This window comes from Electrophorus electricus, chromosome 7, assembly GCF_013358815.1.
Source record: "Electrophorus electricus isolate fEleEle1 chromosome 7, fEleEle1.pri, whole genome shotgun sequence".
NCBI lineage: Eukaryota > Metazoa > Chordata > Actinopteri > Gymnotiformes > Gymnotidae > Electrophorus > Electrophorus electricus.
In genome coordinates, this window is record NC_049541.1 from 8,176,734 (window position 1) to 8,248,822 (window position 72,089).

At 42.7% G+C, this 72,089-nt stretch overlaps 2 protein-coding genes across 5 annotated transcripts; both read right to left on the reverse strand.

The window, feature by feature from the left end:
* Positions 1 to 5,584: 5,584 nt before the first annotated feature.
* actn4 (actinin, alpha 4) lies at positions 5,585 to 38,118 on the reverse strand. 2 transcript variants are annotated; one of them, XM_035527803.1, is made up of 21 exons: positions 37,797 to 38,118; positions 20,377 to 20,491; positions 19,331 to 19,450; positions 18,843 to 18,929; positions 18,084 to 18,171; positions 17,337 to 17,415; positions 17,103 to 17,184; positions 15,294 to 15,379; positions 13,817 to 13,909; positions 13,363 to 13,593; positions 13,070 to 13,217; positions 12,715 to 12,865; positions 12,349 to 12,457; positions 12,102 to 12,242; positions 11,778 to 11,960; positions 11,209 to 11,343; positions 10,809 to 10,988; positions 9,986 to 10,132; positions 9,096 to 9,176; positions 8,025 to 8,183; positions 5,585 to 7,836 (listed from the first exon to the last, which is right to left on the reverse strand). In XM_035527803.1, the coding sequence occupies exons 1-21, from the start codon at positions 37,926 to 37,928 to the stop codon at positions 7,678 to 7,680; spliced, it is 2,706 nt and encodes a 901-aa protein (XP_035383696.1). In that variant the 5' UTR covers positions 37,929 to 38,118; the 3' UTR covers positions 5,585 to 7,677. The 2 variants fall into 2 exon arrangements, with proteins under 2 accessions (XP_035383696.1, XP_035383695.1); XM_035527802.1 differs by lacking the exon at positions 15,294 to 15,379 and adding an exon at positions 15,898 to 15,983 and having other exon boundaries at positions 37,797 to 38,117.
* Positions 38,119 to 38,842: 724 nt separating this feature from the next.
* zgc:85932 (uncharacterized protein LOC405875 homolog) lies at positions 38,843 to 53,179 on the reverse strand. 3 transcript variants are annotated; one of them, XM_027032230.2, is made up of 20 exons: positions 51,523 to 53,135; positions 50,791 to 50,860; positions 50,500 to 50,618; positions 50,105 to 50,238; positions 49,587 to 49,758; positions 48,761 to 48,832; positions 48,106 to 48,197; positions 47,846 to 47,920; positions 47,248 to 47,393; positions 46,756 to 46,907; positions 44,927 to 45,135; positions 44,701 to 44,746; positions 43,842 to 43,916; positions 42,436 to 42,496; positions 42,099 to 42,163; positions 41,773 to 41,841; positions 40,680 to 40,758; positions 39,423 to 39,539; positions 39,277 to 39,335; positions 38,843 to 39,124 (listed from the first exon to the last, which is right to left on the reverse strand). In XM_027032230.2, the coding sequence occupies exons 1-20, from the start codon at positions 51,682 to 51,684 to the stop codon at positions 39,098 to 39,100; spliced, it is 2,001 nt and encodes a 666-aa protein (XP_026888031.2). In that variant the 5' UTR covers positions 51,685 to 53,135; the 3' UTR covers positions 38,843 to 39,097. The 3 variants fall into 3 exon arrangements, with proteins under 3 accessions (XP_026888031.2, XP_026888021.2, XP_026888040.2); XM_027032220.2 differs by lacking the exon at positions 39,277 to 39,335 and having other exon boundaries at positions 51,523 to 53,137; XM_027032239.2 differs by lacking the exons at positions 38,843 to 39,124; positions 39,277 to 39,335; positions 40,680 to 40,758 and having other exon boundaries at positions 39,460 to 39,539; positions 51,523 to 53,179.
* Positions 53,180 to 72,089: the final 18,910 nt, after the last annotated feature.

The following is a 72,089-nucleotide window of genomic DNA, read 5'->3' on the forward strand; positions in this document are numbered from 1 at the left end:
TGTGCTATGACTAACTAAATGTAAATGTTAAATGTTTTTTCAGGAGCCACAAATCATGTTTTCACAAACACAGCAATGATTTCACAAACACAGCTCATAGCATTGTTCTACAGTAACTGGACTAATTTTATTAATGGTTTGAGACAGTATCTCAGTTAAACATTAGTAAATCCACTATCCATGTATTATGCAGGTTTGTTTTTTGCTTAGTTTTTGTTTCCATCTTGCAAGAGAAACTAAAATTTTCATTAACTGAAAATCACACTGAATAAAGAAGAAGGAACAGGAAGGAAGAAATGTTTTATGATGGCCAGCTCTGAATTTCTCAACTATGACGCAGTGTTAACACATCCTCTCTCGACACAACTTCACCACTATGACCGCGGGTTCCAGCCAGCAATTTCCATTGCCGATTTCCTGCCTCGTGTGTGTGAAATACAGTGGTGATTACTAGGCTCGGATGTGTGGAGTACAATGATGATTGCCTGGATCAGGTGTGTAGGGTACTGTAGCAGTTACCTGCCTCAGGTGTGGAGTACTGTAGCGGTTACCTACAGGTGTGTGGAGTACAGGGGTGATGACGTGTCTCAGGTGTGTGGAGAACAGCGGTGATGAATGACCTGTCTCAGGTGTGTGGAGTGCAGTGGCGATGACCTGCTTTGGGTGTGTGGAGTACATACTGGAGTTAAGGACTGAATGATCAGAAACTTGAGCACCAATCAACATACAGCATAACGGGCCATTTGTGCAATTTGCAGTTTAATAAAAAATGGCAAGGCATGGTATAAAAACTTAACAACTTTATTCTTCAGAAATGTCCTTGCTTTTTAACCAACTGTCAATTTGAATGAACTTGCATCATAAGTGTGTTGGGTAGGTGTGCATGTGCTGGGTAAATGGTTTGCTTTAATTAGGCCTTTTCTTGCCAGATGCAGTCAAGTATGGCCTATTTTTAGCAGTTGCTGCAAAGAGCTTCCTTTCTTGCAATAAATTTTCTTCTTCATTATTTTAATGTAACAGCCATAATACATATGATTAAACTTCAGATACCAACCTTTTCTTTAAATCTTTTATAACCATGCATGTTCAACAACACACACATTCAAAATCAATGCAGTGAAAACTTAACATTCATATTACAAAAACCAAATCACCACCTGTTTATAACCTGGTTCCACACCCACACACCACATAGCTAACTTCCCATTTTTGTCCAGGAATTCACCATAATGGTGTGACGTGGGAGGTGTAGCTCTGGTGTGGCTTTGTATGAAACACAAACCATGTGGTCTTAAAAATGGGGTTCCTTCTTTTTCCCAATCTGTAGACTCATCAGGCCATTTTAGAACATTTTAACGCCAGCCAGAGTAATTACCAATTAATTAGTCCCCTCCACTAAGGCTATATAAAAATATCTGAAGATAATAATATAGTATTAGCTTGTTTGTAAATTAAACATGACCATGTAAATACACAATCCCCTAAGACAGAACAAAATTGTTTAACACACACAATATACAAGCTTACCTAATGAAACAATGTTTAACTCATGTATTTTAGTGTTTCCTTATACAGTACTAACCAGTAGGTTTATATGAAGTCATACTGAAAGCAACGTGTTGTTGGAAGACTACAGCATACTTAGTCAGAGACCAGTGACTCAGCACTCAGGACTATATATTAATATTGAAAACTCTGTTGAATAATCACTGATACAACATCCATAAAACCCTGTTCAGACAACCCTAAAACCTTTTTACCCACACAAGAGGAACCATCCTCTGAAAAAATATTTTACACAGTGAGGAATGTAGCAGCAGGGAGTGGGGATGGCTGTCCCAATGTTCTGTACTACGTTCTACATTCAGAACCCATAGCCACTACCACTGTAGGTCTTCTTGTAGAGTCATACTTCCTGTCATGCTTTATGTCATCTCTGGGGATCAGAGGTTACTGGAATGACAGGTATTTTGTAGGCATACAATAGTCCCAACAAACTATGCATTCTTTTTTCCACTATAAACATACTCAAAGCATCAAACCTTTAAACCATAAGGCTATAGGAAGCTTTATAGGAAATTTGACGTCATGGCAAGGGCCTTTCTGTATTGAGGAAAGCTGTGGCTACACTGACCACAGCATTTCAACCAAATTTATACATTTATCAGAAATTACTGTCAACACAGACTTGCACAATCCAGGGAGCATGGTCATATGAGATTAGTCTGTTGTCTTTCCAATCACAGGAAAAGAGGAAGATTACAATACTGAATGAGGATGTTCAGAGACACCAGGCAGCAGACTCACATCACTCTCACGTCCTGAGCTGCAGGAGGTTGGACCTTAAACCTCTCGGTGGTGCAGGACTGCATGACCATAAGCAGTTTTCTCCTGGATGTCGTATGGTTGACATTGAGAACATTTTGGAATTGATCAGTTACATTTCTCACACAATAAAGGTCTAGGAAAGAGTTTTAAAAAATTGCTTTTTTCACAATTGTGCATTCTGGAAAGGAATAATGCAACAAGAAGAGAATAAAAGTATAAAAGAGTATGAAAGCCATAACTCATGCATGTTCATCAGCTAGCATGTCCACCACTTAACGTTGTGTCACTTTAATGTTTCTGCCTTGGTTGTCCTTTTGCGATTCAGTTGTATGCCATCATGTCAAATCAGAGGCTTTTCATACAGTGTTTCTGTAAACAGCTGCACCACATGCAGATAACAGAGCACCAGGCCATGGGTGGGGCAGTAATGTTAGAGCCTGGAAGAAATAAACAGGATGCACTATTCCTTATTCCACTTAATGTTTCTGTCTTTATACACAAGAATACTCTTCTGTAAGACTCCTGATAATGTGTCAGTGCCAAACCTAACAGCAAAGCAGATGCCTTGTCCGGCAAAATTATTCCTGCTCCATCTGCTAGGGCCCTAAGAGGGTTTTGTGCTGTTTGGTTAGAAGCCAAAGCTGATCACTGGACAGGGCCCCAGCAAAAGGGGGAAATGGGACTGAATCCAAGAAAACTGGGGCGATTAGTGGATTTAAGGGCGTGGGAAACTCAGAGAGGGACTTTCTTATCCTGTTTTTACATCCAGCAAATGTTTTGTTCCTCATGTGACCAAGCCTAAAATGACCATCAACCAAAGATTCTCCCAGACCTCTGTGACATGGCAACCAGGTAAATCTGTCATACTCAGATAGTAAATGTTCATAATCACAATCAATGGAAACACAACCTATAGCAATACATGTTATTTGTGGGTTTGTTTATGTATGCATCTGTGTATAAGATCAAGCCTCAGTCTGCTTTTGAACTACTGGCAGACCAGAGACATTGATATGCAGTTTTGCCCTGACTGGTGTACTACCTTTATGTTTGCTTTGGCTAACTGCACTGAATGCTCCTGATAGCGTTGACCACTAAGCACTGCACTTTTCCTCCCCTGGTTTCTCACAAAGCTCCAAACTGGAATGAGAAGCATCCATTTAGTTTTGCAAAATAGGGATTTCAAAATATGGATAAAAAAAAAATAAAAAATTTGTTGTTCTGAGAATAAATGCTTCAGTCATTTGATTAACAGCATCTTGACAATTCATTTCAGATGTCTGAAAACTCCTGTTCCATCACAAGCTGATTAGTAAATTTCACTGCTCCTTGCTTGCCCCCATCTGGTGCAAGGCTTTCACAGACGTATTTCTTACAAAGGTTCACTGCGCATGTATGTGTCAGGTTTTAAGAGGTCAGGTCAGTCTGCCTCGCCCTGAGATCTGTAGTCCTGATCAACATATTTTTGAATAATCTGTTATTTGCTTTAGTCGCTCACCAAATTCAGAAAAAAATATGCAACTACACTTTCTCTGAATTAAATGGGAATTTAAACATCATCATTACAAATACAAGGACCTCAATATAGATTTATTAAAAACTGGTGCAGTAGAATAGCCAAGAACCACCACTCAACTGGCAGTGCTGCCCTGCACATTTGCAACATCTCACTAGCGATATCGCCTGTTTTATCCGGCAGCCAAGCTCTGTAATAAACCTCTGAAAAAATCATTTTGCACAATGCTGATTAAGCTGTCTAAACATTACTAATTGTGTTTAATGTAATGATGCAAGTAAACTAAACTGTATTTTGTACTTTTAAATGCAGTAAAAGTGCGTGTCCATCAAAGCGCTTATATATATATATATATATATATATATATATATATATATATATATATAGAGAGAGAGAGAGAGAGAGAGAGAGAGAGAGAGAGAGAGAGAGAGAGAGAGATTCTGTTTCTTCTTGCTCAGGGAGCGTTAGATCGCGGTGAGCATCCAAATAACGTAACATCGCGCATATAGTCGCATCAAATGACTTGACCGTGAATCGCTAAAGCGCGGATAGCCTCACCGCGGTAAGAGCACTGGTATTATTTTTTGAAAAGCGTAACGTGCTACTTCAGCGGCCCTAAGACGACCAAGTGATGATTGGCAACGTTTCAGAGTAGGGGAGTCGTCTTGTTTTGCACGCGCTAACTAATCTTTAATCAGCGTCAGACTGTATTACCTTTCACGAGCAACTTCATGCGGGACATTGCGACGCTATTCTAAATCACGCCCTGTGAGGTCGGTAGTGGCCTGTGATTGGACAGTGAAAGCATTTCATCATCCGCGCCTTTTTTGAAAATGTAATTACCTGCTCTTCAATAAGATTAAGCGATAACGGAGAAATGGAAAGACTCGGTGCTTTTCGGTGTGGCACGTTTTCCGTATGTAAAAATGTGTCTCGCATTTACCTAGCCCAGGTGTCACGGAACTAGCTATATGAGGACGCCACCACTTCTTTACTTGAAGACGGGAAAACGGTTCTGTACTGGAGTTAAAACGCAGCTCTAAACATACAGGTCTATCTATAAAATCTTAATACTCCCTTAAAGGAAGATAAGACAAGCAAAATATGGGCTGCTTCTGCCGAAGAAAGTGAGCTGCAGTAGCCTGTGCTACAGGAATGTCTATTCCTGAGCTTCATGATTTGCTGAACCATCTTAATTTGCTACATCAAATGTTCGCTACTGTAACCTGAACCTAGCTACTTATTAAAACGTTCATAATTAATTAATGCAGAACATTTTAAAAAATAAATTAGTGGTTTTTGTCTTCATGGAGAAAAACGTTTTGGAATATTTGAAAGTAGGCCTAACAAGTAAATTCATGTCTCGTCTCCATTCTAATACAGTAATTTATGTAAAGTAACTTGGGGATCTTTGATTGCATCCGTAGAATTTAGTAACCCTAAAAGATAAAGGTCGTATTATCCTAATGACTTACAATTGAAGGTCTTGCATTCACGCGCAATAATTTAACTTATGCAATTTATTTCTATTTATCATATTGAACATTATCAAACATCTTCTTTTGACCATTTTCTCGGTCTTAAATGTCTCTCGTGTGCTCAGTACAGCATCGAGTCCGTGCGACGGGCACACGTGGACCGTAGAGCTACAGGGCAGAAGACAAACCGCATATACGCTCTCACCGAACGGACCTCGACGCATACTAAAAAGAGCAAACAAAACCAAACCCTCAAATGGTAGTATTTTATAAGGAAACTTTATGTGTGCATGTGAAATTCACTTCATTTCGAGACAGAAAGCAGTTTCCAGTACAGCAGATAAGGTTTGATATTAAAGAGTACAAAAAAGAACAAAATCACAATTCCAAATGCTTCTCTCAACCTGGCAGAATAAAGAGCACGCTTTTGGTCCAAGCCTCTTCAACTGTTCTTAAATTCATGCTGCTCATCTTAACTCCATGCCACTTACCCATCCCCTGCTAATCCTGATTTTTTTTTCTACCAACCTTCACTTTATTTAACAAATATTTACTGAACATTTTAACTTACAATCTAATTCACCCATTCTTTTCAAAGCACGGTTGATGTCGGATATGATTGCATAGATCGTTAGACAGTAAATTCTTTTTAATTAAGACATAATGGAAGGTTAATTATTAGACTGCTCTACCCCAACACCCACCCTTGGTTTTGCAGCTCCTTGCCCTTCCCAGCTAGAGGAAACAATTGAGAAAGAAATGAGACAGACACACACAGTCAGAGAGAGAGCACGCGCACGTGAGTGTGAGAGAAGAGGGAGAGCGCGCGAGGGGAGCGAGAGAGCCACTGTCAGGGACGTTATAGATTTGTTTCTGCTATCAATAATTTTATTTATTTATTTTTTTACCCAAACAGGTGAGGGTAAAGCAGTATAGTACAGCAATGCCCGCTGTCATCTGTTCATGCCTAGGAATACGAAGAAGTTTAAAATTAAATCATAGACATGTTTGCCTATGCCGAACTATTACAAATATTTATTCATTGATCTGTTGGGAAAACACACACATTATATATAATTTTGTTCAGTCTTGGAGGCAATAAGTTCTAACTATAAGCGGTAGATAGGCCTTGTGCTGTATTTGCAGTTCCACACATCAAGCCCAAAGACGGGACTAAATTCTGCAAGTGTGCTTTTGCAAACCCATCCACAGCACTGTGCACGAGTGAACCTCCTATTTTCCCCCCGCTCTTCCACTGCTGTATTCTCTTATATGATAACTCTGAAGCCCCGTGTCTTTGCTGGGGCAAATTAAACTGCTTTGTGTACTGGAAAAATAAGTATGTACAGCAAGAAACCCACCAACTCATAATTGCTGGAAGAAGAACAACAAAAAAATATATATAAGAGTAGAAAGGGGGAAAGCTGAGGTTGGACAACAGAGTTTCACTCATCCAGCAATATGTAGCCAGAGGATGGACTTCACATCTTTCCCTCGTCAACCCTCTTCTATCAAGGCAAAGCCTCTCAATCTAACAAACAGTCTCAGCCCTCCCCATGAACCTCCCCTCCCCTACATAACAATAACAAAATCAAAACAGCATGTAAAATTAGAATAGCTTGTGCCCTTGTCCCTGGCTTGGAGGGTGAAGTGTACATGGGTACTGGGGTCTGGGACCAAAGCAAAAACCCAGATTCTATAAAGCACCACCTCCCACGATGAATGTGCATCTTAAATCACTGTCAACTCTGACTTATTACTGACCTGATTTGCTCAAGGGCAGATCATTCATTCACTTCCTATGATTCTGCTGGTGAGAAATCTCAAACTAATTATATCTAATATAAATGAATGATTTATTAGTTTTTTCAAGGATTACAGGGGAGAAAGTCAGCAAGCGTGTGAGCTTGTAAGAATCGGAGCCAAGCCATCTAATATCCCACACTGAGCTCCTCCCCTCCCCACCCTGACAGTCCATACCCACCAATCATGAGTGACAGCCTCCAACACCTATACTGATGCTCCCTCCTGCAGTTGTGGCAAGCTTCATCAGGTAAAAGCCCCACCAACATGAACATACCACCCCCCCCCCCCCCCCAAAAAAAAACAAAAACATTTCCTGTCCCTGCCCCTCGGATGTGCTTTAAAGTTCCGTTTCCAACACTTAAATCTCCACCCTTTTTCCCTCCCATCATAAGTGCTGCCCTCAGTTCAGACTGGACGGGTGAAAGCAGGCCAGGGTCAAGCTGGATTGGGGGCGCTCTCACCTATCCAGTCTGTTAGGAGATCAGCACATTATGCAGGAGAGAGGCTGGGAGAGAGCAACTCTCCTAGGCAGAGGGCTGGAGGTGGCCCTTATAGGTCACTCTCCCCATAGAGGGCGGTGGAGAAGGACATGTAGTCGAGGGCGCCGGGCACGGTGTCGGGTCCAGAGTAGGGAGCCATGCGGGCAATGCAGTACTCCGCCTGATCTGGCGGCAGCTCCCGCCTTAGCTCCTCTGCCGTGATGTAGTTCTAGGGGGAACAACATACAAAGGTTTGCCTTTGCTCAGAAGGGTATGTAAAATGAGAAGACATCTGTCTTTACTTCTAGAGTGTGTACTGTATTATAACTAAACATTTGGAATGGAGATGCCTAGTCATCAAAATTCAGAGAAACTCACACCCACTGACCAGACATGCCCACCAATAGACAAACTTACTTTGTCTCCAGCCAGGATCTTGAAAGAAGCAATGACTTGGTCTGCGGTGTCCGTGTCTGTTGTTTCCCGTGACATGAAGTCGATAAAGGCCTGGAAGGTCACAGCGCCGCTGTTGTTGGGGTCAACAATGCCCATGATGCGAGCAAACTCAGCATCGCCCTGGAAACAAGGTTCAGGAGGTTAACCCAATCCAGTGCTCAGAAGGTCACCAAGAGTACAGCAATACATGCAGCTTTGGAATAAAAATTATATACTGTGCCATGTCTAGAGATAGTAAAAATTATTTAAAACTACATCTAAACATTCTAATTTTTGCATGTAGTGGCTGATAAATTTGTATCTACATAAGCAATAAGAATTAAATTAGTAATTTAAATAATTTAATTATTCTAGTGTAAGGCACCGCATTACAGACAAACACAATAACTGAATAAAACAGTTAAGGGGGACAAGAGCATTTAGTAGGAGAACAAGAAAGCATGAAAGACAGAACAGTGCTTGAAAAAGAGAACAAAAAGAAAGACGTGAAAGGACAAGAGAAAGGAAAAGAAGGAAAAAAGTGAAAAAGCGCGAGGGCGAGCGAGCGCAGTACCAGGCTGTTCCCAGTGGAAATGAGCAGTGCGCGGAAATCGTCTGAATCCATGATCCCTGTGCGCTTCTGTACCCCAGGAGGATGAAGGGATGACAGAAGGAGGTGAAAGAAATGAGAGGATGCAGCCAGGGCAGAGGAGGAGACGAGGAAGAGGAGGAGATTGGTGTAGGCCAAGCAGTTCAGACGCAACAGTAACGGCAGCGTGTGAGCATGTTACGAGAGAGCAAAGGGTATGGATGTTGAGGTTTGGACAGCATAAAAACCAGCAACAAACGAAAACAGCATTAACAGAAACGTCACTTATCGAGCGACCATTTCAGCTGGTCAGCAGAGGGTGCTGCGGGATGTGCTAGCGTTGGGGGGGGGGGGGGGGGGGGGGGCACGTGAGCAAACGAGCAAACGTATGAGGCCGCGTGCACTCGAGACGACAGCCCGAAGCTGAGCGATGGAAACCCACTTCTCTCCCGCTGACCTCATACCTGCTTGTCATTCTCCACGTCGTAACCAAGGCTGATCAAACAGGCCTTGAACTCCTCGGCCATTAAGGTGCCGCTGTGATCCTGCAGTCGGCCAATCACATGAGAGATCACGTGGGGCGGAGCAGACAGAACATGCGGTGTGTGATATGGATGAAGGTGAGCGGGACCATGGCACCACAGCACCATGGCATGCATGGGATGGAGGCAGGACCATAACAGAAAGGGGTGGAGACAAACAAACATGACAGATGTCAAAACAAAACCCAACATGATGGAACACAAGTGACATGGTCAATGGAACACCCTTATTATGCAGTGATTGAAATAAATTGTCAGAAACCATATAAAGAACATGCAATGCAATAAGTTAGACTAACATACTAAGTCTTGTTGAGTGACCATAAATTTGGTTTCCCTATTCCTCTGCACTCTGTAGAACAATTCAACTGGAAGACTATGTGTCTGAAAATTAAAACGTTGACTGATGAAACCAGTGACTCCATCAAATGATAGTGATGCTTGGAGATGACAGAAGAACGGCTGAGATGGCAAACGACTGAGACGAAGGCAATCATTCAGCCCAACCTTGAGCATAAACGATCATTTCCCCAGCAATAACCCCTGATGAACTGTGGTGTGCTTTAATATGGAACCCCTCCCCCTCCCAGGTCATCACCCGACACATCTGGGGCAGAACCATGAAAAAATAATTGTCGTCAACAACAAACAACAAGCCCTGCATGCCGAACTGAGCAACCGGGGCTTCAGTCTGGTGCGCCTCTCGGTATATATGCAAGGGTTTTGGGTTTTTTTTGGACACAGAGCGAGGTGAGTGAGGGCACGGGTGTAGGTGTGGCTGTGGGCACGGGTGTAGGGGAGGGGCCCCTGACCTTGTCGAAGTGGTTGAAGGAGGTGCGGTACTCGTGCAGCTGCTCCTGACTGATGCCCTTGGCGTCGCGCGTCAGGATCTGGTTCTCGATCTCATTGATGGTGCGGGCAATGGTGGTGAGGAGCTGCTCCCAGCCCACACGCAGGTGCTGGGTGGGGTAAGGAGAGAGAGAGAGAGAGAGAGAGTGAGTGAGAATAAGAACACGAGTATGCTATAATGTACTACTACTACCACCTTGTTGGCTGCTATCTTCATATTTAACATTAAACAAGATCGTTAGTACCAAACGCTGCACATGGTGCTGCTTCAGACTCTTGCGCTGATCCATATTTATTTGGCCACATCAATGTGCCAATTTGTAAGATCCTTTACAGAACTGTCATCAGACACGTGCCCTTGGCGAGACTGCCAGTTTGCATATGTTTGCATCAGTACTGTAGAAATGATTAATGAATGATAAATCACGTAGCTATGAATGTGCCAGTCCTGGTAAACACACCACACTTGCAGTAATGTTCTTCCATTCTCTCATATAAAAAAAAATCTAATGATTTCACTGACTTCCCAGTTAGACGGTGTTATATTATTTGTATCATATTAAGTATTCCCCTTCTTTATTCAGTTCTAATCACTTCTTTTTTTGGAACTCCTTTAGTCAATCCCATGCCAGTAGGTAAATGTTCTGTGCGGGTACCTGCTGTGTACCCACATGCCATTACATGTACCGCTAAAGCTCCCTTTAACACCATGGACACACCTAAAACCCATACTAGCAAAGTAGAACTCTACAGCACATACTGCTCACTGTGAGCCTGTGTGTGTACCTCCATGGTATAGGCTGTGTATTTGTTGTCGAAGATGAGTGCCTCCTGGATGAGCTGGTGGTTGCCCTCCAGCTGGTCAATGTTGGGTTTGTACTCGATGATGCTCTGCTCATACTGACGCAGGTGGGTCAGCTGATCTTCTAGGGTCCCGTTCATCTCAATGGATATCCGGCCAATCTCCTACACACACACACATACACACACACCTTAATAAACATACACAGAACGTGAGCTTACCATTATGTGTATGACATCCTTCCCTTGAGCCTTTTGTTTTCAAAAGTTAAAAACCCCAGCGATAATTATGTGAACTCTATCCTTTTCTGTAAATTCCGCCATCTTATTCGATAAATGAGAGACAGTGCAAAACTGAGACCAAGAACAAATCTGTTCATTGTACCTCCATCTTGTTCTGGATCCAGGGCCCGACCATGTTGGCCTGGGTGGCAAACTGACGTCGGAGGTGATCATTAGACTGTTGGCGGCTCAGCTCCTCCTGCAGGGCCTGGTCCCGCTGGGGAACCAGCTTCTGCACCTGCACATAGCAACCACAAGGGGGGGGGGGCACCACACTCAACTTCAGATCACCAAGACTGCAACCTTTGCTGATGCACGTGTTGATGGCAGGGGAAATGTGACGGAATATTGATTTAACTAGTGCATTTTACCAAAAGGAAATTTTAAAATATAGACTGCACAAGCAAAACACAATAAAGAAGTTTGAAGAGGTACATACAACACACTCACCATAGTCCTACACTTTACTGTAAAAGCATCTGGGTGAGGTGAAGTAGTAGATAAAACTAACATCTGATTAATCTCAATATCCAGAGATTAATCAATATATCAAACATGCAAATCAGATACTAAAAAGAAGGCCAGGGGAAGAATCTTCTGAGAGAACAGCAATTGTCCAGTGAACTTGACAGATTTAGTACATTTGCGAAAAGTGTTGTGACTGGACAGTACCTTGTCCCACTTGCTGTCGATACTGCTCGGGGTGATGGTGGTGTAGGGGTTGGTGCCGGCCAGCTTGATGCCGTTGTACTGCGCGATCTTCTGCACCTCAGCCTGGATGGCCTGGATGGCCTCCCGCTCCTTATTGGCTTCCGGGAGCGTAGCCTTGAACTGCTCATGGGCCGTGATCAGACCCTGAGCCCAGAGAGAAAAGGCAAGAAAAAGACGAGTTGTTGATTGCCGTCATCAGCTGAACTGGACGCTGATTGGGCGAGCCCGCTTTCGAACCGTGAGCGGAGCACGGCGTACCGAGGAACCGCGCTAGTCCTTTCCTACCTGAATCTCCTCGATGTTGTGCACTATGAACATGTCCTGCAGGTCTTCCATGGCACCCTCCATCCAGTTGTTGAATGGTGCCGCCCTCTTCGCGTACTCGAGGTATAGCTCATCGATGGACTCCAGCTGTTTCTCTGTCCTCTGCGGTGCGCGTGCACACACACACAAATGACATAAGGGAGCTTGTGAAAGTGTGTGCGTGAGGGCTAGAATCCGTGTCGCATAAATCACGAGGGCGTGTGCGTACCTCCAGAGACTCACGGCGGCTCTGGGTCAGGGCGCCCAGGGTGTCCCACTGCTCACAGATCTTCTGGCAGCGAGCATTCACATTTGGTGAGTCGTAGTAGTCCAGCTCGCTGCAACACACACACACACACACACACACACACACACACACACACACACACACACACACACACACACACACACACACACACACACACACACACACACACACACACACACACACACACACACACACACACACACACAGAAAGAGGGAGCATGTCACCTATGTTATTCTACAACACCCCCACCCCCCCAAGAAAAGTAAACTCGTCTCAGAGTGATCCAGTGTTCGCGCCCCCCCCCCTGCTGTCAGAGCATATCATACTTGAGCTCCTGGGCAATGGCGGCTATCTGCTCCACACGGTCCTGGTGAGCAGCCAGGTCACTCTCGAAGGCTTCGTGTTTTTTCAGCAAGGCTTTGGTCTCAGAGAGGCTCGTCGTCTCATAGTCCTTCTGGGTGAGCATCGCTTCCTTACCTATAAACCCCAACGTGGTCCAGATAAATGGGCTCTTTATGGGACGCTAGACTCGTTCTGGTGCTAGCCAGACTACAGGATGAAAGCTAAACAAAACTGGGTGCATTTCTGATTGAATGTCCGTGCCAAAGTCATCTTAGTTGCAAGACATTTTCACAGTTAGTTATGATTTTGAAGATGAAAGAAATGTGTAGCCTAGATTACCATCGGTCCAGCCCTCGTGGATTGTGGCTTTCTGACGGAATTTTTCAGCAAGGTGATCAAGTCTTTCCAGACGGCGAATCTCATTAAGTAGCCACTCCTCATAGCCTTTCTCTGCCCCCTCCAGATTATGCCACGCCCCATTGATGTCCTAAGAAATGGTGGGGGGTGGTAAGCATTATAATTAAAAGAACCTTGGTGGTCTTGTTAAACTTGGTATTCTGATCAGGAGTCATCGTGCTGTAGTCTTACACACAGGGCTCTTACACACAGAGCTCTGGCACGTGTGTTCGTACCGAAACCATGCGTCCTTCGGAGGGCATGAAGGCGGGCCTGTTGCTGAGCCTCAGCTTTGTCTGCAGCGTGTTGAAGTTGATCTCCAGTTGGCACTTCTCCTGCACCTTGGGCGGCTTGTGTACACGGCGATAGCCGCGGAAGTCTTCCAGCTTCTGCTGCATCTCAGCCATGGTCTTCTCTGGGATGCGGTTCTCCAGCCAGGGGATCGTCCTGCGTATCCACTCCAGCAACTAGACACGCACGCGCATACACACAATAAGATTCCAATAAGAATATCATTAAAGAAATACTGGCCAAGTTGATAAATTATTTATTAACATACCCGACATTACAACGGTCAAAATCTATTAAGATACTGCATCTTTAGAAACATCCAATGAGCGAGTGAGTGAGAGAGATATACACAATAGACAGGTTGGAACAGACAGACCGACCGACCCATACACTACTCACATCGCTGGCCAGTTTCTCATAGTCCTCCATCAGGTGCTCATTCTCCTGATTGACTGCAAGCACCTTGCAGATCCGATTGGCTGCTGTCTCCGCCTATCACAGCACAGGACAGTCAATGCCAAGAATACGATTTCGTAGTCAAATGACCTCAAGATGCTTCAGTAACCTGTATGCAGGACGGCTAAAACACCTCCAGGTATTGCTATAAAGCATCACTAATTACTCTCTGCCAATTGCCTGCTAATTGCAAGTCTTTCCATTTATGTTTATTTAAAAGGTTTCTCTGAAGGGTGACATCACTCTGGTATTTTAGAGTTACACTCAGTGAATTATTGGAGTGCACACATTAGTGGAGATATTCAAGTTGTTCTGAACATACCAATACACTTTCCAAACGACAGTGATGCATTACAAAGCTTACAACTCTTCAAGTGGCTTTGCAAATGCTCAAGTTAAAGCACATCGCTAACTAGGCTTGCAGCATGCATTAGTACGGTAGTGGACAGTGAATGCTAATTGTCAACACTGTGCATTTGAGGAAAACTACATGCTTCTCTGTTGCAAAAGCACAAGAACACGCATTCTCATTTCAGGTACCGCAAAGGGCTTCTTCAGGGGTTCACACGTCTTTAACTAAAGGCTGGAATAAAGAAAATGTTCATGTTTCTATAAAAATAACAAAATGAATAAAGTATTAGTAACTAAACCATTACAATGACTATAACTAGAATATTAAAAGCTACACTAGTTGCATTAGATACATTTAGCCTTGGGACTGAACAACTGCATTTTTTTTGTGTGTGTTTTGGTAACAGAACTACAGTTACATAACACAAGCTGTGTAATGGTGTCAAAACAAAATGTTGGCATAAACTTTGAGCAATCATCATCATCATCATCATCATCATCATCAAGTGAGGAGTTTCCCACAGCTATTACAGCAGAGCTAGACAACCCCTCCCCCCAAGAGAAGGACTGCTCAACACAGCTGAAACTACATACAGTCTAGCAAGCTGTCATTTTCTAAATCAGGAAGAGACGGTTATCCGCACAAGCAGATAATTAATATATGTCTTGATTCTGACTGATAAGCTGCAACCTTCTCTTCACTACATGCCAGTGGTTTAGCATGCTTAGAACCATTTCAAAGTCATACACCTGACTTTGAAAAACAGTTGTAGATTTACAGCCCGATTCTGTATCTGATTTGTATTTCCCCCTCTGTTTTGACCCCTAATTTAAGCAACCATGTTCTAGTACATTATGAAGTGGCTCTAATGGGAGAGCTTCAGAAGCTGCTGTGAACTATGGGAAACCCAGAAGAATAATGTTGGAAATATAAGGCTGTTCCTTCTTACAGGACAGTCGGGTAGCTGCAGTGAAAGCCCAGGGTCTCATCAGGCTTAACCCTGGCCTGTGTAGCCTACCCGCTCAAGGGAGCACAGGGGTCAGAGGTTAGGCACTGAGAGTTCCTCACCTTCTGAGCGCCAGAGAAGGCATGATAGAAGCAGGAGACATAGGTCATTATGGCCTTCTCGTCCGGCCGGAGAGTACCCACGATATCTACAGCATAGCAAGCCGAGAGGGAGGAGGGAGGGAGAGAGAGAGGAAAGAGAGAGAGGGGGGGGTGAAGCCAAGCAACCCAAAGCCTGCGTGCTCCTGCTCAGAGAAAAGCAGGTTAGTGTCAAGGTCAGCTGATGCGAAGAGAAGAATTTCATTGGCTCCAGGGTACACTAGCCCCGCCCCAGTTTCAGGGGAAGGAGCCTTGAACAATCAATATGGCAACCCGAAAGAGAGAGAGAGCGAGAGAAAGCGCGAGTCCACCTGAGAACAACCAGAGGTGATGAGGCTCAGGATACACAACCACAGCCACACACACATACACAACCTTGTGTGCTTATTCTGTGTATGTGTGCATGTGTATGGGGGGTGTATTGCTCGCACGCATGGCGTGTGTATGCCCTGAGCAACACTGTATACTGTGGCCCATTACTGGTGAGAAAGCCATGCTAGAGAGCGTTTTGGGGGTCGCAAGCAGCTGCTGGGGGCAGGGGGCGGAGCCAGGGGCCAGTGGAGGGTACCTTCTGCGCTCCAGAAAAGGCATGGTAGAAACTGGACACATAGGTCATTATGGCTTTCTCATCTGGACGAGCTGTGTTCACAATGTCTGCAGGGAAACAGAAGTTACGCACACATACAGGCAGACGAGACAGACACGAATAGGCATGTGTATGCGCATGCACGCACCGACACACACACACACACACACACACACACACACACACACACACACACACACACACACACACACAGATGTGGAGACATGGTTACGTTCACATGCTCAGGTAAGGTTGGAGACAGTTGGTTAGAGTTAGACACAGAGACAGCGACAAAGCTCTTGCTTGAAACTCGCTAACTTTCTCCTGCTTGCTTGCTCTCCCTCACACATCAGCTAATCTCTGACAATGAATGAACTTGCTCGATGGTGCACTGCCGTTCCAACCTGTGGCTCGCCTTAGGTCCTACAAGGGGAGCAGGTTCTGCAGGTGTGCGTGCGGTGCCCCTGAAGTGGCCGTGTTTGAGGTCTTACGGCTGCCTAGCAGGCAGGTAGGCAGGCTGTTTCCTAGGAATCCTTCCCAAGGTCCCTGACTAAGCCCTGACTCGCTTTACTTGGTGAGCGTGTCCATCAGGACAGAGAATGACTGGAAGCCAGAGTGAGGACTTCTGGCCAGAATGAACACACACAGACACACACCAGAGGCTTGTTTTAAAATTATGACTGGCTTTAGTCATCGGTGAAAAGTAAACAAGTCATGGGCTGGAGACATTATGGTGAAAACTGACCATTTGTTGAAAACTAAAAGGCCTGGCTGTCTTTGGTGAAGCCTTTACTGTTTAGCCTGCAAATCCCAATCTTCATTCCACCAACAGTTAAGAACACCATACATAGGCAATAGCACCTATAACTTTGCCATGCTTTTAGTGTCAGGCACATAAGGTATTCTAACATTATATGAGAGCAAGCACACACGAACACACACCATGTTAGGGCCACTTGATAGATGAGCAACAATGAATAAAACAGTCCCAAACATGCATACACTGGAGAAATGTTCACTGGATAAAGCATGTAAATACTTTTTCTGAGATAGCAGACAGGGGAGGGTGTGTGTGTGTGTGTGTGTGCGCGTGGAGTGAGAGAGAAGAGGGAGGGACAGAATTGCTCCTACAAACACCAAAACAGAGTGACAAACACATGTGAAGTCAGTGAAAAGCAATTTCCTACCTTCTGCGTCCAACATCTTGGGAATGTCCAGGTACTTCTCAGCTACTTCAAAAGCATTGTTCAGATTGGTCACTGGGTCATCCTGCAAAACAACCATGCCCCAGTGAAAGCTCACTCATTCATTTATTTAGGAAGGACCTCGTTCACTTATTTATCTGCAAGTGGGGATGCTTTTAGGAGACTGTCGCTGGCTGAGGGATGTGGATGTGGAAGAATACGCGTCTGAAGCCTCACCTTACGCAGTTTGTCGTAGTCGATCAGCTCAGGCCGGTGTCTGTGGATCAGAGCGTTGAAGGCCAGGCCATCCTTCCAGCTGTGGGGGATAGTAGATGAAATGACACAGTTTGGCCATTCCAGCACTGAACAGCAGGGGGCAATGTTTCACACTGTGGTTAAAAGAAATACTCCCCCTGTTATTGGAGCTTTGGGAGGGCTTAGGTTATACCTCTCCCAGTCGACACAACATGCGGTAATAACTAGCCTATAATAATTTGCTAAATCGATGCAAATAAGACATTGTGATGGGGTCTCATCTTGGTTTATTTTAATAGCCAGTAGCACTTTGAGCCCCATGTGCAAAACAAATTGCAAAAAATAAAAATAAATAAATAAAAATAATTGGAGCGCTTACTATAGAACTAGTACATTTACAGATTCAACATTCACATATTACTCACATTGTGTTATCAATCACATGTTATAGGCATGGTGTGGGTGATGCCATACATATCACTTATTTGGAACAGGGAGTATAACGTACGCCAAGACTTCAAAAGCACAAAAAAAAGAATTATAGGCTTTTTCTTTCCTTCATGTAAAATGCTCATCTGGTTTTAATAGGAAACTGCATTTTGCTGCTCGTTTATGGTTTAAGGAGGAGCTGTTGGTGGCCAAGTCAGGCTCTCGGCAAAGAGGCATTGGAGAACCTTGTGGGTCTCATCTCAGTTGGGAGGTGAGGGGTGGGGGTCTGGGTTTCAGTACCTGATGTGGAAGTTCTGCACATTGACGTTTTTGTAGGGCGCAGTCTTCCTCTGACACCAGAGCAACAAGCCTTCTTTAGCAGAAGTCTCTGGAATGACAAAAAATAAAAATAAATAAATATATGCAACAGACTACCCCCAAATCCCCAACAAACTGTGATGGTATAGATGGGATTATGTTTTGTGGGATAATACAGCTTTTCGTCTGTTGAGGACCATAATTCTGAGTATGACCACATACGCTCAAACTGTTTCTTCACACTCAGTAGAGACTGTGGTTCATGCGTGCTAAACACTAACGCTTCCCACAGCTTCAGCATGTAAACCAGTTCCAACCAGTCTCATTTAATGTGGCTAGAGGAAGCCACCATGTGACACTAGCCTGCAGCTTTAAAGTTAAATATGGCATGATATGAGTAATTTCAGCACTACTGAACTCCAAATTGTGAGGCTAAACACGTTTAGCAGCTAGCTTCAGAGTTAGCCATGTTAGCCTGCCTCAATGTTGACCATATTATCTAACCTACCTCACAGTTAGCTCTGTTCTATTCAAAGCTTGTTTCTAGGCTTGTCTCGGATCATTACTTCTGTTGTTTTCCGTCGTGTCTTTCCCACAGGATTCCCACAGCAGCTGTGTGTGTGTGTGTGTGTGTGTGTGTGTGTGTGTGTGTGTGTGTGTGTGTGTGTGTGTGTGTGTGCGCCAACACATCTGCACTCCAGTTAGGGGTTTCTGTGAAAGCTGAAGGAATGGGAGCCGTACCCTCCACTGAGATGTCCTGGATAGCAAAGCGAAGGATGATGGTCCAGATCATTCCCAGGGTCATTTTAGCATTTCCATCCACAATTTCTACACACAAACATCAGATTAGAGATGAAATTATGCAATGAGAAGAGTATTCTTGAGTGGGTTAAACACGGAGGAGGACCAAAAAGGTCAACACACACTAGATGCAAACACACCCCTCTGCACAAATGCCTTCCATACATATTCCAGACATTTGTTATCAAAGTAATGAAACTGGAAATTTATATGAAGTGGCTAAACGATTTCGCCTTGATTTCCAGGCATGAATATCGCCACAGGCTACAGTTGTGGAATCAGCCCTTCCACTGCAGAAAAGGAGCTTGATTCAAATACAAGCTAATCGTTTTCTAGCCAATCCAAAAAGCACCAAATGCCACATGCAACTAATCAGACTTGATTCCACAGGATAACCCCCCCCCCCCCACAAAAAATGTTGTGCATACCTTCAGCTCCGATGGAGACCAGTTTGACACCCTTGCTGGCGATGAAGTCGAGTGCTTTGTTCACATTGTTGATCTTGTGCACCCTCATCTTACCTCTTTCGGGTTTAGGTAACCTCTCACCTTGAAACACACGCGCGCAGAAAATTAACACTTCAAATGTGCACACACACACACACACACACACACACATTTCTTACAGGCCAAGAACCACCAGCACATCCCTTACATTCCAGATTTGTGTACACATAGACAATACTATTTGAGATTAAATTCAAGGTGCCTAATGTCATACAAGCTACATGTGAGAGATCGGTGCGTGTGGGGTGATGTCATCGTTAAGGAAACTGTGCTTCCTTCTCTCCTGCTTTAAACAGACACCAACACGAAAGGTCAACTAGTATTACATCATCTGGACAGTGCTGGACCCAGCCACAACAAAGGACTGATTCAGAAAGATTTCTGAACGACAAAAGGGAGAGAAACAAAAGAGGAGGGAATCCTGCATGGTCTCTCTCAAATGATTCTCAAACGTCCATGTTACTGAAGACGAAGAGCTTTTATTGTAAGCATGAAAGTAACTTGTGAAAGCAAAGGACATGGTTCCAAGCAGCAAACAGTGGCCCAAACACACACCCACAAACGCCACGTGCGAGAGCTATGGAAGTGAGTGCTTGGGCGTAGTTCCATGCACACGCACACACACACACGGCAGTGATTAGAGAACAGACGATGCCCGTCTTTTTGTTTCAGTGTTGAGCTGTTGTAGGGTGTAGATGGACTACTGATAAAGAGTCTGTGTGAGCGAGTGAGTGATAATTGGGGGGGTGAGTCAAGAAGGGAGGGAGCGACAAAAGGGAAGGAGTGTGCGGAAAAAAAAAAAAAGGAGAAATGGAGGGAACAGAGGGAGGAAGCGATAACGTAAGGAAGGAGTGAGTAAAGCACTGTAGAAATGAGGAGATAAACAATGGAATGACGGAGTAGATGAGCGAGGTGGTGCGTTAAAATGGGGCAGAGGGAGTCACGGTGGGCGACAAGTGAGCCCTCACCCGATATGACCTCGAGCAGGAGCATGAGCTTGAGGCCATCTCGGAAGTCCTCCTCGATGTTCTCGATCTGGGTGCCCGCCTTGCGCAGGTGTGAGTTGCACCACGCCGTGAACGTCTGCAAACAAACAGGAAGCGAAGTCACAGTCAGGGAAGACCAGAGCAGCTACAAGAGTCCAAGCAGGAAGGGGATGGAGATGTTTCTGTGGGGGGTCTAATTCAGGATGGGCACTAGGGTATAATGGAGGGAAGGTGGAAATTCTAAAATATTCACACATGGGCATAAGTTTGTTTTGAAAAGTGCTGGGTACAAGAATGTGGACCAGGTGCAACAGCAAGCTGTTATAGAAAATACTTTCAGAGGACACTTTTAAAAAGTTGTAGGGACATGTCCTCAGGGTCCTCAGCATCCTAGTGCAAATTCTGCCTGTGTCCATAGCTGTCTGTCAGGTTATCCCAAGCATCAATATGCAGGATGCTCAGAGACAGTAATACATCCTACACCTTTCACACTGCTCTCAGTCTACATGCTACCAAGTAGGAAAAGATGCTTTGGGTGCCCACTTTAACACACATCCCCCCACCTCCTCACTCTCAAATTCTCTTTCTGCATTGCACCGCTCGCTCGCTCGCACGCTCACACACACACACACACACACACACACAAAGACCACATTGAGCCGTGTGAATAATGACTCCCTTCAACCCCCTGGACAACGGGCACCTACTAGTGACAGGGAGACTACACATGCACAGTCCACCTACTGGTGTCAGAGCGGCCACGCCAACAAACCAGCCTAAACATGTACAGCCCGGGGACCGGGGGGGGGGGGGGGGGGGGGGGGGGGGGTACTACAGGGATTACACACTGAAGAGCAGACAAGTTCTAATTTCCATAACACCATGAAACTGGGGGAAAAACGGTATTTGGGTGTGAAGTTTCAGTCTATACACTCTAAAACAGAGAGCTGCTAGTAGCCACACCCTACAGAGGTATGCATGCAAACTTAACTACCTAAAGGCATGCGTGAGTGCACGCACACACACACACACACACACACACACACACTTAAATGGCCTCCTGCATGCACTCTTCCTCTCTTACTCATCTGCAAACACCTTGTTGTGTGTGACACACACACACACACACACACCTTGTATGAATAAATGTGTTAGAAAGGCTCTGTGAAGCTCAGTGACGGCATACAGGGTGTGGTGGCACTTACTGCATAACAGTCTCACACAACGTTATTTCTCAACCGCTGAGCACACTGTGCATGATCATCCAGGTGCGTGTGCGCATATAAACACACCCGCATGCGTACACACGGTGCAGAAATGTCACGAGGTTAGTTAGGTTAGTCAGGTGACTCAAGCGATAACGGCGATAATAAAAAGTTGAACCTCTGGCCTCCCAGGTGCATTTCTACAGTCTCCAGTAGTAGTTCTAAAGAGCTCCGCCTCTTCCTGTCATGTTGAAACTCTTGCTCTGGGCAAGAGGGGCATCAGAACTGATGATCAGTCTAGTAGTGGTGGTCTCCCCCCCCACCCCTGGCGCAAGAAGAGTCTATCAGACATCCAGAAGACAGAGGCAGATCAGCACGTCAGTGCAGCAGTGTGGAAACGGTGGGTCCGGCCAAAGTGAGGATGGGTGCAGCAGCAGTGTCATTAGGGCTACTGACCAGCCTGACCAGAGGACCCACAGAAGATGTATGCTGGCCAGCTCCTCCTCCTGAAAAGCACTCATACGCACCCCTGAAAGCCCTCATAACAGCCGCGGAACAGGAAAGGAAAAGGGAGGAAGGATGAGGTGGCATTTCCCCTGCTGTTCCACATCTTGGGAGATTGGGGAGCCATGGAAATGAAGCAACTGGACATCAAGCTGTCACAGATTGGCCCAGATCAGAGTTACCACAACGGTGTGATGGAGAGGTACTGAATGCAAAAAAAAAAAATGCACAAAGCTGGTCTGAAACTGTTATGAAAGCTGCGAAGGAAGTCACTTTCTTCATTTTGAAATGCTATGATAAAAATTTTAAATTGAGAAATTGTGACCAAAGGGAATTCCCACTCAACTTTAGCTTCTCTAATTGTGACTAACTTTAATTCACATTTCTGTTTGCAGGAATTTTGCTGCTCCAGGGTCACCTCTGGAAGCTGATTTAAGCCTTCTAGATCGCCTTCAGACTTCTGATTTGCTCTGCATCCACTCCCAGTTCTGAGAGCAGCAGGAACGGTTTTAAAAAGGTGCAAGCGGCCGACTGGCTGAAAGAAAAACCGTGGCCGACTTGGACTTTTTCCACTGACCTTGAACGCCATGAACCACCCACCCAATTCAGCTACTGCTGCGAGAGAAACCGAAGGTCACAGCACGTCTCCTGCGTCAGCACGTGCCGACGTATCATTTTGCAGATCAAACCACAAAATAAACAAAACATCAACAATTTTTGACCAAACAACTTCCTTTAAAGTTAGAAGAACAATGCATCTCACTCCAACCCACTCCCTTAGTAAAGAGGACACTACTGTCAGAGAGGAGTCATCCTGCTGGTAAAAGCAACAGGGTTATATTTATGCTGGTAGGAATCTTATTTAGCTGTATTCTACATGCCAAGGGGATTCATGACGATGGGAACTGTTGAAGTTAACAAATTTTAAAAACTGGAACTTCTCTGACAAACACAGAATAATGTGATCACTTGTTCAGATACTCGCTTTCCCCTTAGCTCAACCTCCTTTGATTCAGCCTCTATCTGGAAGGTGCAGGTATGCCTGGTTGGACACAGGCCCTGCCCCCTATGGGAGTTTCCAGGCATGCTAGCAGGGGGATGTGGCATATAATTAAAGTGGAAACAACAACAATGCAGCAGCTGGTTAATAAACATGTTCTTCATCATAGAGCCTGACTAATGGTATGTTAATTCCATCCGAGTGATGGAATGTCCAGTTGAACATATATGAGAGACACCTCAAGCTAGCAGCTGCTCTATTAAATCATACAATAGCAGTTTGTTACTATGCTCCGCAAGGAAAGTCCATTAAATGAATCAATCCCGTGTGTATTTTGCTGTACATTTATTAAGGTTAAGTAGCAGGGCAGCTCTGATCATCCTATAATGTCTAAATGCAAAGGCTTCTCCCAGAAAGCAAGCAAGGCAATAACCAAAGTACTTCTAATATGATAAATTAGTGCTGTCACACCAAAACTGATTTCACATAATAAGGGGTTTTCGTTTTAGCAGTATTTCCTTAATAGCCCACTATTGCATATAGTTTCTAGAAATCTATTGCATAACCTTTCCAGAAATATGTTGAACGTCTTTTCATGTTTTGATCCGAGAGCAAAAATTGCAGCCCAATCAGGTTTGTATGGCACCGCCTGACAGAGCACCAGTATAAGAAGGTTTTATTAAAGCAAAATTAAATATGCCCAAGATATGCCATTCAGGGATCTATTTGGAAAAGTATTATTGCAATATTTAAATTTATCAGTAACGACACTATAAAATCAGTCCGTCCTGAAAAGCATTGCACATCCCTACTAAGGTGGTCTGCGATCATCAGAAACAGCCTTCGCTCGCATTTATCTGCAGGCTGTAAAATGCAACGCAGGGCGCGTGTTAAGTACACGAGCCGCACATTACTCGTTGGGCTTTGCAAACGATTGTGGGGGGCAGGCGCTGATGCTAGTGCTCCAGATGTCTCGTTCTCTAGCTAAATAGCCAACCTACATGACCCATACTGAAACAGCTCTCGGGCCAGTTCGCACTACTGACCAGTTCGCACATGCCGAGCAGCTCCATAACCAAACATTAAAATACGAGGGGTGCCCCAAGAAAAAAATCCACATTACTTGCTTGTTGTTTTGGGGTTTTTTTTTTTTTTTTTTTTTTTTTTTTTTTAAAGTAGCATACCATTTCGCTACTGAAAAACAAAGCTTCAGTAGCCCATGACAGTGCTGGGGTGGCATTTACACACAGAGTGGAGAACACCCCCAGCAGTGTGTCAGTGGCGAGAACCTGATCCGTATCTCTCGCCTTCCATTGCCGCATATGTGCACACAGTTGCTTTGCTCACCAGACTGCAACAGACGCTCAGAAAATACAACCCAAAACATGTTTAGAAATCAGTTTCCATATATAACTAGAAAAGTACCTTTAGCAGTATTCAACATGATCTCTCTTGCTGAATGTGAACAAGAGAGAAATCTAATATCTAGTCTAGGACCAATAAAATATTATCATCAACACCAGCCAACGCAAATAGAGTTTTAGCCTGTTCAGCATCCGCCTCCCTAAGCACTACCTCCTGCCAGTAGATGTATGCACGAGTGTCAAACAGAGATCCTGTCCAGTGAAAGGTCTTAAGAGGACATGCTCCAATAAACACACTCCACAACATTCGGCAAAAACAGATGTTAAGCCTCAAATAAAAACTATGATGCGTCACATCTGCTTGCGAATGCATACTCTAATTTCACCGCTGGGCGATGAAACTATGTAGCTTAGCAACATGTTAGAAAGTGTGTGTGTGAGACTATTTATACACACACACACACACACACACACACGCACACGCACGCACACGCACACGCACACGCGCACGCACGCAACAGTCTCTACAGAACCAACAAGTGGAGCCAAGGTGTTAACTGCACGATTAAGTGACTAACACAAAAGTGGCAATAAACATACTGGGGACTACGAGGCCAGAATTAAAACATTTTTTGGAGGTGAATGTCTCATTCTGGGTCATACAATATTACTTGTAAACAATTATAGCAAATGCAAGATATATAGAACAATAAAACCTGCATTTTAAGTTCTACTCTTGATCACCTGACATGGTGTCTGGGAGAGAGGAGAGCACCAGTTGGCTTTCCAGTTATGTTTAGAAACCCAATCCATTATGGCCATCCAGCCTTGACGCTCTAGCAGCAGAAAGTGAACAGGAAAGGAGAAGGACGAAGGATAATGGGGGGGGGGTTTCCCCCTCCCTTCCCATTTTTCAGAGTGAGGGGGGACGGCAGCAGTAGACTTCCCTGCTCCATGGAACAGGCTGTGTTTATTTATTGATTTATTTATGCTGCTTCCTGTCTTTGTGTGGCTCTCAGTGGCAGCGGATTGGGTCAAGTTTTCACTGGCAGGCCACACGCAGTTAACCCCTTCCCAACCACAGATTCAGCCAACACTCCCCAGGACAGACCCAAACTTGAGCCCGCACAATGCCGAGAATTTTGCCAATTACACACAAACAAATGAGAACTACAAGGCTCTCGGATGGAACGCAGGCCCTTCATACGTGGCTGGATGGGTTATAAACGGTAATTCGGCACAGTGGCACAGCCAAGCAAGCAAGGGCGGGGACTGGCTTGGTGACGTTACTGCTCCTGGCAGGGTGGGAGGGCCAGGCAGCAGGTGGAGCAGGTGGCTCATTAACGCCGCTAATGCACACCCGCATGCACCCTCTGTTTGGGCCTGAATGCAAGCCAGTGGCCCCACAGGGGAGGAGCTTCTCACCTCACCTGCTCAGAAGTGACGCGCAGCAGATAGGCCTGTCGTCATGCCAGCAGGCGCTGTGAGCACACCCTGCTGACCTGCGGGCACTGCACCCACCCGCATGTGCAGGAATGCTCTCCATCTGGTGGCTCTCTTGCTCACTCTCGCTCTCACTCGTGGACACCAGAGTGTCTTCATGCATCAAGAGCTCACAACGACAGCCATCCTGATTTGGTATGAATGCGATTTCGGGAATGCCAGAAATTCCAAACACGTCCCCCTTCGCGGTGTGCTGGCAGGTCGCAAGCCGCTCGTGTTGAAAACGGTAAGCACGCACCTTGCTGAATTCACAACCGCAGTGCAGCAGCATGTGTATTTTAGACTTTATATGAATTGTACTGTCCCACCTGCTTATGTCTGGTAGCCCAAAATTAGCAGGCTTTTTTAAAATTACAGATCACACAAGCTGATTTGTATGAACAGATATGCATGGAAAGTCTGCTTATTTAAACCTGGAACAGAATTCAGTTATTATAAATCCATAGTTCAAACAAGCTCAGACTGTTGCAGATATGTTGCAATTGAGCTGACTTGAGTATCAATAGACAGCACTAGTAAAGTTTAAAGCAAAGTGTAACTTGGTCATAGCTGTTCACACATTAACTTGCGCATTGCATCCAGGTGACGCAAAGCTTCCTTCCGATAGCTTTGGGGAGGGTGGGGTTATCAATGCAGGATGTTAGACAGGAAATAGATCTTAAACTGTTAGAAATCTAAGCGCAACTAACAAGATTTTTTTTTTTTTTTTTTTGTCTGTACAAAGTGTTGCTAGCATCCACTTAGCAAGCCAACACGAACCCAATATGCCCTGAAACAGGGGGTTGGGACTAAAAATGAACTTCCCTCCAGTGACTTTGATTTACAAGGGGTTGAGTAGATTCAGACATGGAGATTAAAAGAAGCTTTTTATCTCTCTAGAAAAAGTAGGGAAAAAAAAAAACATGTTCAACACAAAGAAATTGTCATTGATGAACCAGGCAGAAGTGAATGAGTTTATTCTTTAGCCCCAGTCCAGACCTTATGGATTACTGATTTGGGAAACCATTTATTCAGTCAGCTATCTGGTCAGTTCTTGTGGGTGAGCAGTATGCTAAGCAAACATCGACTTCAACAGCATTCCCCACAGCTGTGCGTGCACCAGCTCTGGCATCCCCAGCTCATTCATCTGATCTGCTGGACATACAGAAACACACTGCCTGCTCTGTCTGAACCTCGCAAGTACTCACATTGCACCAATGTTTGTACTGTAGGTGCTTTAAGAAGAAAATATTAAGATGCAACTGACATCATCATAGAAAGCTAAAACACTACAACTCTCATGCCCCTAAAAGCTGGAACACACACAAGGAGTCATGTGTAAAAGCCACGTCAGTGTTATGAGCTCGGGATTCATCAACCAGTGTGGCATGGATTTGAACATGTATACAAATTATGATCTAATCTATAAAACCTTGTAAATGGGGCCCCTGGGTTTCTGGCTACTTTGTAGGAGACAGTGAAGCCATTAGGAAGGACAGGAGGCCCCAGGTTTTACAGGGGCTTAGAAATTCTGGGTCCATCTTTTCAAGACGACTCGACATATTCCAATATCCTATGATTTATACCTGCAGTTTAAAATTCACTAGTACAGAGCTCCAGATTTATGGTCTCATATGAAGCTCGATGGGGTGGTGTAGCTGAGCACCAGGGGGGCAGTAGCGTGGGATTCTTGCCCCAGGCATGGGCTCCAGAACCGAGGCTTCTGCAGCAAGCCGCGGCCCTGCCTCTCTGGCCGACACTCTGCGTCTGGACTTCTCATGGCCGGTCATAGATCTCCAGCTGCATTCAGGCTGCATTCCAGCTGCATTCCAGCTGGCTCCCAGCAGGGCCCCTTTGAACACCAGGGGAGTTTTGAGAAGGAAAAAATGGCTGCAGAAGGTCAAGAGGGCAAAAAGTGCTTCAAATTCCTACAATATCCTCCTGACAGGATGGCATGTGTGCAGGAATCCAGCTCTGCTGCCCATGCTCTACATGGGGTTGAGGAGATTTAGACATGTAGATTAAATATGGTAAACAGATCGGGTCGCAAGACATTCACCTAAAAACCATTCTACTCTGCTAATGAGGGCAGATCTTGGGAGTTTAAATGTGTTGTTCTAAACTACAGAATGGCACTACAAAGAAACAGTCACCGGCTTGTGAATTTGTCATCGATTATTTACAAATCATATTTTGCAGCATAAGATGTAACAGTTAAAAAGCCAAAGCCTTCGCAACTTAGTACTAAATGTAATACAACACATCTTAACACAGTGCCAGAACAACTGTCTGAAGCTCATCCAAAGTTAGCCACAGCAGATAAACAAGCCAAGTAAAAACAGCAGCGCAACCAAAGCTCTAACTGGATATCTGCTGGGGGAAACGTGTTCATTCATTTCCCCACCAAACCCAAGGGTGAGCCGGCCCATCTCGGTGAGGCCTGACCCAGAGCCTTGCTGCCTCCTCCAGGATGCCCAGGTCAGGCAGCTCTTATCTGCTGGGGGAAAAACACATTCAGGGGAAAGTCAATAACCCACCTTTTCCGCTTGATAACGGCAACTGGAGAAACTGAAAATCTGTAGCCAATGTGTCTTAAATCAGCAGGGGTTTATCATCATCAGAGCTCCATGAGCGAAATAAAAATATTTCCATTGCACAGCATATGGTGTTCACTTCTACAAGCTCATACTTTAAATCGGGAAAGGACATGCTTAGTAACGGTGTGAACTGCAAGCCAGCACGCGGTAGGGGGATGAGGGGCCTGACCACACGAGTGAGATCGATGGGTGTGCATTTCAGTTGGGTTTTCCAGCCTACCTGGGGAAACCCACTCCACACGACCTTTCACCTACACACCAACTGTCTAGAACTGCCGATGCAAAGTGCTCAACCGCACGCGCGCACACACACACACACACACCCCTAGCTGAGAAACAACATAACTTTCAGTGGGCTTTGAGACACGGCCATCTGCACACACCGACGAGAATGCATGGAGCTTGGTGAGGGACCAATGAACAAGCAGAAGCAGTGTCTGGGACAGTAACATGACTGACCTGCACTGATAAAGTCAGTCAACTTCATGAAATACAACTGAGAAGTGCTTAAATCAGCCTGAATCAAAAGTTTATTACAAAAAAAAACAAAAAAAAAAAAAAAAACCACACAACAAACAAGTGGTTATGTCTACCTACTTTTCAGCCTGACTGACTGTTTGCACTCAACACAAGAACAAGAGAGCGAGGGCAATTTAAGCGAGCGAGCGAGAGCGCAATGTGACTGAGCGAGCTGGTCTAGCTGGGCTACTCAGCATTGTCACTCTAACTGCCATTTCCTGTCTCTCCTTCTTGCACGCTTTCGCCTTATAAGGCAATACTCCACTACTTTGCCAGCATGATGTAAGAGGCAACAAGGTGCAACTGCCCCCCCTTCTCTCTACTTTCCCCCCCTCACACATACATACTTACACACCTGATCAAAGGCGGCAAACACACCTTTTACCCCATCCCACGCTGAACTGAAATGGCAAACACCCTAAACTCACTGCCTCTGTGTGTGTGTGTGTGTGTGTGTGTGTGTGTGTGTGTTTGTCCTCCAAAAAAGAGGAATTTGAGTCATGAGCAGCACCACCCCTGAATCCACCACGCTGCCTCCATCTGTCCCACCCGTCTATGTACGGGAGCGTCCAGTGAGGCAGCAAAATAAAAAGGAAACCCCAAAACCAAAAAACTGAAAACAAACCAAAAAAACTGGCACCAGGAAAAGAGTAAGGAGGGGTGGGGACAGAAATTGGTGTGTCGCAGTTTGCAGGATAACGCCCAGTTTTCTGCTTCAGAGAGGCTGCTACACTGGGCTGGGCTGCTGCACTGATACACATCAGAGTGCTCGTACGAGTCAGTCAGGTGCCGCTGGAAAGCAAAGAATTAGACAGGTTCAGCCGTCTCGCCGCTGAGCTTGTTAGCTCGTCTCATCTCCTCGGCTTGGTGTGACTGTGGGGGCAGGCGGGAGGCCCACAGAACAGCCACAGTGAAGTGCTGTTTAAAAGGCTGTGGCAAACTCCAAGTGACCAAGCCTTTGTGAAGGCCGAGATCGTGTGAATTTAGCCTCTGGAGAATGATGTGCATAGTGTGTCTATAGCGCTTCTGCAGGAGATATACAGCTGTTTATACAGCCAGCACACAAATGCAGCCCTGACAGGTGCGCACGTGTGTGTGTGTGTGTTTTCAAAGAAGTCCAATGAGAAAAGTAAAGGATTCAAATATGCAAAAATATGAAGCGTCTGCCCTCTGTATGTGTCCGTCGGCCCCTCCCCATCCTGACTCCAGCGTGAGTTCCACACTGACCCTGCCCCATACACATGCAGAAGGAGCCTCTTCTACCAACCTCTGCCACATTTTGTGTTGCACAAGCCCTTTGTACCCATAAACACTCAGAGGGTAACAAGAGATGCTTTCAGAGCGCATTCTGTTTCTCATCTGCCCATTACAGAACACCATGTGCACATACTCATATCCATGTTTGTGTGTGTGTGTGTGTGTGTGTGTGTGTATTAATGCATTGGCAAAAGCATCAAGCTCAGACGTTCCACTCACAGTCCTGTGAAGGGAAGGGAAGGACATCATGCTAGACAGGAAAGATGATAGGAGGAGGAAGCAGAAATACACCAATTTAACCAGATCACGGAGTCCTGCTACGCCCCCACTGACCCAGTCTAAGTCCGCTGTAGTTCTAGACTATGACTAAGTTCCATGACATGAAGCAGACAGGAGGATGCTGAGCAGCGCTGACTGCTCTACACTCACTGGGCCTACAGGTCTCTTGCTTGGACAGATCAGTTCTCACCCCCCCCTAAAAAAAAAAAAAAAAAAAAAAGAATACTACTGAACTAGGACTCAACACTGGGGGTTGGGGCTGCGTGTGCTCACAACAGAGAAAAATTACACCAATTTCATATTTATTCAAAACAAATAAATAATGTAAAGAAAAAGTAAAATACTGCCAGATTCTAGGGCCTGACATATCACTGGACTTCACCGATTTGGCCTAATAAAATGATACTGACTGAAGTTATCGCTTTCAAATCAGTACTGGTGACAATTGTCATGTTTGTGTTCTAATAGACACCTCAGTGTGACGACTCGTGATTCAAAAAACCACGGGTGAACACACTGCTTAAAATGTACCATTTAAAATGCTAATAAAATAAAAGAGTAAAACGCTAATGGGTGATCTTAAGAGCTCCTAATGAAAGAAGGATGCCAGCTTGGAGATTTATGCATCTACCTCACACACTCACATGCCCCAACTAGTCCAACCCCCACGGGGTGTTTTAGCAGTGGAATGGGTACCACAAACGCTTCTGTGCACCTGGCGGACAAGCCCCGCCCAGGAAAATCCAAGCAGTTCAAGCACCATGGCAAGAGAAAGGCCTGCCTTTCTCCAGCCTCTAAGGCATGGTCCGGCCCCTGTTGAGTTAGACTTTCCCACCACACCCATCACTGCCATACTAAACCAGCTATGGGAAACACACTAGTCTGCATGAAATCAGAATCCAATCAGTGTCAGAAACAAAGATGCGACTATTCCGTTACGATAATGCACCGTCCCGCATGGCCATTTTGGGGGTGGTGACGGAGTGATACTCGTGTTTTGGGACGTTCATGAAGAAGCAGAAGAGAAATCGCAAAAGCCACAGCTTCCTCCTTCATGCTGAATGGTCATGGAAAAATCACACGTTTTCACGCTTGTGAATATCCATACTTCCCCAGGACTTCACACAGCTTCCAGCATGTTTGGCTCATCATCAACAGAGGGGACAATATTAGAGGCAGATTCCAGAGGTAGGGCTTGCTCCACCTCCTGATGAGGCTTATTTGTGAGAACGAACAGGCAGTTGTACTGGTTGTGTAACAGCTTGCCTGATATTGCCTCACAAATGTCAATGCTCCAGTAAGTGAGGTAAACAGCCTTTTATGGGTTCAAAAAGGTTTTTCCCTTTAAGATTAAAACCAGTTTTGCCAAAATGTTCATTGGCAACTGGTAAAATAAAAGCACATGAAGTGAACTTGTAAAAATAAAACTGACATCCTATTTAAAATTGAGCAATAGTATCCCCCCGCCAAGCTGAATGCTTACAGTACTACTGAAATCGCCCTTTCCAGGCAAACAGGTGCAGGCTTAAAACACCACTCCCAGGAAAGGCATGCAAAGCACGGGGCAGCTGATCACTCCTCCAGCCAGTGTTTTATGACCCCTCCGCGGTCAAAGGTCAGAGTTGGGCAGGCGTGGCGCACAAGCCACATTCCTCTGGCAGCCCTTTGGAGGTTACGCTAAGCAGCCGCTTTTGTTTTACATGACAGCCAAGGTTCATTCTCTCGTCCACAATCGTTGACGCAATACAATTAGACGCCATCCATTAACGGCTGCCCAGGACAGGCTTTCTATTCAATCCTTTGTCTTGGACAAAACCAACACGGAACCATCGCTGTCGGGTAATGCCATCTGAGCATGCTACCTAGTAAAGAGAAGAAAAAACCTCAGTATATCATTTTGTTCTTTTAAGATGAATGGTTCAACCAGCAGTGAAACTGCACCCTACATGTTGCCTTCATGCGCCCCAGAATTTCATGTGCTCAACACCATGCCAGTCTTAAAGGCAGGCCCTGGAATCCGGAGTGCCGATGGAACTAGGAGGCCACTGTGCTTCACTAAAAATAACACAATGGATGTGTAAAAGCAAGGGCAGCAACAGCTGAATCTTTAGCAACAGACCGTCTGTCTCCAAGACAACGAGTTAGCGATCAAGGACGATGTCTGCAGTGGTAGGCGTGCGTTTGCGTCTGTACGCGTGTCGTCTCTGCCACAGTCTTGCCGCTGCCCTGCTTCTCTTCCACCTAGAAAGCCGGCACACGCAAGAAGCTACATTCTGTTCCAGGTGTTTCCATTGGCATTGGGACTCCCTGGCGATGCTAAAGCAACACACGCTCTCCATGCACTGACACTATGCATCTCCTGACAGGAAGTCTCCCTGTGCAAATAGCCATAGCTGATGTGGCCCATCGTCCTGTAGAGCATCCATCGCAAGGAGCCTGGAAAAGCCTCAGAGAGAGAGACAGGCGTGTGTGAGCACAATCCTGAGCTAACAAGAGTCCCTAAGGGGCACAGCCAAACCAGAAAGAAGCTCTGGAGCTCTGTGATTGGTTACCAACATGTGAAGGCAGGTAGGGGGGCTAGATCAGGCTGACCTATGGGTAAAGGGAACACGTATTTATTTCACTCTGAAGAATCAGTAGACTGACATTCTACTTTGTTGGAAGTGCTTGTTATTAACTTTAAAAAAAACAAAATCGCAGTTGACTACAAGACAAAAGAGGACATGAACTCCCCGAACTTGTCAAATCAGCATGTACTTAATCCCTTTCTGGCAGTTTTACTTCAAATGCCGCAAATATAGTCATGAAATGGTTCAAAATTCATTTTCCTGTCAGGATATAAAGAGAAGTTTACAGGAAACATGCTATTATCGGTCAGCCCCTGACGGCCTTCGCAGCAATGCGAAGCTTGGTGCCAACATGAATATGATTTCATAGAGTATGCCCTATATGTGTTTTTGCATATGTGTATAACAAGACTTTCACATGCACTGTGCCACATATATTAATGTGAACACTCCCCATGTGTGCACAGTCTCCAGAAACAAGACTGTGAAAACATGCTTAGCAAAAATGTTACCAATTTAAATGTCAGGCATATCTGGACAGCAATTTATTTTGCAGCACCCTATGGATAAAACAATTTTACTTTCACATACAGATTTGAAGCCATAGCAAATCAACAAAAACATTTTTAAAGTGTTTGTTATTCAAAACACAAATGCATATCAAGTCTTCTGTATAAATATATGGCACATCTCCTGCACAAGCAGGCATAGTGTAACATCAACTAGCTGAAATATTTCAAAGAAAATCCTACACTTCTTGTTGCTTAGCTGCTGTGAGAGAGACCTTTAGGGCAACCCTTCCAAACAAGCTGGTTATATTCCCCCCCCCCCCCCATGTTAAAAAATAATTTTAGAGTCCAAGATAACATAAAACAAAACCACAATTGAACCCTCAACCACACCCACCCCATTGCGCCCTCTCCCCTCCCTTTCTGACATTGTTCATAAAGGGAGTGGCCCGAGATGGGGTGATGACAGGTATTGCCACAACCAATGACCTCATCCCCCCACCCCACCCACCCACACACACACACACCTCACTACACTTGGCCCTACTTTCATTAGCATTACAGGAACAGTGACCCATCTTCCCCACCTCAGGCAGAAGATTACAGAGCCTCCACAATTCATTGCACTGCAACACAGCCATACGATCACCAATCAAATGTAAATGTCCCATTTCTCTGGAAACGTTGCATACTACACTACAAATTTAATGCCCCCCTGAACCCTTCTAGTGCGGTGTGGTCCTCTCCATCGGACCACCCCTTGCAGAGTGAGCGCGGGGAGCTGAGTGTTCACAGACTCCACGCACAAGCCCATCGCTGTCCCACGTCCTCGTTTAGCTGGCGACAGTGATTTGAAAGCGAACAGTTCACTGAACAAGAACGTGGGCACTGTCCACCTGTATAGGTGTTAATGCTACAGTAAAGCTACATGTTTAAAAGAAAATATTAAACTGTGTGCAATTAGATGTATTGTATGACATGCCACCAAACATCAAATTACTTTTTACCATACTGTAAAACCAGGACATTTAAACCTCAGTGAGGTACTCGCATATGAGATCTGTACAGTATAAGTTGCAATGTAACAGGCTGACATGTAGCAGTCAACATGGGGACTGAATTCTTTTGGGTATCGGAAATGTCAGTGCCCTGTGAGAAAGCTCCTTCAGACAGAGGTAAAGGGCTGAACAATATATTGTCTTTTATCATAACTGGGATACTGACCTCTCAGTACCATACTTTGTATAACATGTTCTATGCACCAGAACTATTCAGACGACGAACACTTCAACAGAGAAGACAACTGTGGCCGTAACAGTGACCTCGTATGCTGCCCATTAGTTGTGATTAGCTACACATTTACTTAGCCTGACAATTTTAACAAGCACCTTATTCTACCATAAACCATACATTCCTCTTTTAAATGATGTGTGATTGTGCAAATATGGACAAGATGTTTTTTTATTGCTACATGCCTGTGAATTTGCACTGTCTTGGAGACATGAACTCTAACAGAAGAGCTAATCAGTATGACTCCTAGGTGTTAGTAGTCAGTGTATGTTAATGCTGGGGATAGCTGAGTGGTCAGGGAAGCTCTAAACATTGCCTGAAGCGGTCTGTGTTGACTGATTTCAGCATGACTTATAAATAACAGTTCACACAAACACAAGCAGAGGCCAGCCTGTAACAGGAACTAGCACACACCACACAGAGGCCCTATTCACACACTGCTACTACATTCAGAAGTGCAACTGAAATGCTGACACACACGGGTGTGCTCGCTCAAAGCGCCACGTGCACTGCTCAAACACTCAGAAAAAGTGCACATGTGAGACAGAAGTGTTAACTAGAAAAGGAGAAGGCTCTGAAACACTGTGTGATAACCAAAGTCCTTAAGTGTTTGGCACCATGCAGAAAGTCTCACTGCTCCCAGCTCAAAAACGCTTCACCTATCTCCCATACACATACACAGGAAATACTTCCAGACTAAAGAGATTGGCTACCAAGTAAAGATAACACTGACTGAATGGGGTGAGGGGGGGTTGTCTCATGCAGGCAGAGCAAGTGCACAAGCAAGCGCCATAGCCCCGTGCCAAAGCACAGCATGCAAATCCCTTGAACCACAAGCAGTAAAGGACCTCAGATAACCCACAGAGGCCCTCACTGATTTGGAAACACATGAGCATCGGACAGGAGCAGCTGCCGCAGGCAACCAGATAGTTCGTTCCCATTTACTATGGTGCACCCTGGAGAGGGCTCAAGGGGAAAAAAAATGGTACTGTCCATCTCAGGTCACAGGTAAGGACACGTGCCATCTGAAGCACCTGGGTCTTCCTCGAGGAAAAAGATCCACCGCCCTGCTGCATGAGGGCCCACTTTTACAGAAGGGCATTTTCCCAGCTCTGGCCCTGGTGCACCAGATGGATCTACAGAACCTCACTCACTCAACAAATGCAAATCACACTTTCCTGGGGGGGGGGGGGTGTGTGTGCACAGAATAACCAACTCTAACAAACCATTCTACCATTAGACAATGTAACTGAGTCTGTGAGAGAGAATCAGTTACTGTGTAAAGATAAAGTCAGTCTGACGCATTTTGTCCCAAGGAGGTGACTAACCCTTTAGACTATAAAATGGTATAAATCAGGTACACTCCCCATTTGCATATCTGCTCAGCAGTGTATGGAAAACCTACTCAACGAATCTGTGCTGCTTTCACATGAGAGATCAGAGACAGGGTCCCAGCTAGGGTGACACTATAATTGCACATGGCAATCCTTAACAGTTCGAAATTAGCCCAACACATCTGTCACATCGATAAAATACAATGCAACTATAGAGACAAAAATAAATAGATTAATTTTTTTAAAAGAATCACAACAGGCTACATGAGCAGGTCTAGAATATCCAACTTTATTTGAAAACCATTTTTCTACAATGGCTACTTAAGCCGTCTGTTAACTTGTTGTCGTTCTACTAAGCCGAGCAGGAAAGAGTACGGGCGACCCCAGGAATTCGCCCCCTCCCCTCCCCTCGACTTTTCACAAGCAGCCTAATGTCCCGTTTAGGGATGCGTCACGCCTCCGGTTGAAGGCCGACAGGCTGAACCAATCACATCACACTACGACCGAGTTCAATTCCACTGGCCAGTGGAAGCCACGGCGCTGCCATGGAGCGCGAGGGATTGCGCTTCACGGTTGTTAATCATTGATTCTTTTTTCCAGGAGAACTCCGACCTCCTTCTAAAAGCCAAACAAATTCGAAAGAAATTATGCCAACTTGGCCCAAGTTTTGCCATACAGGTAGAATGATGGAGTGGGCTAAACAGGCCTAACCAAAAGTGGCATTAGAAACGCTGCGTAATATAACTTTGTAACATTACTCACGGTATGTTGTCACTCCACCAAAAAGAATGCAGGTTATTTTCTCTCAGCCTTTCTCGTTACACGCCCAAAAAAACTGTTACTCTTTCTAAAACCAATTTTCATCCTGTCGAGTAACACACTAATTTCTAACGAGTCCAACCAAATACACGTATTCCTGACTCACAACAACAAATTAAAAAACTACGAAGAACATTTAGCAATTGATGCTCGATAAAAGAATGAAGGCCCCACGTATGGCTATAAAATGCAAAAAATGTAACTTGGCGGATAATCGAAGGAAAAAGCGTCGCCGCGAAAAGCGCCAGGAGCGGCGGACTACGCTAGAACATCACATCGACTACCAACAGCGTAAAGACGGCGTTTCAACAGCCATCTTAAATCCGGAGCTCCAGCTACGGCTACGAGGGGGATTCAACGACAGCGTGTTCAGAAAGCCGACATCGCTTGGAGGAATAGCCGTATTGGCATGAACTCTCCTTACCACAATGAAGCGTTCATTACAAGTTTGTTTTCACTACAACGCGCCACGAAAAAAGACCTTGAACGCAAAGCTTTCGCCTTCCCTACCTGCCAGAATTTATTTTTTAAAGTTCCGGTTTGTTTAAACAAAGAAACGGAAAATAGCATTCCCGTGCATCCTATTCTACTCCATGTCCGGCCATGATCATGAAAAACCTAGGCCCATGAATAGTCCTCGAGCTTTCCAAAACCCTGCACCCAGACAGTGCCTTACCTTCCTCTGCTGCTTCTCCCAGGCAGGGTCGAGAAGCAGGTCTCGGTCCCAGTCGTTTTCCTGCTCCATGTAGCTCTGCTGCCCGCCCGAGGTATACTGGGCTTGGTTATTCGCGGCGTGATAATCTACCATATCAGCAAAACCTGAGTGCGCGTAAATTTCCCCCAACCGAAACACAAAATGGGTTTTGACCCAGTGGTTACGACTCTCGAAGCCTTTGTCGTTCGGTCCGAAGTACCCTATCCACTACGTATACTGCCACTGTGCCCGCAAATATTTCGCCACCCGGGTAAAAAGGAGTAGGAGTAGCAGACTCCGTCGCGCCGCTCCCACCAAACTAAAGGAGGTAGGCCCAAATATTTCATGAATATTAAGATCTTTCACTATTCAAGCGTCTGCGCTAACCCCGCCCACCGACCGAATAAACTGTTTTGTCTAGAAATTGTTTATTTTAGCTTAAAGTAATTTTAACATTTACAGTTGGTTTTAAACTTTAATTTGATTTTGAAATATATGTATCACGTCAAGTTCTAGGTCGAATGCATAGCAGCACTATACCAAAGTTTGAAATGTGTGAATATATTGGAAGGTCTATGCTTGTATAGTCATAGGGGAAAAACCTACCGTCCAAGACTACATTAAATAACAGGATAAACTTGATGCATTATTCATGACAGTCCTAAATCATGTGATATTAGTCACTGCCTGATTGTTTGGTGGGTCACAACTACAGTTCCGTTAGCTATCAAAAGAGTGTTTATTTGACCATATCCATTTAAAAGTGCCCAGACCCTCGCGTGCTTTATTTTAATGTGACTATCAGTTTGCTAGGCTGACGGAATAAGTCTGCTTATATCTTCGATTAAACTTTCATAGGCCCCTTTCGCACGTCCACGACGATCAACGTTGGCGCTTCAATCCGCAGACTCATTAAATGAAACGTTTTTGTTGATCTGTAGTTTGCAGATCTAGGGTGATGCATGTGTTAATATGCTTGGTAATTTAGTCGTATGTTTTGGTTAAATAACTAAACAATTGTAGAATTATTTGAAATGTTAGTATTAAAGTTTAATCAGGACAGAGAATAAGATTTTAAATCATTGCAACTGTAATTTGTTAAGATTTAACAATCTACCACTAATGTAGCGCTGATATGGTTACACATACATAAGTGTTGCGCTGCTTCCCCCGAGTCCCAGTCTATGCACAAGACACAATGCCTCATAATGTTTACATATAAAACACTGAAATGCGATTAAGATTGGACATCCCCTCTTGAAGTCTCGTGTCCAGGTTTGATCTTAGTTGTACATGGTAATGTGCAGCCACTGGAGAACAGAAAAGAAGAAAACTCTCATTAAATATAATTTTAAAATGTAGCGTTTGAAACACTCTGGTCATGATTGAAAAAATATTTATCATCTGTACTCTTTGGACTGACGGTGTTAATCATAGCCTATTTGAAATGGCTAGTGGCTACCTGTCTGCAGTTGACTGAAATGGTACCCATCCCCACCATATCGAAAGACTGAAACTTTCCTGTAGAAACAGGAAGAAAACCAAATGCACCATATGTACAGATGGACCAAAAAAGTACGGACACACACACACAAACTCCTTTCTTACGGATCATGCTGTCCAGTTTCATGAGCAGGTAAAGGAATCCTGGGTAGCTAACTGTCATATCGGGGTCAGTATAGCGCAGTCCAATCAGCTGCAGTACAAATTCATCCACCTCTATGCCTAGACCAGAGCAGACAATCACAGATCAGCCGAGGTGGAAAGATCATGATGTTCCCTTTGCTTCATGCTCTGTGCAACGCTGGATGTGCGTCTCGTCAACAAGAACAATAACACATGAAACTACCAAACAGAGTGGAACAAACTCGCCCCCCAGTGGTTAAATGGGTAAAATACATTGTTGATATAGGTGTATGTGTGCTATGATGAGAACCCTTTAAATTCACGTTGAGTTTTCCACTAAGTAGATATGTTTCCCCCAGTAGCAATCCCAATGTTTTTATCCTCTTTACTTGGCTACAAAGGATAATGCATTAAGACTAATGCTCATTGATACCAACAATGCTGAACACCATTTTGCACTCTGCCAACTTACAATTCAAATGCCTTGGAAGTTATACTTTATTCCATTATTTATTTTATTTAATTTTTAACTCTAAATCTGTATAGAGCAGAGCTGTTTTATATCTCTTTCCCTTTCCTAGATATGTTTGTAAGGTTTACAGTTCTGTTGCTATAACTCTGCAATTTCCCATAAATCTGCACATCTGTCTGTCTATCTGTCTTATGTGTGAGGTTTCAGTATGGTCACAGCTACTCGTGATCCTCATTATTGGTCTAGGATGTTCATTCCTGTATGTACTCAGTGTCTGTATTGTCTGACTTAAGAGGTTCGTAGTGAGAGAAGGAGGAAGAGGAAACAATCAGATGTAGACTGAGACCACCGAGGTGCACAGAACACCACACGAGGCCTTTACTACCAGTGGCTATCAGTTTGTATAGCTCCTCTCCATTCTGTGGGAGAGACAGCTGAAGCAGTACTCTTTAAACATCATTGCAATATTACCTTTCAATAGTTTTTGCAATATTCTCTGTATCATATGTGCAATAGTATCTTTTATCAAGTGCAGTTTATTCTTCTACTGTGTATTGTTTTCTAATGTTTTAATTTTTTTCTGAGCAATGTATGCCACAAGAATTTCCATTGGGATGAATAAAGTTCTATCTTATCTTATCTGGAAGGCTACAGTCCACAACTGGTCAGTGTTCTATATGTAGGTATTATTGTTTGTGTGTGTGTGTGTGTGTGTGTGTGTGTGTGCGTGCGCGCGCACATGTGTGTGTGCTAGTTATACATTGTACCTGCTTCTGTCAGAGCTGGGGAGATTTCCAGGCAGTCCAGTGACTGAGACTTATTTGTGTCAAATTTCAGAAATATATTCTGTATGTCAGACACAATAAATTAAGCATCAGTTATGCAAAACATGTTGGCTTGTGTCCCTACTGTGGGCAGTTGCAAGCCATAACCAGCAAAAGATCAGCAAAAATAAACTGTACTGATCATAACGTCTGTCGCAATTCACTCTTAATGAATGTCAGTTGTAATGTTAATGTTGAGTATTTTTGCACAAGCCATCTTGAATAGTCTGGAAGGTACTGATATTAGTTCAGTATTTATTTTAAATATTAAAGACATTTTTTACTTTTTAACAAATGTGAAATGCAGCTCTACATCGTGTTATGCATTTTGTGCATTTTGGTGGCTACGGTGTGAAATGATGTTACTGAGCCTCAACCCGCATCAGCAGCCATGGTTACTCCCACCACCCCCTGATATCCCTTGCTGTAACCCACCACACCTCCACCCCACCCAACTCCGTTGCCCTTGATGGCTTGCTCACTGGGGACTTGGACATTTGTAAAACTGCTTTGTGACAACATCTGTTGTAAAAAGCGCTATATAAATAAATTAGATTTGATTTAGAAAAATGTTACAGAGGCATCAGTACATCTTAGGCTCATCTTGGGAAAGTTCTGCAATGATTTTGCACCACCCCATTGGTTTTGCTAATAAATCCCCTTGATGGTTTGAACTAATTAGCTAATCAAGGTAACTGGAACAAAGTTGTGGAGAGGATATTGACTTTCTGAACCTCTACATTCTGGAAAACAAAATATGAATTTTATTATATATCCTAGCATCAATTTGAACAGATTGTATAGGCTGACATACATTGCCCTATATAAGTATCTGGTCACTGAAGTCCAAATTGCAATTTTGAATCTACACTTTTGTAGATTCATTTCTGACTTCACTATCCAAGGACTAGTGATAGACACCTACACACACAGTGTGATGTGCACTTGTATTCCTATACAGTATTCAGCATTCCTCACACCTTCCTTATCACCTTCCTTGTCTACTTTCTCCACCTGATTGTGAGAGGGGCCTTACCGTCCACTTCCTGAATTTTTCCCACAGTGCCTGAAACTCAGTCCATTGTAGCTGGGCCAGTCCTCTGTTCTGGATGGCAAACACAGTCAAGGAAGTGGCAAAGTGGTCCAATCTCTGTCATGACCAAGCTAGCTGGTTATGCTGGGTATTACACATAATACACTCTCAGCAGAATCAAATCCATCTCTCTCTAACACACACACACACACACACACACACACACACACACACACACACACCCACAGCAAGGAAACATTTTGGAGAAGATGTTTTTCTTCTTCTCCACAGCCTCATAAGTGGCAGTAGCTTTGAGACAGGATGGATACGTCCATGAGGACCACAAAGGTTTTGCAGTGCTCCAAGCACAGCTTCTTCTCACTGCCAGCTAACACTGGTCAGCCCAGAGGGGAAGTAAGCAAAAAGAAAACGACCATTATAAACATTTAAACATTTTCTGTGCTGTTAAGGCACCACTTCCTGAACATCTTTTGGCTTCTCAGAGGTAATAAAGTGAGGTCATAAAGGATTCTGTGTACATTTGTGTGTTAAAAAAGACTCTAAGTTTCTAACTAGACACACTTTTACATTTTAGCCTCGCAGCACATTTCAATACGCACAGGCGCGTGAAACATAAGGAGAATATTGTTGGGCCATTCAACTTACCCTCTCTTGTAATTACTTCAGTTAGCAGGTTGTACAGCTCCAGTGGCCCACAACATCCCTTCTGCAATCACAACATCACAAAGCAGATGAATTACACAGGCAACTAAATAAATAAATAAATAAATATATATATATATATATATATATATATATATATATATATATATATATATATATATATATATATAAGAGCCTAGGTGAGTAACTGCAGTGTCCTGTTAGTAAACTACACAGAGTAGCGAGGCACTTTGCTTGCACAGCTGATGAAGGGCCTCTGTCAGAAACATATATATGTATGTATTTTGCATGGAACAAAAATGCATACCTCATATTGTTCATTGTTTAAAAACAATACTTCCTATCTAGTCTATCCAGCTTTAAATACATTCATGTCCAGATGTTATATACCTCAGTGTCCAGCCTTTGAACTCTCTATGTCCAGCCTCTTTGAATACCTACATGTCTGGTCATAGTGCAATTAGCATTCAAAAGCCATTAGCACTCCAGTAGGGACACAAAGCAAGAGCGGTGCTTGGCATCGTTTATACTGTGTTTTTATTTGTCATGCTTTCAATTTATTTCAAAGGACAGTGCCACAGATTAGGCCATATTAGCATGTTGGTTGCTCACATAAAGAAAATTAAAACCAATCCCTACACCACTATGAACTCATATCATGCTCCCTGTGATAACAGTAATCCACTGCAGGGTGCAACTCCTTTACCTCAAACAAAAGGAGACATGACATGACTTCCCAGTCTAAAGATTTCAATCAACTTACAAGTACACACTACTTCCAAATGGCTCCACCTTCTGTCTAGAATATTATTTAGTTCAAAATATACTCATTATACCTGAACTAGATGGATACTTACTCAAAACTGTTATTCTGCCCAAAGCTAAATTTGTGAGTCTTCACTACTTCCTTTAATGTGTGTTTACCCTGGGAGTGTCTCGGTTATTTTACTCCCTTCCCTCTGTATTTTAGAAGATGGTAACCCAGATTGTACGAAGTGACTCATACTGCCAAAGCTGAAGAACGCTGTACATGCTGCAGGTTGAGATGCAGTGCTGCTCTCTGGTGCAGAACAGCCTTCCTGAACATGAGCAGGACTTAAATAAGCACCCATATTAATGCTTATAAACAAGAGGCTACATCAACGCTCATCAACAAACGCCTACATTAATGTTCATAAACAAATGCCTATATTAACACTCAAACAAGCTTCTACATTAAGATTCATAAAAAGTGCCTACATTAACGCCCTTCTAGGGTTCTTGTAAAGCTGCTACACCCTCATGATCAATAAGAGGGACTTCACAACTCACAATGGCTTGGTTTGGCAAATGGGTACAGTAGCTATGTAATTGACTGTCTGTGTGCGTGTGTGTGTGTGCATGTTTACCTTATTGCAGTGCTTCCTAAACAGTTTCTGGGCCTCTGAGATAGGGGGCAGTCCTCTGAGGGAGACTGACATTGGCTATTGGGGAACAAACATAACACACACACAAACACATACAAATATACATTAAAACATAATGGAGCAAGGAATACAATTCCACATATAGACCTGTGCCTATGGTGTGCCTATGAAACGCTTTAAATCGTCATGCCTTCAGCCTCCAATCAGTCTCTTGCAAATTACATTCCCCAGAATCCTCCTGTCCATTCTTTTTCCCGATTATTGTTTCACCTGTGTCTAGTTTATCTGCATATCTGTCTATAAATACCTGTTTCTATGTCTTTGTGAAGTCTCCTTAAGCACCGTCTTGCATGTTTAAACTTTTCCCCGTTGTTCTTACCATTTGCGTTCATTTTCTGATCCATGCCTGTTCTTTCCATTGTTGTCTTTTTGCTGGCCCCTAGTCTGCTTTGTCTACACAGTCTATTGCCTTTTCTGTCATCGATCTTTGCCTGGTTTTTGACCTTGTATTTGAACTGCCCTTTGTACTGATATATGAAACCTATTGAGTTTTACCTGTGTGTGACTTCACCCCAACTACAAAACCTGATACTAACAGGTTTTAAAAGACCGTAGAGCTGTAGAACCTGAACACTAGAATAGGAGCTTCACAAAAATGTTGACTTTCCTGGATAATTCACCCCCTGCAATGGATGATGACTTCAAATACATTTAGCTTTACATAATTATTTGAATCAATTAAGATTTTTAAATACATCTTAAAATTCATATGAAGGTTGATCAAGGTTTCATCCAGTTTTATGCAAGAAGAGGAATTATATGTGAATTTGTGTTTGTTTACCTGTTTAGGTAGGCTTGCAGTACTGCTACTGGGAATTTGAGCTGGTCTACAGGCCCACACACACAGACACTTTGAATTAGATTACATATTAACATACAGAGTCTACAGGCACTGTGTCAGATAACATAATTCATTATTAATATTCCAATATTACAAGTCATGTAACTGTGTCCCTTTCCAGAGAAATAAGAATATTTCTCAGTTCTCGCCATATGACATCCCTTACATAGCATTATTGCCCTTCTCTGTCAGTATTCTCAGGAGGAATTCTCCTGTCTGGCTTTTCTCTGAGGTGGACGGAACGATGATGTAATGACCAGGTGCCAGGCGATCACGAATCACAATCTCCTGTTGCTGCAGGTAACCATGGGTGCTGAGCACAGGGCAGAGCAAAGATAACTCCCGAGAGGAAAGGAAGTCACGTTCAGATCGAGCCTACAGGACACAAACAAAAGATACACTCTGAACTATAAACACCCATGCATAACAACACACACTGAAATGAAATCACATACTATATATATATATATATATATATATATATATACACAACTATTATAATGTAAGAACATATAATGAATACAAACCTTTAAAAAAACCTTAGTAATAATAATATATATTTATTATATATGTGCACACACACACCCCAAAACTGTAGGACGGACAGACACACACACACACACACACACACACACACACACACACACACACACACACACACACACACACACACAGAGTTAAACCCTTATTATCAGGACCAAAGGCATTTACAAATGATCCTTTTTAAAAATCTGTTATAAAATAGTGCAAAAGTTCTAATGTGAGCTTTTTATATCTTGAAAGATTTGCTTAACTGTATTTCAAGGCCTTTTCGTTAAGAACAGCCCATATTAAAGTGAGCTTGCTGACTGAACTCCTCAGCAGTTCTCCCATTTTGAGTTTGAACCATTAAGCATAAAACATGGCCTAAAGTTAATTACAGACTTTATACAAAAGAACTGCTAAATCTTTTTTTTTCCCCCACTTCCTTTAAAAGATTGTTCAGGTTGTTAACCTAGCTAGTTATTCAGCTGTTCAAGTCAATATTCTTATTTTAGTGAGATAACCCATCAAATCAGATCATATGCAACGTAATTATCATTCATTTGTTTTGAAGGTAGTCGAATCCACACTTATGTTTATTATGTGTTTATGGTTACCAAAGCCATTTTGTTGGGAAATTTGTTTGTAAAACCCATTATATGTTTTGACACGTTTACTGTCACAATTGGCCACCCTCCTAGTGTCCACGTCTCTATGGTTTCCCTGTCGTTTCTTTGTTTTTGCTTTACTTCCTTGTTGTGGTTCTGTTCCTTAGTTTTGTTTTCTCCACCCCTCATGATTTGCACCTGTGTCTTGTTTAGTGTTCAGTAGATCATGTATTTAAGCCCTGTGTTACAGAAGGATTGTTGTTGTTCATTGTAAGTCTAGCCACTGTTTGTAAGTATAGCCTGTGTGTTATTCCAAACCGCTGTGCTTTTTCTAGCCATTTGTGTAAATCTTATCTCCGTTTGTTAATCCTAGCCTCTCTGTTATATTCCTGCTTCTCTTTACTGTTGCCGTGTGTTTGTGGTATCATGTATTCTCAGACTCTCCATGTTGGTAATTTGACTCTGGACAAAGGCACTGACTCTGGATCTGCCCGTAATAAATCTTGGTCTTCTCTGCACATGCGTCTGCCTCCTTACCACTCACCGCTACATTTACATAGTTTAACTCCTGAACAATCACATATCTTTATGGTGGATCAAATTAAATTAGTTACTTTGTCTGTGCATGAAAACTGATTTATTTTTGCTATTTATGAACACACATAACATTACGTACATGTCAAATTTCTTGTCAGGATCAAAGATCATTAAAAGTTTTGAATCATTAAGATGTTTTCATTGAGACACCTTGTGGGGAGTTGCCACCACTTTTGGCCCACAGAATCACCCGAAGTTAATCATTAACCTAATGATATAATGATTGTGTATACTTGGTATACACTAAAGGCAGCAGTGATGTGTGTACCTGGTATACACTCAGGGCAATGGGCAGCATTATTCCTCTCTGCCTTGTGTGTTTCTGCATCAGTGCCAGCAGGAAGGAGCAGGTGAGCTCAGAGTCATTTGGGTCATCATCCTCTTCCAGCAGAGTCAGGCGGAACTGAGGGACATGTTGAACTAAACACACACAGACAAACAAAAAACAGGCAATCAACATAATCATCTACTTCACTAAAAGTGGCTTGTGTTTTATTCCCTTGTGACATCTAGAACCACACATACATGTCCTGAGCGTAGGAAAACCAAATTAAAACATCAGAACAGAGGTCACCTACTTGTGTGTGTGTGTGTGTGTGTGTGAGTGAGAGAGAGAGAGAGTGTGTGTGTTTGTGTGCCAGTTTATTAATCACAGACGTATTTAACAGGGGTCAAGGGCCATGGTGCAAACATTGGTATTTAACAAGGGTTAGGGGTTATGTTATATCAGGGGATATGTTATGTTATGTTATGAGTGTACCCATTGAGAGCTTGGGCTCCCAGAACCCATGATACATTTTGCAATGCCAGGGCCTCTTGATGGTTCCACCCTCACTTAGCGTCTCATTACTTAGGTGACACACCTCCATTATCTCAAAGTTCTGCCGAAAATCTGACAGAGACATCCTAGGAGGTTGGAGAGACCATGAGATACAGAGAAAGACAAAAAGAAAAACCAGATGTTGCACAGAACAACAAAAACAGCAAAAACTTCATCTGTTACTGGTTATCTAGGTTATCCCTGCGGAAAGGCAAGAATTTCAATCATGTTTCACTGCCAAGTCCTTGAAGATCTCTGAGAGTACTGAGCAGATGTAGTCTATGAAAGTACCGTACTGAGCAGTCTGTGAGAGAGCATTATACTGAGCATGTGTGTCTGTCAGGGGTGGTCTGAATGATACATCACTAGTATAGGTAACCCTGACTGTAAGACACACCCCACTGCAGGATAGACAAGTAACCATGGAGAGAAAACCAAGGTAAATATTTCAGGTTGAGGAGAGCTGGTGGGGGAGGGTCCTAAAATCCTTAAATCCACCTCTGCAGGCTGGGAGTTCTGTGTTTGAGACCAGGCTCACCAGAATTCCCCGTCGTCTACCGCAACTCTTTCCAGACGCCTCTGCTCTTCTTTACTGACAGTTCTCCACTCTGGCCTACACACACACACACACACACACATTGATCTGCATCTGCATGTGTATATAAACACAGTATATTATATATATTATATTTACTCACATATTCAAACCACACACCTAGTTTAGCTCACTAAAATAACTGTGTTTATATTTAATAATAATTGTATTTCTGTTTCTTGAAATGTGACAATATATAATACCCATTGCAGTCACTCCAAGGACCCTCCCACTCCCCTTTACCCCAGGGGTTCCGAACCCGCACAAGCTCAACAGGTCCAAGCGTAGTTTTAACCTACACACACACACACACACACACACACACACACACACACAAATAATAGCAAACAAACCAAACCTGAACTCACCCAAACATAACACAAAAAGTAGAAGAGTGGGGCATACTTAAATCAGTAAAAAAAAAGAAAGAAAAAAAAAAGTATTCTGAGCAATAAGCGGCCTTGTAAAATGTAAATGTTATCATGGACTCCTATTTCATGGCAAGACAGCATGAGACTGTAACTACTTTACATTTACGGCATTTATCTGACACTTTAATCCAAAGCGATTTACAATTATGACTGAACACAATTTAAGCAATTGAGGATTAAGGGCCTTGCTCAGGAGCCCAACAATGGCATCCTGGCACCAATGGGGCTTCAACTAACAACCTTCTTATTACTAGTCACCTTAACCATTGAGCTAACACTGCCCTACTGCTTTGACAGCAAGAAACAAAAACAACAAAAAGAAAAGCTAGGGGCATATACTTCTCTGGAATACAGCATAGAAGGCTAGATTGGTGTACCACAGAACACCTGAGTGGGGAGAGCAATGAATGGAAAGGGATTTTCTTACTGTCTCAAGACCCGTCACAGAGTAAGCATGTCTGAACATAATGCCCAAATCATTTCTCTTCTCCATAGGACCCTGGAGGCAAACAAACACACACACACACACACACACACACACACACACACTTCTATAAGAGAGAAGTCATAGACCAGAGTGAATGAAGGGGGCAAGCCTTCCCAAGTCATGACAAAATCAATTTTCTGGAATAATGCCCCTTAAATGTGTTTGACAACGTCTGGGGTGAAAGCAACACAAAATGTCCATATTTTATTCCTGGTAGCCAAATCACACAAAAAAACAGGGTTACATCATATGGAAAGTACCTTCAGGTCATAGCCCTCAGATTACTTGCTTGACAACAGGGATGGTTGTTAAGGACAGTATTGTGGCTTTAAATGGATTTCAGGTGGGTCTGGAGATGAAATTCATGGAGATCTCCAAGGCATTCTCCAAAAAGCAACACTCTTTGAATGGATTATTTACTTATTTATTTATTTCTTGGCCTGCTGTGGCATCTGCTGCTTATTTTGAGCTTGATGAATCTATATCAAATTCAAAATCTGAATCTACAGAGTATGTCTTTGTTTTACTTTTTTATGTAGGGTAGGTGTAATTTTCAAGAAACACAAAAAATATAACACCCATACTAAAATTGCCTGTTCACAAGGACAATAACAATAACATGGTAGTAACAGAGTGAACTGGATTTTTTTTTAAGATAATGAATTGCACACACACGCACACACACACACAATGGCACATTATAAATAATGAAGCAAGCAGAGATGAGGCATGAGGAGAAAAAGTAGTAATAAAAAAAAGCAGAGACCAGTGAGTTGGCGCAGTTGATGAGAGCTCCTTTGGCCAGCAGGGGGCGCAAGAAGGAGGCCAGAGCCTGGGGGAGGGTTGCCACCATGAATGCCTCAGTAATTCCGCCAGTCATGTCCACCATGGCCTCATGAGGGAATCCCAAATTTAGGGCCTGATAGCCTCCTTTCAGTCTGGAAGAGAGGTAATTCATATTTTTGACATCGGACAAGTCCTACTGAGTTTTGTCACTATGATCCTCTGACATGCTCTAATCAGCTGATGGACAACATGGTATTTAGTATAATTAGCTGCATTAAATCAGGTTCTGTTGTTCTGTGACCCTTCAAGAATGGACCCCTGGTGTTATGTCTCCTTGAAAATTCTCTGCCTGCTTTTATTTAGGCTCCTATTTTGTGTTTGGTGTATGTTTACTACTACTAAAATATACCAAATTCTATGCATCTGACAGGGTAAATACTGTATTGCCTGTTATTGTAAACACTGCATAGGTGTGAGAGTGTGCGAACATGTACTAACTTGGCATATGCTTTTTCCAAGAGGGCACTCCAGAACTCGTTCCTCTGAGAGGAGTGCAGGTAAATGAGCTCACCCTGCTGTGTGGGGAGAAGATCATCTACCTTTACCTCCACCCACTCTCCATACTGCCAGAACTACACCAAGAGTAATATGAAGAGGGAAAGAGAGTTGGGGATTGGGGGGAGGAGGCACAGAGAGAGAAATTTTTAACATTTGCTCAAGAGCTGTCAGTGGAACTATCCATTTTTATCCTATTCTCCATATCATTTATGTTTGTTAGGGCTGCAGCTTTCACACTGTACGTATAAGGTAAACGTCTCTAATTAGCTGTATGAGTGGGCATGAATATTTGCAATACAGACATAATGGTTGATATTGTGTTAGAACAAGCTGACCCAGAAGGAGAAGCATCCAGTGTAGCCATGCTGAAAGCTCTGACGCACAGGCACCACTTGATTCAAGAGAGATGGATACAGAGATACAGATGCTACTGCAGACAAGAACCAGCAGTCACCTGTGCGAGAGAGAGAGAGAGAGAGAGAGAGACATACAAACAACAAAAAAGTTGGTAATCTAACTACAGAAGACAAGCTGATTAATAGCATTGTACTAGTTGATAGACCTAATATTTAACACACATGCAATTACTGTACATGAAATTCTCACTGCTTTAACTGATTGCTCACTCAGAACTCCCTGGCAGATATCCATCCGTGTCGCTCCATTCACAATGAACTGAGGAAAACTGCAGATATTCTGCACAAAAGAACCAAAATCATAGATAAGCCAACGGAACATTTCAGACAAGGCAGGTTTTAACAGATGAACGTGCAGAGAGATTCTATGGCATTCTGCATAGCACTGAAACGTGCATGTGACAAGTTTATAGCTTGGTTTATGGTGATTGGCCAAATGCGTAAGAAGACGCATAATGCTAGGCATTCAGGAATATTAAAAAAGTAAACTATATACAAAAAATAAATAAATCACAGTATTTCAGCAGAGCTAACATAACTCTTTCCTTATGCCTTGAGGTCAGTATGTGATAGCGCGCAGATAGTGCTTAATTTCGGATTCCACATTTCAGCGGCAGCTGCGCATCATGTACAAGTCTGGACAGTGTACAACTCTCCTGCCATAGCTATAGGGTTTTCTGTTAAATGTCAGCCGTAAAGGGATCACAGACTACATCACTTTCATTGTATTAAGGACAAAGTCCACTAAAATTGCTCGAGTGACGAGATCACGAGGTTTGCATACACTTTTTGTTGTTGTAAGAGTTTGTTGTAATTATACATAGGATCAAATGTAAAATATCCTGCGCAAACCATTAGAGTTATACAAAGGGAAAATGTGAACGCTTATTGACAATTTTAATTTCGCGTGCAGGGATAGTGAAAGGAATTTTACTAGCTAACCTTGGGTCGCCTCCACTCCACATCAGAACGTAATAGAATTTCCCACACTGGGAATGCTGAATCCACGAAAAGCCCATCCTTCGAGGGGCCGCCGCCTGGAGCCCATCTTCTGAAATCCGTGGTCTTGGCGAGTGCACTAGGTTCTTTCTTTGTTTTAAACATTCCGTAGCGAGTTGGTGTTATTTATGCGGTAGGCTATTTTTAAAAACTCAGTGTGTGCTACCATTGAACACTTAACTTCCAGGAATTCTTAAGCCTGCAACATTTACATGCCAAAAAACAAGCTGTCTGGACTTGCCTTCCTATTTAAAATATTTTACCTTACTACTGACTCCTCCTTCTAACTAGAAAGCTCGTGGGTATGTAACCACACCTGGGCCCTGCATACTTTGGCACAAGGCATAACCGTCGCCAGGTCGAGTATTCAATCCGATAAAAAGCCCTTTTAACGAACAGCCACACAAATAAGCCATATACAGGCTTCACCTCACACCAGTTCAAACAAACATTTCTCATTTAATAGAGCCATGCCACTTAAACACACTTGCAATTTTGCGTTTCATCAGTTTCCATCCAAGTAATGAAAAGTGATTTTATAGCCATTGATTTTAACAGTCCATCATCTCAGTGCCAGATAAATTACTTTAAACACTTTCAAGGCCGAGATTATACACGAGGAGGTCGTGTACTGTAATTATTCGGGTTCCTCAATGATTTAAATTGCGTCCGAAACTTCCACGCCAATCACGGCCTGCGCGTTCCCTCGTCAGTTAAAGATGCACCTTTAACTTTATCCACCATGAAACCCGTGGATATAACCACAAATGCGAATTAACATGTTAGTAAATATTCTGTCGCAAATTTCTTTTCTCCAATAATGGAAGCCCTCGAGGAAGGTCCCTTGTTAATCGACCTTTTAGTGTGTGTATTTAATGTCCTATTCCGTAATTGTCCTTTGTTGGAATCCTTGTTTCACGCGTATCGATAGTGTTAATCGTGTTTCGGTCTTCGTGTCAACAAACATGTTTTATTTACACAACAGCTCACCTTTGCATCATTCCTTTCCATAATATAGCAAAAATGATAATCAGGACAAAACGTAAATAAATGACTAGTTTAATAACAAACACCACACACACACGGTAAACAGTGACCAAGACCAAGTTACAGGTAACATACCTGAGAACAACCAAACACTTGTATGAGTTAACTAAGGGGAAAGAAACCTAAAGGGAGCAAAGAGACTAGACTACGACGTGTGATTAAAGATCAGGAAAGAAACTTAGGAAAGTACACAGAGATAACGTACAGTGGACAGAATCAACAACGAACATGAACCCGGAAGGCAATACCGACAAAGAAGGCACCAAACAAGAGATAACGCTAACGAGAGAATAACAATAGTAAACGAAAAGAGTAACTTAACTTGAAAGACAAAGAACGATTATAGCGAAACCACCAGCGAGGCAAAGTCAGAACATCGAAAATACAGCGAAATGACCAACAAACCTAATATGCAGTGACACGGTTTAAATATACAAAGCTAACAAGACTATAAACAAGGAGCAGGTGAAAGCAATGACGGGCGTTGAAAACGAAACTAAGGACTGGAACACACGGAAGAGATCATGAAGCCAGGGAAACAGGAGAAGCTCCGATCCGCCAACATGACATGTACTCTGTGAGTCAGTGGTTATCTTTGTATTACAGTTGATGTAATATAGAATATTAGAATAGATATTTAAACATCACTGAAAGAATTAAAGAATGTAATATGGTGTCTAAGCTATTTAAATATGTAGTTATAGTGATTTTTGTGTGATTGGTTCACTCTTAAAAGAGGTTTGGTATAGAGCAGTTTAGGGGTGGCTGGCTGAGGGTTCAAATGCAATTTCATAGCTGTTGTAAAAAGTTTGCCATGGTTATATTGCATTTCTTTTTCTCTTTTTGTTCTTTTTCCTCTTTGAGTCATTTATCTATCTGGCACTTGAACTTTGCCTTTGTATTTCCCTCATTTCAATAACCGCCTCCTGCATTTGTGTTCTACCTCTTGCCTCGTTCCTACTGGAATCGTAACAAAAGAACCGACCGTAAAACAAGAATGCAGCAGGAGGGCCACGTTGAGTAACATCACGTTCCATCCGCCCCAGCCCAGCCACCTTCGCACAATGGTTTGCTCCGAGACAAAGACATGGATTACATCAAGTCGCTAGTCGCTATGCTTAGAGACGGGAAGACTTTGGCTCTACCCTCACTTTCGTCAACTCCTAGCGAGTGTAATGTATGTTGTTTGGCATATTCGGGGAGTGTAATGTACGTCGGTTGGCATATTCGCTTTGCAAAGCCGTATATACCTTCAACACCTGACCTGCCCTAATCCCCCGGAGTTTGTGAAGGTAGTGTTTTTGAAAACATTTCTCCAGGGTAAAGCACTCGAATGAGCAGAAATAATACTCCAGCACAGGGCTCAGGAGGTAATGACAGTGGAGGGTTTTCTCCAGTTGCTCACTACACGATTTGCTCCACCAAAACAGCCTGCTTTAGCTACCGCCCTCCCAGACACCCTGCTAGCTCTTGTCTCTGGTGTGAAGGAAACCGCCCGGCACGAGAGACGCCGCCCGGCCGGTTCCTGCCTCCGGCGTGAGAGACACTGCCTGGCCGGTTCCCGCCCTAGTCTCCAGCGTGAGAGATGCCGCCTGTCCTGACCCAGTCCCAGTCTCTGGTGTCAGAGACGCCGCCTGTCCTGACCCAGTCCCAAGCTCCGGCGCGAGAGATGCCGCCTGTCCGGACCCAGTCCCAGTCTCTGGTGTGAGAGACACTGCCAGTTTCAGATACCTTGGAGTTCACATTTCGCAGGACCTGTCCTGGTCTCGCCACACCAACTCCCTGGCAAAGAGGGCTCGCTAGTGTCTTTACCACCTCAGACACCTAAGAGACTTCAGACTGCCCTCCAAGGTGCTGCGGGCTTATACACTTGCACTATTTAGAGCATCCTCACCGGGAACATGACAGCCTGGTTTGGGAACAGCACCAAGCAGGACAGACAAGCACTCCAGAGGGTGGTGTGTTCAGCAGAGCGCATCATTCATAAAGAACTTCCTGACCTGCAGACCATCTATCACAAACGGTGCCAGACCAAAGCCAGGGGGATTGTGAAGGACCTCACCCATCCCAATAGGCTCTTCTCTCTGTTGAGGTCAGGGAAGCGCTTTCGCTCCCTGAAGACCATCACAGAGAGACTGAAGAGGAGCTTCTTCCTGCAGGCCATTTGGGCCCTGAATCAGGGCAACTGATGAACTGTGGGGACCACTCTGTGCACTGCATATGATGTTATTAACATCATAAAAAGACTACAATAACTGTATATTGTAAATTGCAACTGGTAATTGTACATTTTGTATATACACATATATACATTGTACATTGTGTGTGTATATATACATATTATATTATATATATATTGTACCCATGTATCTCCTCAGCTCAGACAGAGCAGTCACAAAAGCATTTCACTGTGAGTTATACCATGTATGACTATGTACGTGACAAATGAAACTTTGAAACAGTTCAGTTCTGTTCCTGTTCCTGGCATAGTGGATGCCTCCAATTATACTTCTGCCAAATTTCCTGTGTCAAGTCTGTTCCTGTAGCTGTGCCCCTGGACCCACCGCTGACCACCGCAGCCGTGCCTCTGGACCGCCCGGACCTGCCGCTGCTGAACGTTGCAGCCGCGCCAACGGACCCGCCGCCACAGGATGCCGTGTCACCGGACCCACCAGTTCCTGTTCCTGGATTGGAAGAAGAGCATTCCACAAGTCCCCATTCCTGGTGCCAGGCCAGTTGCTGTGGTTGCTCCTCGAAGCTCCCCTGTGCCCCTAATAGCTGCTACAGGTGTGCCTCCTAAGACGCTTAGGACTCCTTCGGCCACACCTCGCAGCAGGCCAGTGACTCTTAAGCCCTCTCTGTCGGCCTCCCATACCCCTACGACTCCTATTTCTACACCTTATGTACCTCTTCTGCGCCTTGAGGCTGCTGCACCAGCCCCCATTACTGCCCCCTTGTCTGTGTCTTTTTCCTCAATTCCTGTTTTGTCTGCTCCTGTTCCTAGTTTTGTCCTTGTTCCTGTCAATATATCGATGCCTATTTATGTTAACTTGGTGAAACCCGTTACCCTGCCTTGTGGCATTAGTGTTTCCTTGCCTGTCCCAGTACCTGTATCCATGCCTATTCTATATTTTGTTCCTGTTCCTGTTCCTGTTGTGCTGAAAATATTTATCTCTGTCATTGCTTCTGTTCCTGTCCCTGTTCCCATAACTGTGCCCACTACTAGCATGTCTCCTCTCCCCTCCTCTCCTCTCCTCTCCTTACTCTGCGTCCGCCTCCTGTTCCAGCCACGTTGCCAGTCCGACTCCCTTTCCCTGTGCTGTTTCCGTCCCTCAATCTGCCCAGACTCCAGTACCTGTCCAGGGTTTAGCCTCGAATCCTGTGTATGCCCCTGGTCCTGCCACTATCCCTGACTGTAAGCTGACTGGACTACATTCCACAGTTCTTCTACCATCTTGGGTTTTGCATCAAAAACAGCATTTTTGATGTCACTCCACAAATTCTCAGTTGGATTGAGGTCTGGGGATTGTGCTGGCCACTTCATAACATCAATCTTGTTGGTCTGGAACCAGGATGTTGCCTACTTGCTGTTGTGTTTGGGGTCGTTGTCCTGCTAAAACACCCATTTCAAGGGCATTTCTTCTTCAGCATAAGGCAACATGACCTCTTCCAGTATTCCGACATATTCAAACTGGTCCATGGTGCCTGGTATGCGATAAATGGGTCCAAATCTAAAAAATGAGAAACATCCCCAAACCATTTTGCTTGCACCATGTTTTACAGTCTTTACAGTGTACTGTGGCTTGAATTCAGTGTTTATGGGTCGTCTCACAAACTGTGGCCTTTAGACCCAATAAGAACAATCTTGGTCTCATTTGTCCATAAAATGTTGCGCCACTTCTGAATAGGCCAGTCAGTGTGTTCTTTGGCAAACTGTAACCTTTTCAACATGTCTTTTTTTCAGCTATGGTACTTTACGAGGGTTTTTTGCAAATAGTTTGGCTTCACATAGGTGTCTTCTGATTGTTGCAGTACTCAGAGGTAACTGAAGATCTTCTCTGATTTCTCTGGAGTTGATCATTGGATGCTTCTTTGCCATTGTTGTTATTCTATGATCTACACAGATGGTAGTATTTCTTTTTCTACCACATGTTTCAAGTTTTGTTTGCCATTTTAAAGCATTTGAGATCATTTTAACTGAGCAGCCAATTATTTTCTGCACTTCTTTATATATTTTTCCCCTCTCCAATTAACTTCTTGATCAAAGTTCTTTCTCCTTTGGTACAATGTCTGGAACGACCCATTTTACTCACTGAGCAAGGGCTAAAACCAGCAGGCACAACATTTGCTGCCCTCCTTCTTTAAATAAAGGCCATAATTGACACCCGTTTCTTCATAGAATGAATGACCTCACTAATTGAACTCCACACTGCTATTAATTTGAACACACCCCTTTCATTAAATGAGTCAATTACACCCAATTAGCAGTGTGCATGTCATGACTGTTGATTCTGTTGGTTGTCCATTACTCGGCTACACCTAATAATTTTTTTCTCATGTTGTATTATCTTTTCTGCCAAAATCGGTAATTAAATAAATGAGTGATGTTTGTTATTATTTTGCACATAACTGTATATACTAAGAGTATTACCATTGCTCTAATTTAGAGTTAAATCTACTGCTCATCTACTGAATTACCAGTCATTTTTAATGTACCACCATGAATGGTCATGCTAAACATTTTATCCAGCCCCTACCTCAAACAGAAATGACCTTATGTCTGTAAAAAGAAAAAAGAAAAAGCCTTAAAGAAGGAGACATCAAAGAAAAATCAAATAAAAGAAGACTAAAACAAAGAAAAAGTCATCATGTAGTAAAAGAGTAAAGAAATAAAACAAGAAAAAGCCATGTAGCTTCCAAAAGGAAGGGAAATAAACCATCATGTAGCCTCCATGCTCCTCCTCATTTCCCCCAATATCAAATACACAAATTTGAAGAAATAATTTGGTAACTGGTGACACAAAGTCCTGCAAATGTGCCTGCCTTAGGCTGTCCTGTACTTTGGCCAGAATCTTACCTGTCATTGGCTGTTCAGCCTACCTTTGGACTTACACCATGACTTTCAGTCATTCCTTCAGGAGCTGCTGACATCATTTGGCTGACACAACATGGCAGGAAAGCTTAACCTGGAGTCCATTTGCTGAATTGCCAGCCTCTTGTTATAACGTGCCATTCTGTGGAAGTGTAACAGTCCATACCAAAGATTCCAGTTTGGATAGTGCTATAGTAATGGAAACATTCGGGGCTGTGTTATTTGGAATAAATGTACCAAACCAAACGGAGTCACCAAATGGAACACAAACACCCCCCCTCTCGGCCAATAACATATCCAAAGCCATATGATTTTGCTAGGTCTTTAGTAAAGTAGCTTCCAACTGCCCCGCCACTGCAGCCAGTGCATCATGAGTATAATTAATTAAACACTCAACATTTTTGTTTATAGTAACCTACCAGAAAAGTACCGATCCAAATCCTGCAGCAATTTGATTAAATTAAATGAATCCGGAACCCCCCAGGGACTCCAATAGCATCAATGTATACTTTGGCATCAAGACTAGCCTTCGGTGCCTCACGTTTCTGAACACGATGATGATAAGCATTCTATGGAGGAAGTGCAGCTTCAGGCACCGGAACTATAAATAATGGCATAATCAATATGACTCATGCACACAGGCCTGTCCGCTGTACTGCCAGTCACAAACAGTCTCTTACCCCCACATACCCAATAAACATCCAGAATTACGACACCATCGTGCATAATTAACTAGGTCTGGTTCTACAAAAGTTCCATTGGAGCTGTCAAAATATTGGATGTTTTCAAAAAGAATAAATCTAGCAGGTTCTGTATAATCCATAATCCAAATCCTACCACAATTCCATGTGAAATCTCCCACATTTGGGCCTGTTCCTCCTGTACAATAAAAACAATCAGGAAACACTGTGGAATTATACGTGGTGCCATGGGTGAGAGGATGCTGTTATATTTATTTATGTTGTCTACACATTCCAGATGGCTGCCCTTTCGTGTCCCTGTGCATTAAACACCAAAAGCCACAATGCCCTAACTTGGTACATGTAGTGGAGTTGAAGGGGAGTGGCTATATAATGGGTTGAAGCTTCTCTTTAGCGCACATTAAGCAATTGTCCTTGGTAATAGTATGGGCAGTAGGGTTTGCATCAAGGAAGCAACAGTGCCTCTATGACATACATACCTTGAGACAGTGGTCTGGTTAGTGTAGTTAAGCATACTTGTATGAGTCAGGCCTTCTGCATCAGTGTGATTTGTATATCAAGACATGTCATCACAATCAGTTAAGTTCCACCTGTATATGAACCAAATACCAGTAACAGTACATAAAAAAACAAATAAAAACAATTTAAAGTTCATACCCCTCTCCCCCCGCAGTCCAGCAACGTCGACAGGATTCCACATGGTTAACTCTCAGTTTCTGGTAAGCTTGTAATCCACCTATAACTGCAGCTTCTACTATGACAGTAAGGTGGTCTGGAAAGTCCATTAGGTCAGTCGCAGGAACTTGTGGTTGTTGCTCTGTGTGCTGCGCTGGTCTCAAAAAATCCGGGTCCCGAGAACAATGGTTCAGATGAATCCACACTTTACGTCCCTCCACCTTTACAGCAGTGGGTGTTGCTAGTACCACTTTAAAAGGTCCTTCACGTCTGGGTCCTTGCCAACCTCTTTTGAAATTCTTCACATGCGCATAATCCCCTGGTAATATTTTTTTCAGTCCCTCTTGTGGCTATATCCTTCAGTTGCACCCTTTACTTGTGTAAAGAGCTCTTTATGGATCATTGTTAGGCACTTAACATATTCCCCAGGTTCACCTTGCAGTTGTTTTACATTAGGTCCTTTAGTTGGTCCCCTTAATTAAGTAACAGGCATGGGGCATCCCATGAGCATTTCATGTGGAGTAAGATGAGTGTTATGATTAGTTGTCATTCTCATGCTCATTAAAACTAATGGCACGGCATTTAGCCAATTCATTTTTTGTTTGCTATCTGCACATTATTTAGCCATTTTTGCTTTTAAGATTCCAGTTTGACGTTCACCTATGCCTTGTGATTGAGTATGATAAACACACCCCAGTCTACGCCTAACTCTAAGTGTTTGTGCTATGATATGTTTGATTACTCTATTGATAAACTGTTGGTCATTATCACAAATCATTTTATCAGGAATACCGAATCTAGGTTTAATTTCTCGTATTCATTTGTTCTATGAGGTCTTTGACCATTTGGCAGGTATCTTTGTCAAAAGATCCTCCCATCTGACACTGGTTTTCTTTCTCTTTAGTCATGTTGTTATATTTTTTTCATAAGAGTCATTCATTCTCTTTCTGTCGCTATCCCTTCTGATAGGACCATATTGGGTGGTGTTATCTCCTCTTCTACTTGTTGCTTACTTAGCTTGATCCCCATTGTGTATTACTATATTATATACTGACAATCTATTTTTAAAATGATCCACTATTTATTCTCACAACTTTTAATGAAGTAATATGCAATCTGTTTCTATTGTTCAGTTATATATTAAATATTAAATAAACAATAAATCAACACTAATAAATCAGTGTGTGTGTATAGTGAGCAAGTAGTGATCACCCTATTACAACAATGGTGTGTGTGTGTGTGTGTGTGTCCTTGCAGCGCCTACCCCTGAGGTAGGAGGGGGTTGTGTGTGGGGGGGCTCTCGCTCCCCTTCCTGCTTGTGCTCTTTCTCTAATGGCTCCCTCACACTCCTCTGTGTATAAGCAAAAAGCCAACTGCAGCTCCCTGGTAAAACAAAAAACATTACTATATGTGCAATTCCTAAAATTTACACTTGCTGCATATATTTAAATCTCTCACTTATGCTGCTCACTTGCTTTGCCTCTACATGGGGTCCATTTTGATTAAACCTCTAGTATGATCTTATTAGTTCTGGGGCAAGTATATGCATGATGCATCATATGTCTAATGCCATACAACTGGCATTCATGTTCACCAATCACTTCATAAGCATTATGTGTACATGTCACAACAGCCTCTAGCTCCCGATTAAGTCTTAGTATTTTATACAATGGTTCTTTTTTCACAGCATATAGAAGATCCCTTTTTCTAATTTCATGCTGCCCCTCAAAAAAAACAAAAAAAAACAAACATTCAGAAGCTTCTGTTTTTTTCTCTTTCCCAGTTTTTCTGAAGTATGGTATACCTGAGCCACACTTCCATCGATAACAAGCCATCCTTGTTATCTTCCACTAATTCACTACCACACTATATTTGAAATAAACTTCCTTTACTAATCTACCAGTGTGTGGGCAAGTGAAAATATGTTGTATCCTAGACTCTACTTCTCATCGCTCCCCTGCCTGACTAAAATGATGTAATACAGCAGCCTCCAAATTAGGATCAGCTTTCAACTTTATCAGTGGATCCTCTCTTTGTATTACACTCCTTCGACTCGTTTTAACCACCAGCTGGCTGCCTTTGCTCTTTCACACCTCCACAATTACTTTTCTTTTAGAAACACAAATACTGACCAATTTTTCACAAACCAACCTTTATTCCAAACCAACCCGATATGTACCTGGAGCTATCTCTCTCTGAAGGCTTCTGGGATGGAACATAGCCTGCTCATTCCAGTTTAACCCAGCAATTATCTTTTTCAGAGTTGTAACCTTCTGCACAGGTGTCTGCCTCTAATTATCTGATCTCAATGAGTTCATTCTGTTCACCAATATGGAAGTAGCCAGCCCTCTATCCCAATAAACCTGTCTTTTGTCTATCATTACAAAAAGCTCTAGCCCAATACACTGCCTCCCATCATCAGGCGCTGCCAGTGGTTCAAACGGTCCCCAAGGTAACCATTCCAATCCTACTGTTGCTCCTACAGGCACTTGGCTAGACAACAACAAATTAAGCACTGCCAACAGCCAACAGATCCTTTTTCCAAATCCTAATTCTTTCCCTTAACCGCAGATTAGGAAGTACAATATCAGCTTTATCCAATTTATGCCCCTTAGTCCTCTGATACAATTTAAGAGTTATTAGCTCTTTATTAGCGATTGCCAACACTCCACACCTGCAGTTTTGTAACGGGCCAAGTGCCGTAGGGCGAGGGGCAGGACGCGCAGACTCCTTTGACGTGGACAGACATTTAACACAGAACGAAAACAACGTTTGCACTCACACATGACATTATAGGTCAACATTTGCAAACATCTAACAAGCGTAAATTTAGACAACCATTTACAAAGACAAAGGCGAACATATCAAAGACCAACATCACTGCACTCCCTGACAGGGGTTTATATAAACACAGACAACACTAACCCGATGCAGGTGTGCAGGCGTGGTTACAACTAAACAGAGACCCTCCCACTGCACGTGGCGGGCCAAACCACGTGACTCGCGGGAGGCGAGCGTTCCGTGACAAGTTTCTATATATTTTCTCAAGCCAAAAAAAAAAATGCGTTCGCACTCCCTGCGTCTCACTTATCAAATCGCTATCCATATGATTATTTTCTAATTTGCTTCGCTGAATTCCACCATGTAATATGTTGACTTAACTATAACTATTTTGAATTAATTAAATTTACACCATTCCAAAATTCTATATTAATCGCCACTCACATTGTTTATATTTCTTATCCTGTAATACTTTAATCCCACCATGTCCTATTGCTACTATTTTAATATGTCCGTAATATGTACACTCTCTACTGCTGTAACTGTCACCGGTTTTATATACTGTACCTTTATCATATTTACTTTATATTCTATTTATTACTAAAACAACGTCAATATATTTTGCGTGCACGCATTTTATAATTACATATTATTAATCATACAGTTTTTATGGACAAAACATTTAACATTTATTTCTTAGCGCTATTTTACTCACGAGCGCTGTTATTCTTCTCTTTATTTTCTCTTATATTGTCTTTATTCTCTACACATTTTATTTACTTCACTCACTGTGGCCACATTTAGACAAAAGCAACTCTAACAAACACATTTAACATTTATCTCTTCGGCGCTATTTTCTCTGGAGCTCTCTTTATCTCTCTTTTTCTGTTTATTCTCTTTATTAATTGTGCATTTTTCTTTACGTCATCATTTTTTATTAAGCCGGATTTTTCTCACTATTTTCCATTTATAGTAAGGTTTTGTGAAATCATTTTCACTTTCACCAGCTGGTTTTCTGTTACTTTTTTGTTATTTTATACGTTTTATATATTCTCACGCCCTTAATTCTGAGTCTGCACCATTAAGACCCCCAAGACCCGACTACAAAACAAGGACAAGGTCTGAATACCACCTATGCAGAATTTTTCAAGCAGGTATTCTGCTTACCTTTGACAGTGTGTGCGTGTGGATTCAGGCCCTGGTCACAGAACAATGCAGCTTTGTTTTCCCCTTCGGCTGGTGCTGATAATCCCCCTGCTGACGGTGTGGGTCTGTTTGTGAATTGATCTAATTGATCCCTGTTGTACGGGCCACCAATTAATGTGGTTCCTAGATTTTTCCCACATTCCAGTAATTTTTTTAAGTACACACAAAAGATATAAAGATGCAGACTCGAGAATTAAGCGAAACGAATAGCCGGTCCCGTCTTTATTCTGAGCTCAATCTCACAAACGAGGCATTACCGGAGAATGTCTAACGATCACACAAAGAACACACATTTTTATAGTTTTCAGAAGTGATTATGTAATCACCCCACCTTCTTTATGTAATAGTATTTGAAATCTCCACCACTAATAATCGAATATACATTATTCAATATATGTAAATTGCGACCCATCATTATGTAAATTGAAACCACTATGTCCCAGTGGAGGATTTTCCTTGTTTTGTTTTTTTTTAAGCAAAGATGATGTTCATTCATACCACCAAACACCTGCAAGATAAAATCTTTCTCCTAAACCATTGGTAAGACAATGAACCTTGTTTTTCCACAGAACTTCTCACAGTCTTGTAGAAAAGATTCTTTTCCCAGTACTAATGATAATATTTCTCATGGGAACAGTTCAGAGTGATCTGCCTTGAAACCACCTGCATCAGAGCCTCTGTTCTGCACTTACAAACTCAAAAATGTCTCACAACCTTAAGATACCCCAAAACATTTTATTACCTCATTTATACAATTATCCAGTCTGCTACCATTATCTCCAAATGTAAGATCTGCTATTAAAAAACAGCGATCTCATTCAAACCATCCAGTGTTCATCACAATAATATTGTTTTTTTTGGTCCATATCATGATGTCCTGGCATTGTTAGTCCAAGACCTGACACAGAGGCCTTCTGAGGCCTTACACTGAAGCCTGCAGAAGCCTTTTCTCTACGTAATCCAATTTATTTTAGACCATCCGCATTCTTTTGCTTACAATATCATTTTATTACCTCAGTAATTTACCAGCACCTTATGTTGTGCTTAACAGTGTGCTAACAGACAAGCAAATAAGATGAGTGGAGCACTGAATTCAGCAATAGCAGCAGTGGAAGCTGACCATGTATCTCTGTCCACATCAGCCATTAATGTCGATAGGTCCATTACATGAAACTTAGCCTACATCTAGTGTTATTATATTTCAATTACTATTTAATATTGTTATATTTGTTATATTAACACTGTTCAATATCTGTTATTATTTCATTATCTGTTATTGTCATCCATATTCTTATTACCAATAGTGATCCATGCTTGCTTTTTGGATAAAAACAAACATCTGTAACAACAGCACAAATGCTCACAGGTAATCTATGCGCTACACTATCTTGTTTCTACTGTTTACTTATGTTGTGCACTGTGCCATGCTCTTGATTGATGATACTGTCATTCCTAGATCTTCCTAAGTTCAAGACTGTTTACTCAATACACACTAAACAGAAATAAAGATGCAGGCTCTGGAATTAATTGAAGAGAATTGCTGGTCCCGTCTTTATTCTGAGTTCAATGTTACAAATGAGGCATTGTCCAGAGAATGTCAAACAGTCTTAGGTGGGCACACCTTTTATACATTTTCTTCATAACCATTTTTATTTTTTCATAAAAACTTGTCCCAGTTCCACTATTGTTCTCCAAACCATACATTATTCAATGTATGCAAATTGATATTCAATACTTACACCAACCGGTTCTTGGTACCATTATGTTCAACCTGAACTATTTCTATTTTTTTAAAAGCCAACCCTATTCTATATCACCGCATGCCCATACTAGTTCTTCCGCTGATGTCTATATTGTTTCTTTTCGGTGCTAGGCTGGGATGTCCCGTCCTTGGGAAAAAAATAAAAATAAGAAAATTAATAAATAAATATATATATATATATATATATATATATATATATATATATATATATATATATATATATATATATAAAGAGAGATATATATATAAAGAGAGAGAGAGAGAGAGAGAGAGAGAGAGAGAGAGAGAGAGAGAGAGCGCTTTCACCTTCAATCAGAAACTTCTTTGAAATGCAATCATTAGAGTGAACATTGAAATGCAATGAGATTGAGTTTATCCAGTGACATGCAAAAAGTGAAACAATGAAAAGAAAGGATTCATTGCATTGATTTAAAGGGGTCCATATTATGGACCACACCCCAATTTCCGCAGCAGGCTGCAATTGGTTAGGGATTACATTTCATTCAGTACAGCTGTAAATTGACTGCATTTCAAGAAATTTGCAATCAGCTCTGACACGAATTCAGCATTAATCAAACACAAATTCACATATATTGTTTTTCTATCTTTGCTTTTAACTCTAAGGCAAAGATTGAAGCCTCAAGTCAAAAAAAACATCTATAACTTTAGTCAGAACAGCATGTAGCCATGACTCACATGAAACAGTAGGATAATAAATAAATAGATTATCTAAAAATATAAAATATAGTGTGTGAGTGAGGGGTAGCCCCAGTTCCTGCCTTGGTTCAGTGCTCAAATGGCCTGCGGGAAGAAGCTCCTCATCCTCTCTGTGTTTGCATTCAGGGGGCAAAAGTGCTTCCTTGACTTAAACAGAGCAAATAGTTCATTGTTGGCATGGCTGGGGTCCTTCACAATCTTCCTGGCCTTGGTCCAACAGTATTTGTAGCAGATGATCTGCAGGTCAAGGAGTTCATCCGAACCATGCTCTCAGCTGAATGCACCACCCTCTGGAGAGCCTGATGGTCATACTTGGTGCTGCTTCCTGAACCAGGCTGTGAGGATGCTTATGATGATGTAGTAGTCCCGCAGCACCCTGAAGGGTAGTCTGAAGTCTGATATACATCTGAGGTGGTAGACATGCTGACGAACCTTCTTCACCAGGGAGTTTCACCATGTAGCAAGACCATGACAGGTCCTGGGAGATGTGAACTCCAAGGTAATTGAAACTGTCTACTCTTTCCACTGCAACTCCATTGATCCAGACAGGGCGATGGCTCCTCTCCTGCTTCTTGCTGCAGTCCACTCACAGTTCCTTTGCTAGTATTACAGTGGAGATTATTATCCTGCTGTAGTCTACAGATGTTTAATCTCCTCCAGGTAGGCCCTCTCATTGTTGTCAAAGATCAAATCCACCACAATGGTGTCGTCAGCAAACTTGACAATGGTTGTAGTGCTAGAAGTGGCCATGCAGTAAATACAGCAGGGGGCTTGGGACACAACTCTGCCGGGTGCCTTTGCTGAGGTTGAGAGTGGGTGAGACATGTTTGGCTATCTGCATTGCTTGTGATCTGTCCATCAGAAAGTTGGAGATCCAGTGACACAGGGCTGGATGAAGTCCCAGATCTTCCAGCTTGGTGATGAGTCTGGAGGGGATAATGTTGTTACATGCTGAACTGTGGTCAACAAACCAGTTATATGAGTTATATGGAGCAGATGTGTGATGGCATCATCTGTAGAGTGGTTGTGGTGGTATGCAAACTGTAGAGTGTCTATGCAGTCTGGCAGTGAAGAGGTGATTAAGTCTCTGACCAGCTTTTCAAAGCACTTCATAACGACTGATGTGAAGGCTACTGGGTGATAATCATTGAGGCAAGCTGGCTGGGTCTCCTCTGGTGAAAGTTTCTGGATATATCCGGCTTGTTAGATTCTTTTGGCTTCTTGATTGTATGAGCTTTTAATAGGTCTTTTCTCCATAGAGTCATTGCACAACAGTTCACTCTATCAGCCATCACTATAGTTGCTTTGCTATAAAACCCTTTTAATCCTGTTGCGTTTCTCTTTGTTGCCTTTTCATTACCAGCATTACATGGAGGTAAGGCAAATAATTTCCAAAGTCATTCTACATTCTTGGGAAAAAAAACAACAACAAAAAAACAGGAACTGACTTTGGTAAAAACAAACAAAAAAACATTGAGCTGAGCTGGAGGTTTACAGCGGGCTCTTGTTACATCCAAGATGGGTTTTTATTTCAAAACTTGCTCTAGCAGGTCTGAAACATACTGGCTCAACATGAGCAAAAGCATCATCCACATCTATAAGAAAAACTGGGGAATCATTGCTGAATGAGATGAATGGTAGATCTGGCAAGTATTGGTATCTTTTCAGGAGAATTATTGGATATGGATGCTTTGTTAATGCAGGTTTTTTTTGCCACCAAAGGCATTATGTATGATACATATTTGTTTACAGGAGAAAGCATAAAGGTAACTGAAGCTCCAATGGGTTTGTTAGACAGTATGTAACGACAGGTTCTGGGGTAAACCTTGCAAAAAAGATCTGTTGCTGACTGTAGCAAATAGTTCTATCTGAACCATCATCTAGTATAGCATAGGAGACAATAAGAGAGAAGTGATTACCGAGTGAATTACTAGATGTAAAATATTCAGAATGCTGCTGCATTAGTTGCTCAAACATTTCTTCACAGTGCTTAAACATTTTCTGTCTCCAATAATCTTTTCAGAGTATCCAACAGTTGAGTGAAAATATCATCCTGCTTAAGAACTACTGTCTTTGGCCAGACAACCAGCATACATCCAACACCAAAATATGCTATCTAAATTAGTAGGTCTACAAATTAGTAGGTCACTGAAATTATTTGCTTTATACATAATACTTAACCAGATCCTTTTAGAAGAACAAAGAAAAATGATAACTTGATTAATAAATTGATCCTGTGTTCTTGCAGAGGAGAGGAAAGATCCCATACCAAACACAACATGTCAGCCACTCTCCATTTATCAGTGGTTACTTTTTAATCACAGAAATACTGTTTGCTGTATTTCTGGGTGGTAGAAAAGTTTCAGCATGTCAGTGTTGCTGCTGAGTTGATAGAGGTACCCAAAATATTCCAAAAACTGTAGACACTCACAATTGATTAAGGGCTGGAAGATTGTTACAACCCCGTCTAGTCTGTGAGGCCGTAACAAGGAAAAAGACAAATGTGAATGGCTAACGGAATGCAAGTTGTAAAAAATGAACAGCAACAAAAACTGAATCACAAGTGGAAGGTTTTTTCAGTGTATTGTACAGAGGTTATTATTTACAAATAATCTTACTGGTGCAATTCCTTCAGGCCAAAATAATAACCAAAACCCACATGAATGAAATAAAACTACACACTAACTAATCCTAACAACACAAGAAACAAAAAACAGACGTTCCTAACTACCTGACACATAAACAGAGGCACTCTCTACCACCAGTGTACAACACCAAAGTACCAAACAAACATTATTTACACTCTTTACACAATATATATATATATATATATATATATATACAGCTACCGAAGCAGGAGGAGCGAAGCCAAAGAAGTCAAAAATCAGGGAAAAACATGGTCATACACAAAACAAATTTTCAATCACAGCCAAACAAACTCAAAACTAACAAGCAGTCTCCTTCCAGACATGACTTTAACTCTTCTGATTTAGCAAATGGGAATAAGATCTTGATATTAATGACAATGATAAACATTTTAAATTATAATATTTAACATTTTTAAGAATACAATTATATTAATAACAATAATTATACAATAAAAACATTGCAAAGGAAATTTATAAATCTAATAATATCTAAGAACATACATCCATACATATGCAATGGTGCTCAAATAGAGGTGCTGCCCTCTTGTGGTGTTTTAGGTCTTGCAATCTTTTTTTAGTGTCAGTGCGTCACAACCATTAGAAATAATGTCACAGTGAAGATGTTATTCATAATATGTCATTATTGGGGGAAACTACACCCCCATTTTTTCAACCTTTTCAATGTGTTTAATAAATTACATCAAAACTCAACCGTGTGATATAAATTATCAAAACAATTAAAAAAAAAATCAAACTTCCAAAAAACTGAGGGGGCATGTGCCCCCTCATGTTGTATGGGCGTAGCACATCTATTCTACAGTCGTGGCCAATAGTTTTGAGACTAGCAGAGATTTTGGCTTTCACAAAGTTTGCTGCTTCAGTTTTTATGATAGAAATTTGCATTAACTCTAGATTGTGAAGTGACCAGATGAATTGCAATTAATTGCAAAGTCATTCCTTGCCATGAAAATTAACTTAATCACAAAACTGCATTCCAGCCACTGCATTTCAGCCCTGCCACAAAATGGCCTGCTAACATCATTTCAGTGATCTTCTTGTTAGCTCAGGAGAAAGTGTTAATGAGGAAAAGGCAGCTGATTCAATTAAACCATTTATCAATTCATCAATCATCAAGAACTTCAAGGAGAGAGGTTCATTTGCAGTTCAGGGTGCCCAATAAAGTCAAGGAAGCACCAGGACCGTCTCCTGAAGAGAATGAAGCTACAGGATCAGGCCACCAGTGCAGAGGTTGCTGAAGAATGGAAGAAGATGGGTGTGAGTGCATCTGCACGCACAGTGAGGTGAAGGCTTTTGGAGGATGGCTTGGTGTCAAGAAGGGCAGCAAAGAAGCCACTTTTCTCCAAGAAAACATCAGGGACAGACTGACATTCTGCAGGGAGTATAGGGATTGGACTGCAGACAGTTGGGGTAAAGTTTTTTTTCTCTGATGAAGCCCCTTCAGACTGTTTAGGACATCTGGACAAATTATTGTCTGGCGAAGGAAAGGTGAGCACTGCCATGAGTCCTGTGTCATGCCATCAGTGAGGCATCCTGAGACCATTCATGTGTGGGGTGCTTCTCATCCAAGGGAGTGAGTTTACTCAATTTTGCCTAAGAACACTGTCATGAATAAGGAATGGTATCAAAACATCCTTCAAGACCAACTACTCCAAATGATCCAGGAGCAATTTATATATATATAGACAGCATATATTTAATTATATTGACAAATTGGTAATGGATAACCAACCAGACATACTAGTGATGGATAAACAGTAGAAGAGGGTCATAATGATAGACGGCAATTCCAAGCAATAGGAACAAGGAACACGAAAAGCTTGAGAAATACCTAAGGGCTAAGAGAAGCTCTGGAAAAGATATGGAAGGTGAAGGAAACAGTGGTTTTTGCTGGAATTAGAGCACTACTGGTGGTAACCCCCCAAATCTGGGAGATTAGCTCCAGCAGATCCTAGGAACATCTGAGATCTCCATCCAGAACAGTGAGGTCCTGGGAACAGCTAAGATACTGCACAGGACTCAAGCTCTCAGGCCATGGGTAGAGGACTATGCAAGTGTTCAAGCAGTGCTCCTAGTTCTAGGACATATATATATTTTTTCTTTCTTCTGTCTCATTTGTATTTCTATTACAATTACTGACACATGAAAAATTGTTCCTAGCCTTCCCCCCCCTCTCCCATTCTTCAATATTGCCTAAACAACACCAGCTGTGCTCGTCTTCTGATATTTTGTTCACCTGTAATGTTAGGTGTGTGGGGTACATTGGAAAGATATATTGTAAAATGTTGTGTACTGATATTTTTATGTATTGAGAACATTTACAAATAATAATATTAGTCCCCCAGAGCTGGGGCTGGGGACATGGAGGTGAGGCCAAAACAGCTTGCGATTAATTTGAAAATATTCATAATAAAAATTAACAACTTAATAATAAATTTTAAAAAACAACAATAAAAAAAGCCTTTTGACTAATTTTATCCAGAACTTGAAAATTCATTACCCCAGTCAACATGCCAAACATATAAAAGTTCACTGAAAACAACAGAGAAAAAAAGTCTTACTTAACCAGTGGTTTCAGCAATTTAAGGATTGCACATTCTGCAGTAATGGCCCTTTTCAACAGTGGTGTATTGCTGGGGAACGCACACGCCTGTATGGACAACACTGTTGAGTTGTTCATGAATCTGTACAGAGAAAATCAAAGAGCTTGTTGGCAGCCACACTGACTAGCACTGTAGGGAACCAGTGTTAGGAAACTGGCAGTTAATGGGTTCAAACGTAATCCAAAGTATTGGAAAATAATTAGATTGCATTACTATAATAATCCTTTATCTTAGGTTATATATACAGATTTTTACGTGGACGATCCATAATCTGTAACAGAGTACATTTCATGTAGCCCTCCCAGCCCTGAGCATACGTAATCAAAAGAAATGGCTAGCTATATCCAACAGGAAACTTCACATGCATAACTGGAGTTAATACCTTGCAATCTACAATAATAATAAATCTAATAAAGTGTCATCGGTGTGTGAATAACTTCATTTGTAATGTAATATGCACCCATAAACTACTAAAACAAACAAATCAATATTGGTCTCCTCTGTCCAATCCAACCTTTTAATAACCAGCATCCACAGCTGTCCTCGCACTGAAAGAATGCAATCCAGGTGTAATTCAATAAAAATTTAAACCCATTACCAGAAAAATAAGTTCGACCAATGCAAACATCTAGACATTTCTATTACGACTATCACCAGAATATCATAACTGTCCCTAACATGGCAGTGGAAGAATGTTCTACTTCCACTGCCAAAATGTGCATGCATACATGCATGTTTGCTTACAAACTACGAAAGGGTATTTTGTCATGGCAGTTAGTTCAACATGATTGCAATTTTATTGCATCTTACAAAAAAAACAAACAAAAAAAACTTGCCTTTTTTTTCCAATTTTTTTTTTTATTTACCCACCCCCCCCCAAAAAAAACACACCACACAAAAACCCCTCCAAAAATCCCAGAACCTACAGAGCTCTGCAATAGTTCCATGAACAGATGAACTGAACCAGGGGGAAAAAAAAGCATCAGACAAGGCAATGCAATTCAGCACCTGTGTAAAATGTGGTGGGGAGTCACCAGCAAAGTGGAATCGGTTGTCTTTATTGGTGATAGAACTAAATGTGTGACCAGTGTGTATAGGGACACACCGTGTTCCTGTTTTTAAATAAAATCCCACATCACAGTCTTGTGCTTCAGTCTGTGTCAGCAAAGAGGACACTGTCCTGACATGGCAGCCAAGCAGCCTGTCAAATGCAAAAAGGTGAATGTACTGGACTGGAAAAGTTGTCCAATTTATATCCAA

Coding starts and splice junctions, on each gene's coding strand:
- actn4 (XM_035527803.1), bottom strand. CDS start 37,928: ATGGTAGATTATCACGCCGCGAATAACCAAGCCCAGTATACCTCGGGC. Junction 11,961..12,101: donor ACAACATCGAGGAGATTCAG/GTAGGAAAGGAC, acceptor CTCTGGGCTCAG/GGTCTGATCACGGCCCATGA. Junction 7,837..8,024: donor AGATCCTGGCTGGAGACAAA/GTAAGTTTGTCT, acceptor TGTTCCCCCTAG/AACTACATCACGGCAGAGGA.
- zgc:85932 (XM_027032220.2), bottom strand. CDS start 51,684: ATGTTTAAAACAAAGAAAGAACCTAGTGCACTCGCCAAGACCACGGAT. Junction 45,136..46,755: donor TTGCCCTGAGTGTATACCAG/GTACACACATCA, acceptor TGTGTCCTGTAG/GCTCGATCTGAACGTGACTT. Junction 42,164..42,435: donor TGAAGTAATTACAAGAGAGG/GTAAGTTGAATG, acceptor TGGGCTGACCAG/TGTTAGCTGGCAGTGAGAAG.